The 69,542-nt window shown below is 42.1% G+C and overlaps 2 protein-coding genes across 4 annotated transcripts in view; one reads left to right on the forward strand and one right to left on the reverse strand.

The window, feature by feature from the left end:
- The first annotated feature begins 2,575 nt into the window (after positions 1–2,575).
- Positions 2,576–28,894, forward strand: LOC121609125 (melatonin receptor type 1B-B-like). The gene is made up of 3 exons (XM_041940680.1): positions 2,576–2,771; positions 24,358–24,476; positions 28,145–28,894. The coding sequence occupies exons 1-3, from the start codon at positions 2,576–2,578 to the stop codon at positions 28,892–28,894; spliced, it is 1,065 nt and encodes a 354-aa protein (XP_041796614.1).
- A 35,692-nt stretch (positions 28,895–64,586) lies between these two features.
- The window catches only part of LOC121609382 (vascular endothelial zinc finger 1-like), a 19,441-nt gene continuing 14,485 nt past the window's right edge, over positions 64,587–69,542 (reverse strand). For all 3 annotated transcript variants that reach the window (XM_041940993.1, XM_041940992.1, XM_041940991.1), the window contains one exon: positions 64,587–69,542. This exon is cut by the window's right edge and continues 2,236 nt beyond it. The gene's annotated coding sequence lies outside the window, so the exon portion shown is untranslated.

The following is a 69,542-nucleotide window of genomic DNA, read 5'->3' on the forward strand; positions in this document are numbered from 1 at the left end:
CACATACTGTACTTCTGTTGCCTTGCTGTTTCTACCTTAAGATACAATAAATGTTATGATTTCTCTATCTGGTGGACAGGGGGAATAAATATATATTTAGCTTCTACCAATAAATACAATTTGAAACTTTTTGTCATAACATCACTTTCAACACTTTGAAGAAGACCATGGTGAGTCTGTAAAGTTGCTGACTGCATCCTCATCCAGAAAGTACAAAGGACACTTTCACACCTGATTCAATGTATAGAATGCACACAGATGCATTTTGTTAAAAGTCCTAGTCTTCCAAATTGTGTCTATAGTGTAGACTGAACTGCACTATTTTCTCAACTGGTAAATGACACAACTTACTGTGTGTGAAGTATAAAGGCCTACATCTGAACATCGTCACATAAAATCACATGAGAACAGGTAGTTGTATATGGAGGAAATCAATCCATTGATGAAGGCCACAAAATTTGGCCTTTAGAGAAATCTAGTAAGTGGATCTTGAGAAGGGAGTTGTGATCCCCAGCTATAATGTTATTTATCCTATTGAATGATATTTACATCAGGTATGAATGACATGGTGTGTGAAGCTGCTTTTTCCCCAGATCGCAAATAAAACTCTCCTTTACACAAGTCAAGATACAAGTCAGCTGTGTTGCTGTTTCGTTTAGATCAGAGCTAACACAATAAAGTTCATTATTGTTGTTTAGCAGTCTTAAAGACTTTGTGCTCTGGCAATAATAAGTATTACCATCACACTTGTGGAATATTGTAAACCAAGTAAGAACAATGCAAATATTAATTGCTGAAAATCAGTGCAGGGGAAATGACAGGCAATTACTCATGCATATTTGTTAGCATATATATCCCCCAGTGTTTAGTTGATATATGCACCTGTTTGTGTGCGTAAAGAAGACTGGACTCAAGTAAAGATGCAGTCTCCAGACCACATTAACACTTCCACATTGCTGTTATATTCCAACATTAAAATATCATTACTGCTGTGATATAGCTGGATAAATCGGTTCACACACCAGCTGTGTGATTAAATATTGTTTAGAATCAAAGATTTGCCACTTTGTCATGGACACCTGCCTTCAGGCTCTATCTGACACAGCCCAAGTAAATCTCTCCAATAACAGTGAACCGCAAAGCAACTCCTTAATGGAAAATACTATTAAGGTTGTAAGACATCACAGCTGATTACAGTGGCCATAGAGCTGATCATGTGAAGCTATACTGGGCACTGTGGAAGCAGGTCATGCAGTGAGTTACTTAGAATTATCATCATTACAAAATTCTAGAAAGAAAAAGGTTCAAGGACAAAACTCTGCAATGAGCCTGTGGAAGAGATTCAGAAGCTAGATCATTCATCTCTACCATCTGAGTTCTGTTGGTGAGAAATTGATAATCCATCTGATAAGGTGATGATGATATAGTATGCCATTATGGAAGCATCTGCATTTATTATTCATCTATTCAGGTTTTTCCATCGATTTGTTGTTGTCTTCTGTAGTTTCAAAGACTAGCCTTTATTTTTATTGAAGACTATATTTAATTAAGTGTCATCTAATGCCACAACTTGTAGACAGGTGCATAGGGAAGCCATGCAAAAGACAGTGCTGAATTCCAACACACTGTCACCGTCAAAGTATGAGTTATTTAAGTAAATTTAGGCCATGGACTGTCACATGGTAAGAAATTCATCATATAAAACAAAAACCTCTTTATATTAAAGCTACACGCTGCAACAACCAAACAAAAGGGAAGTCAAGTCACAAACGCTTGAGATCATTATCACATCAATAATTGATATATGTTATGCATTATACATTGGCATAACATTATGCCAATGTTCGTAGAATATAACACAAAATGGAAATATAAAAAACTATGGGCAATGCAAGGTCATTTTCAATGAGATAATTAAGTGATAGAGGAAGGAATATTTCTGCTGTGGAGATATTCTCTTTTCACTTTTGTATGAGAATACTTACTTATGTTTAATTGGGAACGAAAGACCACAAACTGGACCAAAGTAGTGACTTTTACTACTAAAACACACAACCTACACTCCTTGTTTTGTGACAAGTGAGACAACTGGATGAAACGTTCAAATGACCTGCCGTATCACCACAGTGAACAAAAGCCATCTAGTGTTCACACTGTACGGCACAGTCGCTGTACAGACCGCAGCGGAATGCCAGAGGAGGCTCGGAGGGTCGCCTCGAGTCTCGTAGACAACAGAGAGCGAGGGGGGCGGGGATGAGGAGCATGAAGTCTGGGGAGACAGAGCAGGGGAATAATAGGAGGAGGAGGTGTATTCATGCGGCGCATCTTTGCACTCAGCATCCAGGGTCCCTGGACTAGGTCTCGGCCACCGCCACCCGCTCCAGGTGGACTGGCAGCGGGGCGGCGGAACGGCTTCGGACTCTGGCGCAGGTTACGCGGCTGGACGCAGTGACAAGGCAGAGAAAACCCGTGGCCACTGACGGACACAGCTGATATCTTTGGGTGTCACACTGAAACAGCATCCCAGCGATCACTCACACCGAACATAGGGTGTGAAGGAGGGGAGAGAGGGGCAATGGACATTCCGGAGGATGAGTCGCTGTTGAAGAATGGGACGGAAAACGGGCCAGAGCCGAGCCAAGGTGCAGCGCGCCCTGCATGGGCAATCACAGCGCTGGCCAGCGTGCTGATCTTCACCACTGTGGTGGATGTCCTGGGAAACCTGCTGGTCATCATGTCCGTACTTAGGAACCGTAAACTACGAAATGTGGGTAAGAAATTGAAAGCTATTGTATGTTAGGTAGCCTACCGGCGTGTGTACGTGTAAACAAGAAAGAGAGATTCAGCTCCGGTTATTTTACATGTGAGGTCTGCAGAGAAATGACATCCAGAGGTGATCTGGGCTTTAGTGTTACTGACAACAAATCAGGATGATCGAGTGAACGGTCAGTATGTTCATACTGAAGACATACTGTCCTGCCTGGAGCTACTACAAAAACAGGGTAACCTGATATCACAATGTGTTTGACTGAAATATGATTGTCTCCATCAGCAGAGAATGGATGAATGAATGAAATTACACATGAGTATAGACCATGCAGAAATTAATTAGTTTTAATTCATTCATTAGTTCACTCGTTTGTTCGTTCACTGCTTTACTGAGTGAGTTGTCTTCAGCAGTCTGCCTCATTCATCACTGTCTGACTAAACTTGTCAGCCAAATGGCTCCATTTCCATTTCCATCCATTATTTGTAGTTACAGGAGCAAAGCCTCTTGCAGGTTGAAGGCTTTTGCCTAAATATGTCAAATCAGCTTAATTCTATATAATTAAAACTTTGTTTTTATATATTGGCTTTTGTTTGTCAAATCCATTTTCTAGTAATAAAACTGAACTGAAAAATAAAAGTTGTCTCATGACACTCATGTATGAGGTCATATAGTCAGGACCATACTTGCTCATGAGGAAGTTGTTTAGTACCTGTACATGGACAAGCCAACGGTGGCAAGGACAAATGTCCTTTTAGCATGCAGAAACTTCAAACAGAAGCAGCTGTGGGTCTGCAGCTATTTGCCATGTCCAGTTGGGTTTAAAGTGGGGGGGCTCACTTGTTGGCCACCTGGCCAGCAACTGTATCAGGGCATCCTTGGTCCCCCCTGACCCTCCCTTGGCAGTGCCCCTGATCATGCTAAATAATTGAACAAATATATTACATTAACCTCTGTGATGGCTAGACCTGCTTCTCTTCATTGAGGCCTCTCATGTCAAATGGTAGTGATGATGATGCTACTCACAGCTGGTTTACCATGGTTGGATCAGCCAGCCTGAAGCAGAGCCAAGTCTTTGCAAGAGTCACTTACAACTGCTCACAGTACTAAGTCATTGCTTTGCAGCTCCATGGAGCTGGTTCCACATTAAAGGTGAAGGAAATGTGTTCAGTAATATGTCCAGTCCTTTTGTTTACATATTAAGACTGGAGACCTCTCACCAAATGACTGAAGGAGTTTTCACGCTCACCAGCATATTCAGATGTCATTGCAAGCTTTTGTTCTTGCAAAGGCGGAAAATGCACAGTGTTACTCCTTTCCAGTTGCACTTGCCACAACTATAATTTTACTTCAAATGATTTCACACGTGAAGCTGGCTGGAGGTTGAGGTTCAGCTCTGAGAGGGACTTGGTAATGTCCACCATGAAGGACAAATCAGTGGGGTTGAAAGGTGGTCATAGACCCATCAAAAGGTTGGTGGTTTGATCATTGAAGCATCCTTGGGCAAGATATTGAACCACAAATTGCTCCTGATCCTGCCATAGCCATCGGTGTGTGTGAATGGGTGAATGTGGAATGTGCTGTAAAGCGCTTTGCGTCAGTGTAGACTAGAAAATCACTGTGTAACTACTATCTTAACTAATGTTGGCTCACCTGCTTGCCTTTTACTTAAAAAAAAAAGTTTGTTAATTTCTCTTGGAGAGCATGACTCTCTGAATCTACCCATGTTTTGCTGACAGTCACCATGATGTGACATGTTGACTGACATGTTATCAACTGCTGTGTGTGTGTGTTGCTTTCAGGGACCACTCAGAAGGATGTGTAAGTCTAGTATTTGATGTTAATTTCTTTATTGCTGAAATAAGTAATTGCTTTTGCCAGAGGTTTTTCATCCCTGCTGTAGAGAGAGAGTGAGCTTTGGCTAACTGTTTGATTTGCAGTTCAGTGATAACTGGATGATCCTTTTGACATTGGATCAGAGATCACGTTGTTGTCTGTGTAACAAGGGGTAAGCTTTCTGTAGTTTGTAGTCATCAGAATCCCTTTTGAACTTCTTAATTTTGAGGGATTTTATTTCCTCAATATTCTTTGTATATATTGTTTATTTTTTATTTTTAACTAGTTAACCTGTTGTTCTTTTTTTGTCCTCAGATAGCAAAAAGAAGGAATTTTCCAGATGTTCCAGTCAGAAATGCTAGATTAGATATGCTGCAGGAAGAGCTAATGCATGATTGTGTGTCCCAGCCATCTGCTTGTGAGAGCATTGTGGCCTATTGGCAGAAATACCACCAGAGCCTCTATGGTTGCCTCTCCGTCCAAGTCTGACGGCAGCAGTTAAATTGTCTGATTTATCTGCTACCTCACCTGCCCTGACACTCCCTGTGAGACAGCATTCACCACATGGAAGCAGCCAACATGTAGAACAGAAATAGCATGGTGCATATTTGTGGTTAGTTTAAAATGGTTTCAAATTTCTGATGGCTGACAGATTATCTATAACATGACTGCCCTTTTCATTACAACATTGTGTGTCATTTTTATTTTGTTATGTTTTCTATATAAATAAATATATATATGTGTGTGTGTGTGTGTGTAAAAATATCACTTTAATCCAGTCAGGCTCTCTCTGATCTGTAGGGGTTGGGAGGTTGGGCAAAGGGAGATCAATAATTTTAGAGCCATTGTGAGCATACGTAGTGTAGTAGCATATAGAACAGTCAAGGAGCACAGGCTTCATAATGCTCATGTACCAGAGGAGCTGAACGTGCGGTGTGACTGAGTTACCAGAGTTTCTGGATGAGAGACAGCCTCTGCTGTCAGCTTTTCTGGCTGTTGGTACTGCCATGATCAGAGCTGAGTTTATTGTTAAGGGTGCAAGGTACTCACTCAAGATCTCCTCCATCTCAACACTCACTGTTGATGGAGATGTGGCATACCAGTTTTGTTTCAGGTTTCAATAAGGTGTTCCTTAGTCTTGGTGACATTCAGGGGTATGTGATCCTCTGTACACCGCTGAGTGAAGTTGAACATGGAGTACTGACAGGCCATGACTGAGCTATTGTCCTGCAGAGTGCAAGTATGACTGTGTCATTCAAATATTTGAAATACTGTGTAATTGGTGAGGGACTGAGATAGTCATCTGAGAACACAGCCCCTTCTTTGGGCTCTGGTGTTGTGATGATAATGGGTGATGTTGTGGTGCCCACCCTGATGGCCAGCACTCTGGTCATAGGAGCCACCACCATGTCAGACACCATTTCTCTACGTGAAAAACAGGATGTCTGGTGGAGCTTTGACAGTCACTAAAAGCACATTTATGATCCTTTGAGAGTGACCATGTGGGTAATTGTGTTGTGGCTGGCTAGCGGCTGTACTGTGTATCTGTGAGGGAGTGTCATAGTACATAGCCAACTGTTCGCCAACCCGAAATGTCTTGTTAAACTCTGAACGTAGCGCAGTTATCAGTGGGTCATTACTGCAATTGAAGACAAATCTTGTTCATGTACAATGTGTTTTTGAAGAACGTCACCTATATAAATGTAACGTATAATATGTAACAAGAATCTATGTGATCATGTGTACAGTGCAAAAAAAAAAAGAAAGAAAGATAGGATAAAAAAAGAAAGATGAATAAAGCTTTATTTATCCCCAGCTGGGGAAATCTGGACATTACAGAGCATGTGTAGCAGTGGCAAGAAAAATAGCAGCAGAGGTAGAGAACATAAAAAAAAAACAAAATAAAAGAAGTGTGGAGTTCCACCTCATTTTTATAATTAAAGTCTTTTCAACTTAAAATGTTGCAGAGCTTCAGTAACATAACCTTGTGCAACAGTAACTTAGCTAGTTAAGCTTTGTTTGGCGCAGTGGCACCGGCTAAAGTAGTGAGGGTTAGGGGAGGGTTAGGGTATGCATCACAAAGCAATGTTTGGACCTATTCCCTGAAGTGTCACCTTTTTTCCCCCACTGGAGTTTGCAAACCTGGTACTGAGTATTTCTTTACACTTAATGTACATCATTTTGTGAATTTACCATGAAATACACAGTAAATCCCAGTAAATCCCAGTACAGCCAATCAGCCAAAGTTTTTATGTCAAGTCAATGAATAATAAAGGTTCTAGAATAAAGCATGACCCATCAAAGTCACTCTCTGCTCCAGGTGGCCAATCAGCGAAAGGGAGAGTGTTCATTGATATGCCACTATGGTTCTAAAGAGTCTCAGAAATCCCACAGCTAATGAAAAGGAGCCAATTAGAGAGCAGTACAGAGGGAGAGAGGCGACTCCTGTGGCACGATGGGTGAGAGACCTTTTATACAAGTCATCCACAGAGAAAGAGAGGGAGAGAATGCCTTCAGCACTGTTCACTCTCCCGCTCTATCTGCCTCATCTATCTATCTCTGTCACTGTCTTTGTCTCCATCTTTTTCTTCTTTTTGGGTGTGAAGTTGTAAATTGAGAAACCACGGTACACTACATGGCCAAAAGTATGTGGATACGTAGACTATTTGGAGAATGTCATTCTGACACCATGGGCTTAATGTGCTGCTATAACATCCTCCACTCTTGTTTCAGGCTATCCACCAGATAGGAAAACAATTTCTTTATGGAGTTGACTGTGTGTACTGGGACACTGTCATGTTGAAATAGGAAAGGGCCAAACAAGCCTGGTGCAAGCACACATTTGAGCGCATTGCCTCGACCAAACCAGAATAAATAGACACAGAACCAAAAGTTATAATACAATAAGTATGACAGGGGAGTCCACACCACACTGGTCAGTGTACTGAATGTTTTAAATCTGATGAGAATGTTGTGCAACAATATTCTGATACTGATATTTAAAAGTATCAATTTTGCAGGAGGTTTCCAATAGTTTGGACTAGTGTCCACCATTTAGTTTTTAAAAATTCTAACTTACTGCAACAGCACTGCACAAACTACTCAAACCCAGGGGCCAGTAGTGTCAGGGCAGTGAATTGGTGCAGTTGGCTGATAACTACAGAGGATTTTTTTTGACTGAGGTGGCAGCAAAATGTCTTGTTAGCACAGGATGGACAGCATACGATAGAACATACAGTATCACATGTTGTTAGTTACTTTACCTATTGTTTATAATATCATGTTAAAAAACATGTTATGATTAGAATTTGATTCAACAGAAATGTTGATCCATTGTAAATGGCATCAGATTACTGTGGCGAGGAAATGAGCTTTAAAATCCTGATGGACAGTGTGATGATGGCCTGGCATATATAATGCTGAAGCCAGCAGCAAAACATTTTCTTTATTAATTTAAATGTCACTCCAAATGCATTTGGAGGGGTTTGAGTGGAGAGTTGATTACAAATTTACAATTAATGGAGTCTTCTTGGTCAGTCATTTTGTATATATTTAAAATTATTATTTATTATCTAACTTTTATTTAACAATGCAAATCATGCTTTCACCCCATTAGACCATTAGAGCCTTTGTTATAGGTCTGAACTGTTAATTGCTTCATTTCACCATTTCCTCCAGCTGTTCAAGAATAAAGTTTTTGACTGTTAGTCAGTTGCTCTCCAGGAAGCAAAGATTTTATTTATGACATCCACAAGAAGTTGACGTATATATGTACATTTTATAAAAAGGCTATAAAAAAATACACAAGGACTGAGGCAAAAATTGCACATGGTTATTTTGGATAATTTAAGTACAGTATTTGCTCTATTGCACAGAAGATAAATATATATGTGTCACAGTGGAAATAAAGTAAAAAAACATATATGCATATGCATAGTATTTAAGGAAAAGGGAATGTAATATTGCACAGGTTATGGCATGAATGAGATAGATGGATGTTTACAGTAGTGCAAAAAAACAAAACAGTAAGTGTGTGAACACAGTGCTACATTATACAATGCCTGAGTTAAATTAACCTGACAGCTGTTGGTATGAAGGACCTGCGGTACCGTTCCTTCTTACAGAGTGGATGCAGCAGTCTGTTGCTGAAGGAGCCTTGGTCTGTCCACACCAGTTGACAAAGTTAGTGATGACTTCCAGTTCTTTCCCCTGTGATACACATCCAACAATGGCTGTATCATCGAAGAACTTCTGGAGGTGGCAGCTGTCTGGGTTGTGTCTAAAGTCTGCTGCGTCGAGGGTCAGGAGAAAAAGAGAGAGCACTGTACCCTGCAGAGTCCCGGTGCTGCAAACTACCACATCCCAAAGCCGCACATACTGTGGTGATTCGGGGTAGCGAGTTACGTGTACTTAAAAAATGTTTTTGAGATGAAAACATTATCCATTATATTTGGATACATTCATTGCGCTACTTTTATTTATTTTTTTTATGCACTCAGGCACATTCCATTATGAGGTGACTGTTTCCCATGTAACAGGGAAGTAAATACTGTACAGTAAGTTAGCCAATTTGACAGTAGAGGAGCAGTCCAATCAGGTAAATATGATTAGTTTTTCTGGATATATAAACAGACAAGAAAAGAAGTTCATTATTTTAGGTCAGTCCCATCTTTTCTGTCTATTACAGCCCATACCAGCAGTTTATACTCCCAATAACATTTAACAGCTTAATGTTTCAGTATACTTACAATAACATTATAAGCAGTTATTACATAAGGGTTTGCCACAGCTCCTCACTGCAGTGAATTATGCAACACAAGTGTTTATTAACAGTGTGCATGTGTGCGTGTGTGTGTGCATAAATGTGTGAAGACCGCCGTTCTTCACACGTGCCTACAGTGTTTGTGAGCGCATATTTACAGCGTGTGTGTTTGGATTCACTGAATGTGCACATTTTTATCAATTGGAGTTGAGCCAGAAACCCTGGTGTCTCCTCTCTCCTCCCTTTGCTTCCCTCTGTGACACTCTCTACTTTCTGCTCTGCTCTTCACTAATGTAATGTGATTTGGTGGATTCCCTGACATTTACTTATCTGAAAGTGCAGGCTGCCATCATTTCACAGCAGTGTAGCTTCCATATCATTACTGACAAACACAGCTCCAGACAGCCAAGGCTGACCCAGCAGCAGACAACAAGCACAAACCCAATGCCTGACAATGAGCCGAGCACCTAGACTCTGCCCCCGACAACAAATCCAGCACCTAACTACTCACACCGGTGCCTTTTAGCAACAAACCCTTTTCCCAAACCCTTTTGCAGGTCTAACTTAGTCAGGCTGTCTTTTCAGGCTGACTTCTCAGACAAGCCAAGAGGTAGAGGCATTAAGTCATGAACAGACAGATCTGATGATGTCATCCTGCATCAGCAGCGCTACACAGACCACATGGTGACCATCGAGTCAAATCCCAAGTTCAAGGCCAGACAGCGGCTTTTGTTGCATCTCTCTGTCATAACTGATTAGAAAAACCGCACTACTGTATTCTGTAAGTTATGCATATACATGTATATCTTTATTCTGGTGGTGCTGTGGTGTTCCTCCATTGTTGTCCTTCTGGACTCCTGAGATTTGCTTTGTGTTTAATTTAGTCTTAATATATTTTTAAACCACCTTGTGACAAGAGTTTTCAAAGAATGATTTATTTAATGACTAATTTAAGTAAGTTACATTTGAGTTCAGTTATTTTTGATGTAGATCTGTGTACCATTCTTTTTACTACTACAACAGTTGTTTAGTATTGCAAAAATGGAAAGAAAACAAGGAAACACAAAACTGATAGATAGATGTGTTAGGGCAAAGAAGACATTTTTGTAGATACAGTGGTAACATAGAGCCAGGTAACTAAAACTAAAAAAAGCAAATGTGTGTGTGGGTTTCTGAGAGTGACAGTAATGGAAAAAATGTTTAGTGTAATGGATTTGTGGCTGCTGACTCTCGTGAAAATACTCCACTACAAATATAAATTGTTAATTAAAAAACTGAATAATAAAGTAATAAATGGGAATGGTAAATAGACTGTATTTATATAGTGCTTTTCTAGTCTAAAGAACCACTCAGAGCACTTTTACAACACTAGCATTCACCTATTCACACACACAGACATTCATTGGTGGCAGTTTGTTAAATGGATGGTTGGGGAAGTTTTTCCACTACTTTACATTGTCAGACACATTCAAATTCAGAATCACCAAATTTGGAGATACGTGGTTTTCACTGGACAGGAAAGATGTGACAGCTATAATCTGAAAAGTAACTAGTAACTATAACTATCATACAAATGTTGTAATGTATAAAGTGCAATATTTGCTTTTGAGAAGGAGTGGAGTAGAAATACAAAATTAAAAATAAAAAGTTGACGTGTGGCTGGAGACTGACATGTCCCCAGCAAAAAGACAAGAAAAGTAAAGAACAGCGCTGGACCGACAGGAGAAGCGATAGTAAGGCACAAGTGACTTGGGGACACAGAGGTTGACCAGATGGAAGCAGACAGACATGAAAAAAACACCAAGAAAAACACAGCATGAGCGATCAACCTGCTAAAAGACTGCTGAGTGGAGACAAAACTGGAGATTTTTGACGCTGAACACTGAAATCAGCTGCTGCAGGACTTTTATCCATCAGTACAAAATAACAGCGGTAAACCAAACTCTGTCTCCAGCTACGTCTCTCTCAGGTCTGGGATCCCATCACTTCTCCACATTTGACATGATTTCTCTGAATAACTATAAAGAAATAAGTTATCCTGCCTGCCGGCCTGCACAGCAGTTGCTATGCAAAGTACGTGTTTACTTTCAGAGCCGCTGCGCAGTAAGAGTGGTGACAGATGAGAGTAGGCTCATTTTAAATCAATAAAATATGTTTTAATCACTATTTTGTGTCACATTATTAAATCCTTTAGGAGTAAGCCTTGTTCTAAGCGGGATAATGTACAGCGAGCTGGTTCCTATGGAGAAATAAACCCTGATGGGATGACATAGAAGCCTGACGCGAAGCCAAGGAACCTGCATCTCCATAGGAACCTGCTCACTATACATTATCCCTTACTAATACATGGCCTAAAATGATGAAATAGGAATTAGTGTTCTAATTTTTATGGAGTACTGTTGAAAGAGGGAACAAACAAAGCACTCCTCCCTTTCTGCCAGAAAGCCCTGACAGTTAATGAGTGAATGTGTGTGTGTGTGTGTGTGTGTGTGTGAGAGAGAGAGAGAGAGAGAGTGGTCACCTTGTCTCAGCAGCAAAGGTTGGTGGGATGTGTCAGCATCTCTGCCTACTCTCACAAACAGGACTTGAGAGGCAGACAACAGATGCACACTGACACAAGACTGATATTTTCATGAAGCAGAATATTCAGTCACTGATACAATTCACACACACACAGACAATTACATTGCAGCCTGGATGGTGACAATATTGGTGTGGAGCTGTCCATGTCATGAACTTGAAAAACAGCCATACTGAAAAATCCACATCATGTGGAATATCCTGGGGGATATTCCACGTGCAAGAATTTTATACTGCCTGATCAGATTGTAGAAAGATTTAACATCTGAACTGCAAATGTCAATTAACAAATCAATCACATATTTCATTTACTAGCTTTCTATTATTTCACAGCCTATGGGGTTTGCCCAGTTGCCACTGGGAATGTAGGTGTTTTCCATTTGTTTTATTTGGAGCCAGCATGTAGAAAAGGTCCTCCCCCCTAAAAGTTGAGTTTCAAAGTACATTCTTGACTTTGAAGCACTTGGCAAAACAATTTTACCTCGAGATTCATTAAGTATATTTTCTGGAGCTTTTGATAGTATCACATGACCTACTAATGATGTTCAAAAACTTAACTTTGAAACCTCCCTTGTTGAATGTTTCTATGCATAGTAGCATTTAGTAAAAGGTAGGCTCAGGTAGGCTAAAAAGGATGATAGAACTGTCAAAACATCAAGCTTAAGAATTTGACTGGAAGGTCAAAACAAGATTCTTCAGGACACCCTTAAAAACTTTTGTCTCCAAAACCAATACCAGCAATAAATGCTGGAGGAACTGTGGTATGGTTGGTGACCACACTCATATATTTTGGGACTGCCCAAAAATACAGACATTTTGGAAAAACATCAAAGAAGAACTGAAGAAGATTTTGGAAATGGACTTCCCCCTGGACCCACTTATATTTTTATTGGATGTATTTCCTAACCACCTATTTACTATCGAACAATGTTACATAATGCATATTTTGTTGATGATTGCAAGAAAAATGATTACTGTCAATTGGATGAAAGCAAGCCCTCCCATGATTTCACAATGGCTACAAAAAGTAAGGCATGTCTACATGATGGAGTCTATGACTGCTCAGTTACAGTTAAAAATGCCTACTTTTTTATGAAGATGGGCACCCATACCAATATTTTGTTTTTTGTTTTTTTTTCGTACCATTTTTGTAATACTGTAGATATCTATTGAAATAACTAAATGTGTGCTCTTCTTGTATTGTTATTTTTGTATGACAAATGAAGCCCAATCTCAAGATAAATTTTGTTTTCAGTATGTTAATTGCCTGTTTTTTGCATTAAGGGAAAAAAAATAAACAAAAAAACATCAAGCTTGACCGTTCTTTACACCTTTCTCTTGCAAAAGTTGTGAACAATACCAGGTACCTGGTACTTTTTGTGTCACCTTGTTGGAGGTTCCAAGGGAGCTGAAGTGATACTAAAATGTGGACTTGAAACACTGCAGACCACTGGCTGGTGAGAGCGAGTTCTGATGTAGAATTTCCTAAACTCTTCAGTTTTTTTCAGCAGATAGAAATCGTTCATTGATATCCTCCATTTTTCCGAAATTAATGTAGCCTGAGCTACACCTCAACATCACATTGACTATGATGTCACTGCAGTTTCACGCGATGTCGCTATGGTGATCAGATAGTACTATTTGCAGTGAAAAATCAAGTCAAGAATAGTACCTAGTATCAAAAGTGAGTTGAGTCATACCATGCAGTGGAAGCAAGGCTAAAATGTATTAGGCACCTGAAAGCGAACCTGTCCCGATGATACGATGGCACCACATGAGTGTCAGCTTGTCACAGCAGCTCCGACCGCTTTTCTTTGTTGAATGCTTACAGTTCTTTACCCCTCCCCCCACTGGGCCGATCTGATCACAAGTTGGTTCATCTGCTCCCTGCCTACATTCCTACCTTCGTCACCAGCACCGTGAGGTCATGTTTTTTGACTTCTCTAGTGCTTTCAACATAATCCAGCCATATGAGGGGGAGTCTGGAAGGAGCCGGAGTAGACTGCCACCTGGCTGCATGGACCATCGACTACCTCACCAACAGACCACAATAATTGGAATACGGTGAAGTCGTCTCCAACTTTGCTAACTGGTGTGGACTCAACGCCATTAAGACCAAGGATATGAAGATCAAACCCCACAGATCACACCGGTGATCGTCAAGGATTTGGACATTGAGAGAGTGGTGGAGTACAAATACCTGGGTGTGCACCTCAACAACAAACTCGACTGGACCACCAATACAGATGCCCTACAAGAAGGGCCAAAGTTGTCTCCACCTGCTGAGATGGACTGAGGTCCTTTGGTGTATGTAGGACACTGCTGAAAACTTTCTGACTCTGTGGTTGCATCTGCAATCTTCTATGCAGTGGTCTGCTGGGGCTGTGGAAGCTCTGAGAGGTAGAGACTTAACAAAATGGCCAGGAGAGCTGGCTCTGCCTTGCACTACCCTCTGGACACCATTGAGGACATAGCCGAGAGAAGGACGTTAGCCAAGCTGACATGCATCATTGACAACCCCTCCCACCCCCTGTATGAGTGACAGTGGGGGCCCTCAGCAGCTCCTTCAGCAACAAACTGCTGCATCAACTCTGCAAGAAGGAACGCTACCGCAGGTCCTTCATTCCAACAGCTGTCAGAGTGTTCAAGTCCAGCATTGCTTAATGTAGCACTTAGCGCATATTCAGACTGCTATTGTAACTGATGAGTGGACAGGTAGGTGTGGCTGGCAAGGGGAGTGAGAGTGGAAAAGTATTGACTGGGCAGGTGAACAGATGAATGGAATGGCAGCAGGAAACAGGCTGAGGACACTGAAAATATTTAATGTTTCCCCTCATTAACTGAAATTGGTTTTGAAAATATACAATTATTCAAAATTTGATGCCAGCAACAGGTTTCAAACAAGGTGGGACAGGGGCAACAAAACACTGAACGTAAAGGGCATCCTCAAAAGGTCCGTTGTTTACAAGCAATGAATGGGGCAAGGTTCACCACTTTGTGAAGCACATGATGTCTAAAGGACATTACTGCATGGGCTTGGAAACACTTGGTAAAGTATAAAGATATAGATATATGTAAACAGCGTTGGGCAAGCAACCTGGAAAGTGTTGTGAGTTAACTATGCTACCAGTTATTCTACATCAAAGAAGCTTCACTACATCAAAGCTACCCCAAGAAAAATGTAGCAAGGTAAGCTACAGGAAAAAAATTAAACAACTGTGCTTATGTAAAACCAATATGGCAAAAAAAGAGAAGAAAAAAATCAAGCCACATGCTCCATATAATACTCTGTGTGGTGTGTTAGGGTAAGGTTTTGTAGATGCAGCTCCCAGTCCCTGGCTCAGCATCCAAGATAGATAGGCTGGTTGGTAGGTGTCAGGAAGTGGGGACTTAGGGGGATCTATGAGGGGAAACTAAGGGTTGAACCCAGATGCAGACAAAGGGGACGTAGACTATGGTAAAGACACTATGGGAAAACATTCACAAGGTACATGGCAAGGTAACACAGACAAAGACAAGACTAGATAACACTCACATGAAACGTGGCATGGACATGATCAAAGACAAGGAAAACCACTCACGACACGGAAGGACATGAACACAGACAAACCAAGGAATGCGCTAGACTCAAATACGTTTGACACAACGAAGATCTGCAACTAAGGAAACTACAATTAACACACTCTAGGGACAAGGGCTATACATACAACGAGGCAACACAGGGAAAAACTGAGCGATAAAAACACACTAACTCAAAACACAATGGGGCATGGATGAGACAGGGGCAGCACAAGAACTCGAACACAAAACGTGGTGGACTATAACAAGACTACAAACTCAATTACATAAACTGTGGCAGAACTATCACAAGACAAGACTAGAAACTCAATTACATAAACTGGGGCAGGACTAAAGACATAGACACGACTAGGAACAAACTATCAGGGAATAAAATAAACAGAAAAATGCTTACAACAGAAACAAAATCACTTCTTGAGAATTCGAAGGGAGACAACACTACTATTAAATAAAACAAAACCAAGGGACAATCTAACAAAGAACTGAAATTCGGCTATAGTTAGCGAAAACAAAAAGCTTGACTATGCGATTTATAAGAAAAGGAAAACTCACAGAGAACACGGCATGGACAAGAACAAAGACAAGAAACAAACTTACAGTGACTGAAACAAAGGACAAAGGCAAACCAAGGAGACATACACATGAAACATGACACGGACGTGAACAAAGATAACACAACAAAGAAACACTTACATGAACCAAGACTCAGACATGACAAAGAAGAGAACACAGACTTTGACTTTGACTATGGTTTCTCAGACAACGACCCGACAAGGACAAAGGGAAGACACGGACTTAAATACACAAGGGGGAAACACTAATGACGCACAGGTGGAAACGATCAGACCATCACACGGGAGGGAAAACACACGAAGTAAATAAACAAAAAGACACATAGCATGAACCTTCAAAATAAAACAGGAAGTAACCAAAACCAGGCAAGGACAAGACACAATGGGAAACTTAACCAATATACAAACAAGACAGGGCAAGGGTTGAGACTAAGACAATACAAAAACTCTTACATAAAACATGGCATGACTATGAAGACATTAGGGATAACAGACATGAACAGAGAAACGAACATGAACTAAGAACACTACAATGAACACTTACAAACTGAATAAGGCAAAACATCAAGAGGAAAACTAAACAAAACCGGCGTGCAAGGCACGGGTCATGACAGTAGGTTGGTAGGTAGGTTGGTAGGCAGGTAGGTAGGTAGGTAGGAAGGTAGGTATACTTTATTTATCCCAAGCTGGTAAATTGCAGTGCAGCAGCAGCATTACACACAGTGAAATAAGTGAAAAATTGTGAAATAAGACTATAAAGAACAAACTATACATAATAAAATATCAAAATAGCGAGCAGTAAAAAAATATATATACATAATAATAGAATAGCAAAATAGCAAACAGTAGTAATGAAAAATATTGCACAAAAAAGAATATCTACAGCAAATGGCAGTGTGTAAAAAAAATGTCTACCGTGACTGTAAGCATTACACACAGCGAAAAAAGTGAAAATTTGTGAAATAGGACTATAAAGAACAAACTATATATAATAAAATATCAAAAGTAGCAAACAGTAGTGATAAGAGGTATTGTACAAAAGAGATTTTTATTTATTTATTTTTTTTAGCTGTTATTGTACAGTGTAATGGCATGTGGCAGGAAAGATTTCCTGTATCTGTCCCTTCGACAGCGGAGCTGTAGCAGCCTGTGGGAGAAGGTGCTCCGCTGTCTGTCCACTGTGTGATGGAGAGGGTGCTGATCATTGTCCATGATGGATAGCAGTTTATTCAGCGTCCTCCTCTCCACCACAGTCTCAAAAGACTCAAGTCTGAGTCCAAGTACAGAGCCAGCCTTCTTGATGATCTTATCAAGTCTGTTGGTGTCGCTGGCTCTGATGCTGCTGCCCCAACATACGACAGCAAAGAAGGGGCCAAGAAGGGGGGGGCAGTGGCTTCATATGCGTCAATGGCGTTGGCATAAAGAAGATCCAGCATTTAGTTTCTCTGGGGCAGTCGATGTACTGATGAAAGTTATTTAAGGTGTTGTTCAGTGAAGCATGATTAAAATCACCTGTAATAACCATGAATGAGTCCGGGTGTTCAGTCAGTAGTTTAGCGGCGGTGGAGCTGATGACACAGGCTGATCACAGGCTACCGCTGCATCAGCTGACGGGGGGATGTAAATAGCGATAGCAATGGTGGACGTGAACTCCCGAATAATACGGGCGCATTCCCACAGCCAGAAGTTCAATGTCGGGGGTACAGAGACGTTCCTTCATGCTAACATGTCCGGGGTTGCACCACCTCTCACTGACATAAAGTGCAAGTCCGCCACCCTTTTTCTTCAGACTTTTGGAAAAGTCTCTCTCTCCCCGTACCAAACTGTATCCTGGGACCTCAACGCTGCTGTCCGGGATGTGCGAGTGCAGCCATGTTTCACTGAAGCAAAATAAGCTACACTCACGGTATTCCCTCTGGGTTATAATCGCCGGGATCGCTGGTTTGTGTCTTCTCCTTTTTTTCCTCCTTTTCACTCCAGCCCTGCAGCCCCGGCTTCTCCTCTGTTACTCCTGCGGGACCACAGGTCTGTCTCCGGGCAGCAGCACAGGTTTACACAGCGCAAGCAGCTCTTCGGGCATGTAAACAATGCTCCCACTGCTGCGTCGGCAAAGTTCCCAGTTACAAAAAGTAGGGAAAGTAGAAGAAAAACACGAAGAAGGGTAGCAAAGTTAAGTCCAGCCATTGTCACAACTAACGAACAGGTTGTGATTGATCAGAAAAACAGAAAAAAGAATGAACCGACAAATAAACGAAACTTTAAAAAAACACGAGCTGCTGCTACAGGCTGCCACCCTGGACGGCGCCAATAGCGAGAAAGTTAGCGGCCATCCACATTCACAGGTGAACAGCTGGTTTGGGGTTAGATGCCACAGCGGTCATGTTTGACATCTATGGTGAATGTGAATCAGAGATGAGTATGTGCCTCACAGTGCAATCTATTTACAGTGTAAACCTACAATGATCACATACACGACATTGTCCACTCTATAGCCAAGACCAAAATCAGTTGCTGCCTGGTATACAGAGTTGCATTTTGAAACAAGTAGCTGTTCTTGGCACTTCTGACTTTTGACACGCACGTGGGCCTGCATTTATACTGTACAACTATCCTGGGCAATTCCAGCTTGTGTTCTGTGAAATCCAACTTCTGTGTAATTATATTTAGATTTTTTTGCAAAATGTGAATTTGCTAAGGCCACTGTGACATATTTGGGTAGGCAGGTAGGACAGGGACAGGTCTGTCCTGTGGAAGCCAAAGTGGCGGTGATTAAGGAGTATCCGATCCCCACTGCCAGGCGTGAGCTGCGCCGATTTCTACGAATGGTAGGGTCTTATCGTAATTTTTGCCGCAACTTATCTTCTGTTGTTCACCCTCTCACTACTCTGCTTAGTCCTAAAATGGCCTATGAGTGGACCCATGAATGCCAGCACACCTTTGACAGCACAAAATCACTCCTTTGCTACGCTCCTGTGCTTGCTGTTCTGGATCCATCCCGTCCATTTAAGCTGGAAATAGATGCCAGTGCTGTAGGTGCTGGTTAGAGCAACTTCTCTGCTGCTATTACTGTTGAAATACAGGGCTCCTCTCAAAAGTAGAATGTGGAAATGTGAATAAACAGAAAATTCGTAAAACCTATTTCTTGCATAGTGTATTGTGACTAAAGTGCCATTAGCCACACAAAAAACACAAAATGTAAAAAAAAAATAAAAATAAAAAAATAGGTTCCTGATCTAATGGTGCTGTCCTGTTATTATGAATTCATATTAACAATTTTATCAATGTTATCAGTGTAAGTATTATTGAGAACAAACAAACTACATTGAGTTTTTACATTACACTCTCAATGTCACGGGGGGTATGACCAGGTCTATGAAAGCTCTGGAGAGAGAAATGGTGGAGCTGCAAGATTTAGCAAACTCTGCTGGAGAAAGAGAACATATCAGAGTCCTTAAAAGCAAAAACTCAGCTCTATCTGACCTTCTGGGTTTTTCTGCTCAAGGTGCTTTGGTTCACTCCCATTTCCAAAATGTTGCCAGAATGAATGGACCTCGAATGCAAAAATTGACAAAAAAAAGAGCTTCAGTCTCTCACTGGCCAGCAGAGATTCACAGATTTGCAGTCACCTTCTATGAGGGGCTCTTGAAGGAATTCAAGGAGAGAGCAGAGGTGACACAACTATTCTATGAGGGCCTACTCAAGGTTTCTGTGGAGGTCAACGCAATGCAGCACAGATCTCCAATGATGAGCTGCATGTGGTGCTGCAGAGTCTAGTGAGCGGCAAGGCGTCAGGCATTGATGGCCTTCTTGCAGACTTCTACAAGATTTTCTGGGATGGGAATGAGAATGATCAGCAAATCCTTGCCAGAGTTCCTAATAAAGGACAGTTAACCTGTGAGCTGCAGGAGACAGGGGTCCTTACCCTTCTCCCCAAGAAAGGTACAGGATGTAGAGGAGATTGAGGACTGGCAGCCAGTTCTTCTGCTCTGCAAACTTTTATTCAAGGCGTTGGCAATGAGGCTGACAAAAGTCATGGAGCAGGTCATTCACGTTGAACAGATCCAATGTGTACCCAACAGGCTGACAACATAAGTCTAGTTCATGATATTTTGGACCACTCTAATTCATTAGCATGTGACCTTGGTCAGATTTCCCTGGTTTCTCTCATCTCTCTCCATCACCTGCTGGCTGTCTCTCTTCTCTCTCTCTCTCTCTCCATTATCTGCTGCTCTCTCTTTCTTCTTCTCAGTTAATTTCAGTTGAACTAAAAAAGCTTTTCTGGCATAAACAAAAGCATGTTATTCCCAAAGCAGTTTAAAGAACATTCACAAATATTCTGTACATATATTGTACACACAGTACATATGAAATATACAGATCTCAATAATCAACCAGACATAAATGTTTTCAGTGTGCATTATTGCATAAGTTGAAACTTCAAAATTGGTTGGGTTTAAAAACAAAACAAAACAAAACTTCACGTTTCTTTGAATTTCAAATTTCAGTTTTATGTTGTGACAATGCTGTGGTTTGGCCTCCAGGCCATATACAGCCTGTGAGACCATTTGGTCCCTGAATGCAACATGCACAGTGGTTGATATCATGTCAATGCATCATGGCACCTGTCAATAAAGCAAAAGTAGATGCAGAGTGTTGCACTGTCCAAGAGAACTGGACAAACAATTATGTTTTGTGTTGAAGTAAGAGACAAGCCAGTGTGCCTAAGTTAGTTCGTGCTGACATGATCGTAGTGATGAAACAAGCCATCTCAAGAGTCATTACTACTCATAACATGCTAAACCAGATGAGTTGCAAGAAGACTTGCACTAGAATGAAGTTAACACTCTTCATGGAGTTTGGTGTTTGACAGCAGCTGTCACAAGAGCACATTCTGACAGAGACAATGTTAAGCAGACAAGGTTTGTGGTGAGTGAGCTAATAGCTAAGAAGACATCAGACGCCTTACCATAGAGAATAAATATGGCGTTTGAAGGGAATTCTAAAAATTCAAATGGCCCTTGACAGGAAAAAGGTTTGCCACCTCTGCTGTAGTGGAAATCTCTCTGAGAACTTCTCACAGGGAAGGAGGAACTGCATCTCTGTCTCTACCACCCCTGTCAAGCAGTGACCACATACACACTCCTCTCTAGGAATCCGTGTCTGAAATGCAGAAGGTGGTTGAAGTTGCCAGAATGAAACTGAAATGTATTCAAGTTATTCATCTATAAATGTAAGAAAGCCTTGATGAAATTTAATGTAATGACTTTTATCTACTGTGTCATCTGCTCTTAGCAGACATCACCATGTTGCTGTGGCACTGAACCAAAATGTTGTTTTCTGCCACTGGGTCACCCACTCCAGTTTAGGTCATGTGACTCTTGATGCTGTACTCCAGTCCACACCTTGACTTACTGTTGAGAACCTCCTTCTCCTGTGGAGTGTGCTAATCATTGCTTTGGCCATGTGTTCTCAGCTCAACACCTACTGTATGTTGTACAAACTTATTAAACCTGATTTTTAGAATGGGTATTTAATGTAACTATTCAACTGTCCCAACCTCCTCTCTCTGTGGACTTTCTGGCTCCACAATAACACCACACTACTTCTTCCTTTGCCTCTGACAGACAAGAGTCATAATTACTTTGGCCACTAGAGGGCTTTGTCATTTCAACATTTGGATTAAGATCAGAATCCATGGCAATTAATTAGTCATTTGCTGCACTCGTCAGTCCAGTCCTGATAGAGTGTTTGGATCTGAACCCAGACTGAAACACATCAGGACAATTGCAATTAAAAAGATGGGCTGTGAGATGGAAGCAGAGAGTGACCTCAACTTGAATCAATTTCTCATCTGGAAATTGGGCTCTGTACTGAGACCCACCCTTTATGTGTCATAGCCAGCCAATTGAAAACCATTTCATCTGTGCCTTCAGGGGAATGTGACTGTGTTCAAAATACTAGTCTGCTTGGACTGATAACCCTTAAAGTTGTGCACCTTACCGAAGGCACTTTCATATTAAAGTACAATCATATAATAGTGAGTTAAAAGTTTGATTTATTACTGACTGCCAAGAGCATATAGTCGCAAAGACATTGGTTCTTAGAGACAGTCTTTGATCTCATTTGCAAGGTGTTCATTATTAAATTATTCCTTTTTTTGTCAAAACAGTATCTTTTAATAAGCTCAATGCATTTCCTCCCACAGAATGTCTCTGTCTGGTCAGACAGGGTCGGACAGCTGCGGAGCTCTGCTAAATATCCAGACAGATGGTAGTCATTCACAGGCTGAGAGAGTTGATCATACACTTTAATGCCCTGTATAAAAGTATAACCAAAGGTTTGTTACGTTAAAAAATTTGTGACAGTTAGGAATGATTTCCTATACTCTGAGGTGTTTGATTTTCAACAGAAATTGTGACACTCTGTCATGTTGATGTTCTTTAATATAAGGTGATAGTGTTGCACTTCCTGTGCTGACTTGCATGGTTACCTCAGTTGCTTTGTCAGCAAGGTCTGGCAGGTTTGTCTGCCATGTTGCACTTCAGGGGGCACTGAAGGGTGAGGGAAATGTCACTGTTGAGAAAGCACTGCTGTAGCACAGCCTGCTTTAACACTGACATACCTTTTCAGGCAGCTCTATCAGGTGTGTTTTTAAGCATTTCAGCCAGACTGAATCAAGCACAAGTGTCTGTGAAAGAGCCTTTCCTCTCACTGCTCAGACTAGAGAGGAGGTCTTCTGCAACCTCACATGGATTAGTTGTGGGATGGTACAGTTTGCCTGAGGTAACTGAAATAACAAAATGGAAGAAATGTGGAACAGTATTGGTATGTGTTTGATTTCTGCCACTGAAAAAAAAAAGCTCTGGCCAAATGAAGTGACATATAGGCCACTCTCTATATTTGATCCTTCCTGTCTATAAGTGTGGCTGATGCTGTTTTAAACTTTCATTCCTCTCAGTATTTTCCCTGCATCCATCTCTCCTCTTTGTCTTGGCTGTATGTGAGAAATATTTTGGGTCAGACTCTTGAAAAGGTAACTGACACTTGAATACGTTGCAGATGGGAGACTACTCTCTGTGGACACTTTGCTATATTTGCTAGAATTTGTATTTTTTTGTAATTCATTAATGTTCTGTGATGAACAGAGGTGTGGGGTGGATTGAAAAGGTCACAAATTGGGGGGGATGTTTGTAGCCTTTCCAGGAAGAGGGCTAGCTCTGGTAGGACTCTACAACTGGAGACTTGATAGTGTGTGTCACTGTCAAGGAAAAATGACAGTGTTGTATGTCATTGTGTGTGTCATTCCTTTTCTTTTCCGTCCCAAAGTTCTTATTTCTGCTCCGAGGAGCGAGGAGCGAAGAGGGATCCATGAGCAAGGATACATGAGTGCATCCTTCCCGGAAGTCTTTCAACTGAACATAAAAACTCTGCCCCACAGCTGGCACATTTGAACGAGGTGAAGAAACTGTTTAGGTGTACGTATCCTGCAATGACTGACTGTAATTCAGACGAGCCTAACTTAACGTTGCATTCTCCAAAGAGCAATAATACAATAACAGGTTTCCTTGTGTCTCTCCATGCATCCCCGATGGGATGGACTAAGACGCAAGGAAAAGACGCAAGTGAGGAAAACGTGGACGCAATTGAAGAGAAATGAGATGCACCCAAAGACTCTGACATGCCAGATGGAAGAGACAGGCGGGACATGGAAACACAAGGACTCAATGGGGAAAAAGGAGGGGAAATGCAGATCCCCACATTGATACCTATTAATAACACGGAGATATGTCATAACAACATTAAAAATATAAATGATCTCGTAGAAATAGAGCAAACATTTTTTGTTGTGGTGTGGCAATACACTGCCTCGTACTGGAAAGTGTGACAGTGGCACCATATTGGGGACAGAGAGAATAGAGGTTTAGATCAAGGGAGACATTATACACAATTAGCAATTGTGTTTTAGATGTTTCTGGTATTTTGTCTACCTAATTCAGTGGGTTTGGTTAACAGAGGAAGGAAATTGTAATGAAGTGTGATGCTGTGTAATGAAATGAATGCGTGTGCTCAGTGTTTTCTTTTCAGCTGCCGTGTTAGTGTTATTGATTGGTTGACACTATTAGGAAGCATAGCATGGGTGAGGTATGGCCAAATATTGTACATGGACCTCCTGCTGCTACACTCAACGTTGTTAGAGTCAATTCAATTCAGTTTCATAGTCTCACATGACTCTCTGTTTCCTCTCCTTCTGTCCTACCCAGGAAATGTCTTTGTGGTGAGCCTGGCCTTCGCCGACTTGGTGGTTGCATTCTACCCCTACCCTCTGGTGTTGTATGCTATCTTCCATGATGGCTGGTCATTGGGTGACACCCAGTGCAAGGTGAGCCTAGACTCTATGTCAAATGATAACTTGGTTTTGACTGTTGCTAGCAACCTTGATTTTATTTCTGCAGTTCAGCTCAAGTCAAGTCATCTTTATTTATACAGACTAAAGTCACAAATCAAAGGGCTTTACAATCAGTGCAGCACAGCACACCCTCACTCCTTATAACTTTGATCTAAATAAGGAAAAGTCCTCCAAATATCCTTTAAGAGAGAAAAACAGGGAGAAACCTCAGGGGAGGGATCCCTCTTCCGTGACAGACATGCCATAGATGTTGTGTGGTAGACAGTGTCAATGTCAATATTAGGTAGATTGCAAGCTTATATGAAGAAAATGGAACAGGGAAGATGTTGTGCAACTTCCAGGTGCCACCAAAACACATAACTTTCTTCATCTGATGGCCTCTACTGTCTCCTTCTGTGTTTTCAGTCATTCCAGCTGTTTTTACTCAACAAAACCTGACAAAGATTTTGTGACTGAAACATAGATTTATCAAATTTCAAAAGGGGCTATCAGTGTGGAGATCTTTTGTATGATTTCTGTGTTTAACAGCCAACCTTCGTTCATTGCCCTCTTGGTTAGCTGCTAAGCTTATTACGAATTGTTTTTTTTTTGGTTTCAGGGTGGAAAGATTTTGCCCTTTTCACCCCCATTTACCTGCAGTGTAGTGTGAATCAACATGGATGCTGAAGAACATTTTGGTATCTTTTGATACCAAAATGTTCATCAAAGAATCAACCATGCCTGAAGGCCACATAAGATATGAAGAGATAAGATAAAACTTTATTTATCCCCAGCCGGGGAAATTTGGGCAATACAGCAGTAATGTAGACAAGAAGTAGACATGGCCTCTGGGTCAAGTATCAAGATTCACAGAGGATGAACACAGGAATGATGAGCCCAACGGAGGGGAGAACCTAAACCCCTTTATTGATTAATGATCTGCTTTCACAGATTAGCCCTGGCATCGACCTGCTACTGACCCTTTAAAGAACCAATATTTCATGATCTGGACTTTATCAAGGACTCACATAAGGATCAAAGGACAAAGGCCAAATGTACATCAACTGATGCATATGTTTCATCAACTATATAAAAGGAAAGTATAAAGTTTTGTCCCAACATAGTGACTTTGGATGCAGGGACAACAAACCCCTGAACTAACAAGACCTGTTTCCTTATGTGAAGAAATCAAGTGTATGATGTTTTTACAAAGCATGATTCACCAATTTGTTGTGGTTGACACAAAACTATTTTTCAGTGACACTGTTGATATTTGGGGAGTAGTTTCATTACTGTAGGCCTACTTCAAATGCAATGACATATTTCAAAGAATATTTTAGATGATATTTCGGTTAATTAATTTCAGTTAATTGTTAATCTGCAAATAACTGAACGTAGCTTGTAACAGCAAGTGTAAATGGAAGAGTGAAAGGCGACCTCTGTTGACGCACAGGGTGTCCATGGCCCACGCTTCATTGTACAGGATTACAAGAACACTATAAGCAAGAAGAAGCAAAAGTTTCTTCATCAGGCCAACTCACTTCCACTGGCCAATGATGAGCTGAGCCCAAGCCTGCTACACAGTGAAGTGGTGAGTGTGAAGCTGCCTACTGTGATGGAGAAGGAGAGAGTCACCTGCACAACCAAGTGTGGATTGTGAAAATGTTATCACCCCCCCACCAGTTGAGAGACAAGAGGAAGAAGAGGAGATGGTCTGAGGAGACCAGTATGGCACTGAAGGACTATTTTGACACCACTGACTGGGAAGTGTTATGTCCACATGGGGAGGACATCGACAGTTTAACAACCAACTACATTAACTTCTGTGTGGACAACACTGTGCCAACCAGGAAGGTGCAGTGTTTCCCAAATAACAAACCCTGGGTGTCACCGGAACTGAGAGCCCTACTGAATGTGAAGAAGAGTTTTTTTTTTAGATCTGGGGACAAAAATTAGCTGAAAAAGGTGCAGAGGGAGTTGAAAAGGAAGATAAGACAAAGACAGCACAGAGTGCCCTCAGAGGAATAATGCCAGAGAGGTCTGGAGAGGCCTGAAAACCATCTCTGGCCACACCAAAGAGACTGGGAGGGGCCCAGAATCTGGAGACTGGGAATGGGCAAAATAACTGAATCTGTTTTTCAACAGATTTGAATCTGCCCCCATTCCCTCCCCCACCCACTACGACCCAGACCAGATGCCATTACCTCCGCACTCCGCACTTGGAGCACTGTGAGGGTCATGTTTTTAGACTTCTCCAGCGCTTTCAACACAATCCAGCCATCACTACCCAGGGGAGGCTGGAAGGAGCTGGAGTAGACTGCAACCTGGCTACTTGGAACAAGCAACTTCAAATAGTGTGAAATGAACCACCTACACATAAACGCTAGCAAGACAAAGAAGATGGTGATTGATTTCCACAGGAAGGTACCACAGACTACTGCCAATGAACATACAGGGTTTGGACATTGAGATCGTGGGCAAGTACAAGTATCTTAGTGTTTACCTCGGCTGTGGGAGCTCTGAGAGAGACAGAAAAGACTAAACAAACTGGTCAGGAGAGCTGGCTCTGTCCTGAACTGCCCTCTGGACACCATCAAGGAGGTGTGTGAGAAGAGAATGTTAGCCAAGCTGACAATAATCATGGACAACCCCTCTCATCCACACATGAGACAGTGGGGGACTTTAAGCAGCTCCTTCAGCAACAGACTGCTGCACACAACTGCAGGTCCTTCATTCCAGCAGCTCTCAGACTGTTCAACTCCAGCACCATTTAACATTTAACTGTCAACATCATTTAACATAGCCTGTTTCAGAAACCGACTGTTTTTGTACTACCGTGTTATTATTGTTTAACATTTTGCTGATATCCACTACATCCATGCAAATATCCTGTGCAATATACATATTTTTTCATTGTGCTTATATTTTTATTTCTGTGGTGTGTATATTCTCTACTGTGCAATGGTACTAAACTCTTTTTTTTCTATAGACCTAATTACTTCAGATAATTTGTTATGGTTTCCATCTCTCTCAACTGATCAGCCTTGTTTAAATGTTTAGTCTTAAAGATTTCATCCACTTCTATTGTGTTTCCACTAACTAATGTATGTGATTAAAATGCCACGCTTGACCTGGTCTGATTTTCCTCATTTAATCATTAATTGCTAATTATTGTAGTCTTTGTACTTTTTAGCCTATTAATGGTTGCATTTAATTGTTCCTTTATTTGTGTGAATAGGTAATTGTAATAAAGCTTTCATTTATATGAAATGTGAGTTGTGTGTATCAAGTATTATGGTCACTGTACAAGTCAAGATCTTCTTAGCATTCCTCTAATTGAGACTAAATTTATATAATAAAATCAATTTTTCCTTTTTGACGGGTGGTGGCTCAATGCAAGTTAAATTCTGTTATGTTAAACAAATGCTATACAGCCATGTTGGGGGAATCTACTTTGAAGCTGTAGCTCATCTTTGTTGGAAGTTTTTAATACAGAAGCATTACACTTTTTGTTTCAAGTGGCAAGCTACACTACACACACAGAAAAAGTAGCGTAGCACTGAAGTTGTTTCTCATCAAAGAGTATCTACTGGTAATTTGTCGAATAAATGACTGCATTTATCCCCCCTGTCTCCCTCTCTCCCTCTCTCTGTCTCTGCCAGGTGAGTGGCTTCCTGATGGGCTTGAGCGTCATTGGCTCTATCTTCAACATAACAGGCATCGCCATCAACCGGTACTGTTACATCTGCCACAGCTTCAGCTACGACAAGCTGTATAGTTACCGCAACACACTGCTTCTGGTCGCACTCATCTGGCTGCTGACAGTCATCGCCATTGTGCCCAACTTCTTTGTCGGCTCGCTGCAGTATGACCCACGCATCTACTCATGCACATTTGCACAGACAGTCAGCACATCATACACCATCACAGTGGTGGTCATCCATTTCTTTGTTCCCATTGCTGTGGTCACCTTCTGCTACCTGCGCATCTGGTTCCTGGTCATTCAGGTGAGGCAGAAGGTAAAGTCAGAGGTCCGCCCTCGCATCAAGCCCAGTGACGTGAGGAACTTTATCACCATGTTTGTGGTGTTCGTGCTGTTTGCAATTTGCTGGGCACCACTCAACTTGATTGGGCTCGCTGTTGCTATTAATCCTGAAGCAGTAGCACCTCGCATCCCTGAGTGGCTCTTTGTAGTGAGCTACTTCATGGCTTACTTCAACAGTTGCCTTAATGCCATCATCTATGGCCTGCTAAACCAGAATTTCCGCAGGGAGTACAAGCGGATCATCACGTCTGTGTGGATGCCACACCTCTTCTTCCAGGAGACATCACGGGGGGGTACTGAGGGCATGAAGAGCAAACCCTCACCAGGACTCAATAACAACGAGCAAGTGAAAGGAGAAACTCTGTAACACGTTTTTTCTCCAGTTTCATCTCCTTGTCCATGTGCAGTGCCATCAATCAGACTTAAACTGTACTGTGCCAAAGCAATGAACTCTAGAAATATAGATATAGTGCTCAACAGTGAGCATGACTGAGATTAAAATGAAAAATGAGAAAAAAAGAGGCATATTGACAACAATTGCTCTCTTATCTATTCTTTTAAGAGTGCCATTCATAAAATTTAATGAGTTTCAGTTATAGTGATTTGATCTGAAGAAGATTATTTTTAAAATAGTTGACAGTCTTAAATTGATTTTCACCTTGATTTTATGTTTTCCATTTTTAAAACATTGCTCAGCTTTGTTTACAGCAAATCATCACAGATGATCGCAAGTACAGTGTGCATTACAAAAATAAGAAATGCAAACTAGTGATAGCATCCTGCAGAAAAAATCTGTTAAACGTCTATCAAGTGAATGTCCCTTGCAACAGTTGCCTCAGTAATCAGTCAATTTGTCTTAATATTTTAGTTCAGACCATAAAATTACTAGCACATAAAATCTGACATGGATATGTATGAATCCCAGATGATGAACCCTAGTGAATCTTGACAAAATTTCAGTCTTGCAGAAGTCAAAAGCAGATAACCATGGAATTTACTGATCATATTCACATAAACCAGAGGACACTATCTCTGGTCTATGTATGAATTATATTACTGGTAATATTGCAGTTGTTTACATATCAGGGTGGCCTTGCCACCCCTGGTCCTCCCTTGACTGCGGCCTTGGCCATAATAAATTATTGAACATATGTATCACACTAACTTCTGGGATGGCTCCTTCTCATTGGTGAGGTGTCTGATGTCAGATGGTAGTGATGATGATAATACTATTCACAGCTGGTTTTCCAGGTTTGGGTCAGTCAGTCTCGAGCAGAACTCAGTCTTTGCAAGAGTCAGTTTTGAAAAGCGGACAATGCACAAATAAGCCCCTTGCCAGCTGCAGCTTTAATTTCACTTCAAATGAGTTCACATTTGAAAGCAGAGAGCTGAGAAGCTGGCTGAAGCTTGAGGCTCAGGTCCGAGAAGTGCTTGGTAATTTCCACCATGAAGTTCAAATCACAGAGACACTTGTTATCACTGAGTTTCAAAGTCAGGTTTTTCCCTTTATCTCAATGAACTATTCCAGACAAATTGACACTTCTGAACAATTTTACTTAGTCTGATGCCAGCAGCTTCATAGCAACAAGACACTGACACAAGACACAAATTCTCATTCTGAATGAGGTTTCAGCTTCTTAGCTATTAGCTCGCTCACCACAATACTTGACTGCATAATACTGTCTCTGTAAGAACGTGTGCCTGTTCGGCACCCAAACTCCACCGAAGAGCATTTATCCTTGCAGCACATCCGGTTTATGTTTGTAGCTGTAATAACTCTTGAGATTGGCTTTCTCATCACTTTGAGTGCATCCATACAAACTAATGTGGACACACTGGCTTGTGTTGTACTCAAACAAAATAACTGTTTATCTGTTTGTCTTGGAAAGTGCAACACTGACGTGATATCACCAATGATGCGCATTGTGTTCAGGGACCACTTGGAAGAATGTTCAGTTTGCTATTTTATATTATTTTCTTTATTGTTAAAAAAAGTAATTGGTTTCCTGTATTCCTGTTGCCTCGCAGGCCAGATCAAACAGTATATGGCTGTATTTGGCCCAGAGGCCCCCCTGTTTTAGAGGACTCCTCCCTTTTTGTCTTTTATTCCTTCTATAATTAGAATTTCACACTGTATCTTTGATTTTTGCCATCAGACTTTCACTTACTCTTAAGTACTCAAAATAATTAATAATTTCCATGCTTTTTAAAATACAAAAAAACAAAAAAAAAAACAAAACAAAACAAAGAAAATTGATGAGCCCTAAACATGTTTTGTACACCTCAGGGTGCCTGCCTCCTCTCCTGTTTGGACAATATGTATTTGAAAGTGTAGGCACCAAGAGATAAGTAATTTAGGAGATCATGACATCCATGGTGGTTGAATGAAAGTCTGCACAGTAGTTTCATTGTCCTTCTGGATTCCTGTACTGTATTAGTAATGTACTAATGTGCTAAGCATTTTGGTACACCAAATGTTTTTTTATGTATATTACACTGTATAATATTAATTATTGCATATTTAATTTCTACCAGTAAAAGGTTCAGTTATTTTCTATCTTTTTTTACGATAACCATGGGTAAATGCAATCCAGCATGATGAATCCCTAAAAGATGTCTTTTAGTCTTGACTTTGTTACTGGTGAATGCCTCAAATTTCTAATGTGCATTTCCATGGTTTGTCAAAGGTGCCTGATTTATCATTCATTAAAATGAAGATTTTACAAAAAAGAAAAAAAATGCTGACAGAAGGATGTGTTGGGGTTAGAGGTATAGTATATTCTTCTGTACTTTTACTAATGTGACTCATCAGCTGATAGGGCAGTGCCGAGGTGTGTTCATACCAAACTGCAAAACCAATTAAAGAGGCTGCACATGCAGTCAACACAAAAGATGAAAAAATTCAACACTGAAAACAAACAGTGAAAATTTTCAGTGTTTGAATTTGCAAGTTAACATAGACCTGAAAGTGTCTATACAGTTGTATTAAGATGAGGAAAAGGGAGAGACTGGAGGAAAAATACCAAAAAGAGTCCACGACCAAAGTTTATCATCCAGTTTCTCTGCTGGAAACCTGGACAGAGCCATGTAAGAGATAACATGGCCAGATATGACATGTAGGTCAGTTTCTAAATTCATAGAAGGTGGGACTAGCAGTTCCTGTATATGTAATTGAAAAAATGTTGCGATAATGTGTCAAATTTTAAAGTGTAAACATGCTTATAATGTTATTATAATTCATTTCAATTAAGATTCCAGATTCTGACCAGTTACGAAGCAGTAACTTTGCATGTAAAGACAGAACTCCTGCACTAAAACAAAATAGCAACTACAAACTACTTAAACTCCTGCTGTCACTGCTGTGCAATTAGCACAAGACAAAAAATTTGGCTTTTAATTTGGTCTGAACACACCTCTACTCAATCACAATCACACACAAATGCAGTGCTATACAATTCTGGTTTGTGTTTTAAATAATTAGAGCTGTCAGGTGTATAAGTGTACTTTAAAGTCATGAAACAAAAACTCTGAGGGTATGTAAAAGCACAATTATCTATGAATCCCGGGTGACAGTGTACTTATGCAGTTTACAGGTTTTAATCTTAGTAAAGTTTCAATCTTAGTAATGATGAGAGTCATCACTTTCTCTATGCATTTCATACACATTAACACTAGCAGAGAACAAGTGAGCAAAATAAGCTTACTCAGTACTTGTGAATAATGCTACTACTGTTTTTTATCCAGTTTATCTTAGTAAAAACCAAGAGAATCAGTTGGTGCAAGCTGTTCTCCAGGCTTGACATGCTGTATTATATGGTGGTAAAAAATGTGCATGGGTTTTTTGTTTGATTGTTTGTTTGTTTTTAATTAATCTATTACGTTTGAATTGTCTTTGATTGATTGATTGATATATTTATTTAGTTTTGGGTTGGATGATTCTATTTTTTGGTTTAATGATAACTGTAAAATTGTGACTGATTAAACAATGATTATGATGATGATAAATTGGTAGGAACTGATGGTGCATGTTAAATATGCCTACTGTAAATGCAATGATTAAAGGAAAAAGAAAAGATATTGTTTTGTTTTAAAAGGAGCACTAAGCAATTTTCTCATGGATTTTATCCAAAGATTCTTATTCACCTGATTTTGACTGGACTGTTGTTTATCGACATAATTATCCCAAACATTTCAACAGTAATCTCACAAGCCTTAAAAGAGTGCAGTGTAGCCCATGAGTGACAGGTACAGTTAAAGGACTTGATGTAAAATCTCAAAATAAATAGTATTTATTCATTTATATAAAAAGACATTTATTTGCTTGAGCTGCAGAGAGAACCAGGTCTTTATTCGAAACAGGCTTATAATAGAGACAAGCCTCCATTTCTAATTTCCTTTTTTTAAAGTGTTTTCATTATTTTAGTTAGATTCCCTGTTTTCTGATTTGGCTTTGGTATTGCTGATGCAAGCTCAGCACTTCTTCCATGTTTACGTGTTGTCTTGATACATTCAGTATAATGTACATTTCCACAGCACCATCTGAGTCCACTTTAATAGGGGCAGAGTGAAAGGACCGTCAGTCACTAGTTAACCACTAAATAACTAGCCACATAATCAGAACCACAAATAAGATAAAACGGTCAGATCATAGTACCAGCGGGAAAAAATCAGTTACAGTGACAATTAACTAACCAGAACATAACAAGAAGCACTAGAAAATGTAAATAACAATGACAATAATGACCTAGAAATAATTTCCAAATATTCAAAGTGGCTAAGGCTCAAATAAATGTCTGTCTGTAAGCTTTTCATATATTTGTCTTCACAGTGAGCCAAAATGTGGCATCAGACTCTCTTTCACCCTGTTCACCAGTTCTACACACACACACACACACACACACACACACACACACACACACGTTCAGTTAACACCCAGCTCTGCAGCTTGTGATCATGTTGTAGCTTGTTGTTTTGGTTTTACCACCGGCGCTTTTCCAGTGTGATCCATTTTGAACAAACTCCATTATTTTAACCTGGAAAACACTTTCAACCTTGATCTACTGACACTGTTCTTTATGTAAAAAAAAACAAGAACTAAATAGTATTTTACTTTATATTGGCCTAGCCAATTGCTTAGTGGTCCTTTAAATTGGAAAAAGAAAACAGAAGAAACATTTATTACATGATGTGACTTGAGTACATGAAGGAATGTATGCTACTGCAAAAAGTTAAAATGTCAATAAAAATGTTATTTTTAAGGTTCTTAACTTTGTGTCTTTTACTGATGGCAGATATGTTAAATGATGGCTAATACACTCATGTCTTTTCAAGTCTGCTGTGCTGTGTATAATTATTTATATTATTATATTGGCAGCCCTGTCTCACTGTACTTTACAGTATGTGCCCTGAGCACCACTGCACTCTCCTTCAAATTCTTAATGTGTGTTGTTGCTGTGTTTTTGTGCCTTAATGCGTTTGTTTTTGTTGTTGTGTTTGTATCTACTGGTCCTACTCTGCCGTGCACACATACACACTATCTCTCGCTCTCTCTCTCACTCACACACACACACACACACACACACACACACACACACGCCTATATTAACATTAGTGTCTGGCTTATAATAAAATAGCTTATAAAATAGTAGCAAATTACTTGGCCAAACTATAAAATATATGCATATTACAAGAAACACACATCACAATCAGACTCTTATAAATTATAATCATTACTATTCAGTTACTTATTCAGCTCATTATAACACAAAATAAAAGGAGAATGTAAACACCCCCATCACAGATCATGAAGGATGTTTTATCATCATAAACATATCAATATCAACAGCAGCTCAGTGACAACTGGTAATGTTTATGGCTCAAATATGGCTCATAACTTTTTTCCACCTTCTCAAACATTTCCAATTGGACAGTTGTAATAATGTTACAAACACTAATCTTATCTGGCAGTCCACAGAAACAATAAAAAAAGTTCATGAACGATTTTGGTCTTGGCAACAGCTGGCAACTGCAGCATTCAGCGGAAAGAGAGTACTCATCCTCACCAGTTCACCATTCATATTCAAACACTGATTTCTTCCTCACCAGTAACTCAATTATATCTCATATTTCGGATTCAGATCCACCCATCATTTTTAGTGAACATGCCTGGTAACATTTACATGACATAGAACCAGTCAACCCAACACCAAATGGCGCTCTCCCCATCCCATTCCTGTAAAATTAGCCTAAAAAGCTTATCCAAGTCACATCCAAAGTAAAGCTGTTCTTGAACCATTTGGAGTACATGCATGGTTTTGGTCTCTTTTGAAATTAAGTTTAACTCAGCTTAACTTAACTCAGCACTCAAAATCACTGTAAGTGCTATTGGTATTGAGTAATACAAGTTATACTGAAGTAGTTTTTAGTTTTTATTTTCACTTAAATATATTAGTAGTATTTTAGTAGATGCCTGTAGATGATTATATCTGGGACCACAGCATGAAAACCTTACCCTAGTCCAAGTTCAATAAAAACTGATAATAATACCGCAGAAAAGGAATATTTTAGCAATGTTTTTCTCTATGTATGTATGTCTAGGTGTGTTCTACCAAAAAAAGGCCATTTGTTATATTTACCTAGATAAACATCAATATTTATTTTCAGGCAATATACAGTATATTTAGGCCACCTATATTCATATTTTGGATATCTATACTCGTTTTAAGGCTCTACTGTATGTCTTTATATTGAGGCCATTTATTAGATTTATCTGTGTAAGATCCCTGCTTGCACTGAATTCCTTGATTTAACTGACAATTACCCACCGAAGCAGCATATCCTCGCTTTTGGAATTTCATTGGCTATACAAAGAAGCAGTCATCTGCACAATTGGCTGTAATTGGCTAGTTCTTTGCACAAAAGATGAGAATGAGACACTTTCTTTCAACATAGACTGTCGTTGGGTATTGTAGGCTATTGAGAAAAAATGGAAGATCGTCGTTGGTCAAGTGAGGTGTCAATCGATAATCAGAGTGCAGGGGCTATCTTGAGACCAACATGTCGTACGCGTACATGCTTGTGGGGCTTAGAGTTTTAACAGTGAAATCATGGAAGAATAGCACATCTGCCTGTCAATTTGAGATGATAAAATGGCATCTTTTCAAGAAATAAATAATTCCACAAACTCATCACCAACTTGTTTGTGGAAAACAGGGAAAGCAGTGTAAGAGGTATAATAATTCCATTCTCCATTTATAGAAAAAAAGAGGTAGAGAAAGAACAAGAAGTGGACTGGACCCAAAATTAAACATCTTGAAAACATGAATGTATGTAACCAAACAGAGGAAACCCAGAACAAACTTAGAAAGTCTTTAGCAATGATGCCCTGAGAACAACACATATAAAACAATAAAAATGAGATCAAGACACAAACCAATAGAGGTACAAGTAAGATACACCAACAAGTCTGACAACAAACAAGAATAAATGGACCTGATTTATAGTGACAGTTACTCTGGCAGTTTGCCAAGAAGTGCTTCATAGATAAACATAATACAATGCTGTTCTCTTCTGAATGCTAATTACCACCCAACTTTCTCATATAGTAAACATCAATGTGTTCTAAAGCCATCCAAAGTTATGAGTCTACGGGCAGAGTAATAGACTGTATCTGAGCAATTAAGAGTGGAGGCAGAAGAATGCATGTAGATTATATCACCACAGTTCATAATGACCAAAAAGGTCTGGTTTCTATTTAAAAAAAGAAAAAAAAAAGAAAAAGAATAAAGGAAATGGGAATATGTGAAATGGTCACTGAACAGGAAACATGAAAAACACCACTCAATTTATAATGCTGCTGTTTATTAGTTAAGATAATATTTAAGCGTGTGGCCTTTTCTGTATTTTTGGGATCTGGTCCAGTTGGGACGGAAATGAGCTTTGTGAGTTTAAATTCAACACAGATTTTTTTTTAAATTATCAGAAGCATTAGTTAGCCAGGTTATGTTCATATCACCCGGATAAGAAGTTGTGAACCGTCATCAAATTAAATAAATAATTTATCACACCCACATTTGCAGGAGGAGGGTGAACAATCTGGTTTCCTTGTATTATTTTTTCCCCAGACAAACACAGCAAAGAACTCAAAACATTTTGGCTTGGATTAAGAAGTAACAACACAGACAGATATACATTTTTTTTAATTAAAATGGCAAAACCACCACCCTTGACAGACTGATCACATTGAAAAACACTATAGTTATCAAGATGAAATTAGCATTTTCAACTTTGTTCAACAACCATGTTTCAGAGAATTCATTTCTGTTATAGTGCACACCATCTGCTCTGTACAGGCTTGAATTAGAAGATGAAGTCATATCCTGCTATAAGACTGAAGTTTTTTAACTAGTGGTGGAGAATGAAGCACTGATGAAAAACATTCAGAGCGTTTGGAGAGCGACGAACCAGCTGATTGTAGCTTAAAAACTCAATCATAGATGGGAGAACCCTTCACTATCCACTGTGGGTAGAACAGTCACAGCTAAAATGGCAATGTTTCTTAAAATATATTATCTTTTTAACAATGATGCCAACTCAACCCATCATCAACTGGTTCAAATACCTAGATTCAATTATTTCTAATTTCTGCTGAAAAAATAAGGCACCAAGAATCAAACTGACATTTCTGAAAAAAACAAAAACAAGAAGCTCATTTTTCCCATTACTCTCTGGCATCAATACATATTCAAATGAATACACCCCAGTTAATCAATGGCTATATACAAAACAAACAGTTTGTAAAGATATTCCGATCTTAGATTTACCATTTGCCTGCCAGTCTATCAAATGGCACTCTTGTGACAAATTAACAATAAGAAGTGTCTCTGACAGCCTGGTTGAAAGTTCACAAAATCACAAACACCACTTTTTCACCATCTAATTCTACTCCCATCTGGAACAATCATGATTTTCTAACTAACAAGTAACCACTTAATTTCCTCGCATGGTCTGAAAAAGGCATCACACACCTCAAACACATCTTCCATAACGGCATGTTGGTTTCATTCCCCCACTTGGTCCAGAAGTTTGACATCAGGAACAAGCAATTTCTGCAATATGTGAAACCTAAATAATTCATTCATAAAAAATGCTACATTACGACCACCATCCTAATCCTCAAGACCTGGAATCAAATTTGCTAAGTATCTACCTCAGGTTGTACACACAACAGCCTACATAGCTACGTATTATATATTTTGGAGTCACTATCTGTCCTCCTGGGCTGTCACATCCCATTGTCCCCCAAACCCTGCTTACTAGGAGACACATTAACAATCAACCTCAACAAAACAAGATAGATAAGTAATAGATAGATTACTCCTCGTAGCCCGAACTATTATCATTAAAGCTGTCCTAATGAACTGGACATCAAGGAACACCACACATACATCAAAAACACTGACACAGAACCCCATGCCATGTGTTTACTTCTCACTCATTACTCACAAATCTGATTCCATCCATCGTGATATCCATTCATTTATTTATTTGCTTTGCACGTCCACCGATCAAATTTTAAACACACTCACACAAACGAGTGAAACTAAAGAGGGCAGGCCTCTATGTAAAACCAAAGCCTGAACAAAGGCCCACAGGTAAGGTCGTATAAGCTTTACTGTACTGTTAAAATACTGTGAAATTAACAGACTGCCTAGCCCTTCTCTTTGAGATATCTCAATCATTGTGCTTGCTGTTTTCTGCCATTACGGTAACGCTGGTAAGCTGCACATTATCAGTTAAAACACCAAGTTGATGAGCTGAGTTTGCACGTCAGGTTTCTTTCTGAGAATGAGACAGTTATTATGTCGGTCTGCAGCAACTGGGACCCCCTCTGGTTTGCTTTGAGTGCCTCTCCCTCTCTCTCTCTGTCTTTTACTAACCCACACATGCACACCTTTGTCTATATTCATATAAATCAGCTTTGCTCTCCACCATCTTGTTGTCAAAGACTTGTAAACACGTCCTCCATTGTCCTTATATCTCTTTGCAAAGCCTTGTGGACTTGACTCTGCTGTGACAGCTATTGACTCTCTCTCTCTCCCCCCCTCATACTCACACACTCACACACACACACACCAACACACACATTCATATGAGCAACACGCTTGCTGCCTTTGCGCTTCTTAGTGTAGTTGCTTGTATTACTGCTGCTTGTGTTATAGTTGGACAATAGATGTTTATTGATTGAAGGATTATTGATTGTTGAACAGTATTGCTGAAGTTAAATAAATACTATTATACTTTTAAAGAACAGTTGTCTGTGAGTATTTGTGTTGTGGTAACAGCTGGTTGTGAGGGACAGTGTCATGTCCAAGAAATTGTGTTAAGTTAAGTTTTTGTCCTGTGCCCATGTTGTCTTGTGACTTCCTGTTTTATTGTGAAACCTAACTCTCCTCTCGTTTCAGGCCCTTGACTTCCTGGTTCCACCTGTTCCCCATTACCTCATGTGTATATATAGTCTGCGTTTCCCTTTGTCCCGTGCCAGTTCGTCTTGTCTCGTGCAGTTTGAACATACGCCTATCCATGTCAAGTCTTGCTATCAGGTTTTGTATTTCTTTGTTACATTGTCTTGCCTTGCCTTATTTGATACTTTGCCTTGTCTTTTCCTGTCGCAGTTATTTTCCTCGCAAGAGTGAGTTTTGTTTTCCTCCTTGAGAGCGATCTTTAGTTCTTTGAATAGTTTGTGTCTTCCTCTGTAAAGAGTGATTTACTTTGTTACTTTGCATTAAAGATTGTTTGTTTTGCACTTTGTCTCTGGAGTTGTGCATTTGGGTTCACGTCCTAGTTCGGTTGTGACAGTACGAACTGGCCAGCATGAACCCAGCCGACTCAGACCAGTTGACTGCTGCCATTCGCTCCCAAAATGTCAGCCTGAAACAGCAGGAGGACCAGATGTCCTCTCTGCATAGCGGAGTGAAAGAGCTGGCGAGCTCCCAGGAGGACTTCAAAGCTACCATCACCACCCAAGTGAACCTCCTGGCAGCCCAAGTTCATCAAGTCCTCGCCCACCTCACAGAGAGATCCACCCCTCCTGAACCCGCAGCCACACCGCCCTCCACGGCTGCTGAAGCACCATCAGGGTCAGCTCTCCATGCTACAGCTCCTTGCCTTGCCCCACCCGAAAAGTTCTCCGGTGAGTCTGGAGAATGTCGGCCATTCATAGTTGACTGTGATATGCATTTTGAATACCTGCCATCAGCCTTCCCCACAGAACGCTCCAAGGTGGCATTCATGATTTCCCACCTCACCGGGAGGGCGAAGGCGTGGGCTACGGCTGAGTGGTCCCGTGACTCATCAATCTGTGGATCCCTTGAGGGGTTTAAACAGGCCCTGAGGAGGACTTTTGACCCTCTCTCGTCCGACCGAGAGAAGGCACGAGCATTAAGCAACATCAAACAAGGTATGGACTCTGTGTGTGATTATGCCATCCGCTTTCGCACCCTCGCCACAGACAGCGGATGGAACAATACAGCCTTGTATGATGTCTTTCTCAAGGGTCTTTCTGACCAAATTCAAGACCTGTTAGTGCCCATTGATTTGCCTTCTGACTTGAACTCTTTGATAACCCTGGCAATAAGAACTGATAATCGCATACAGGAGCGTCAACTTCGCCAGAGCACAATGGCACCGCAGGCTGGCCGCCGCTGGGGCCGCGCTGCAGCCACTACGCTCAGCCAACAGCATTCCTCACGTGTTCCATCACCAGCTCCACGGAGGAAGGTCTCCTCCGAGGAAGATGAGGAACCCATGCAAGTGGGCCGGGCCAAATTGTCCGCAGAGGAGCGTCGTCGCCGGCTGCAGGAAGGCAGGTGTTTTTACTGCGGGCAGCAGGGCCATCTCCTAGCAGCGTGCCCAGCAAAAGAGCCGGCTCGCCAGTAGATGGGAGAATACTGGTGAGCCGTTTCTCCTCCACGGAATTTTCTCCCAGAGCCTTGACAGAGATCAAGGTTAAGCATCGTAAGTCTACTGTTTGCCTTAAAGTGCTCATTGACTCAGGGGCCGATGAGAGCCTCATGGACTGGGGGTTTGCCTCTAAGCTCCATCTGAGAGCTGAACTATTAGCCCAGCCTATAGAGGCCAGTGCTCTCGACGGTAGGCTGCTTTTCCGGGTAACTCATAAAACTGAACCTCTTACAGTGGTCATTGACGACCACCATGAACTTAAAAAAAAACATGTGTTTTTACTTGTATAACTCGCCCCAGCACTCTCTCATCCTAGGATTTCCTTGGCTAAAGGAACATAACCCACATATTGACTGGAATACTGGGAGGGTTTTGAACTGGGCTGGGACTTATAAGGTCAAGTGTTTAAAGTCATGTCATGAACTGAATGTAAAGACTGTTTTTCATGCTGCCACTGTTAATTTTGACACAGACCATGAAACTCCTGACCTGACGTCAGTCCCTAGGTGCTACCATGATCTGGGTGAGGTTTTTAGTAAGAGTAAGGCTACTTCGCTTCCCCCTCACAGACCGTATGACTGCCCAATTGACTTGATCCCAGGGGCCCCCATTCCTAAGGGCAGGTTGTATTCTATTTCTGGTCCTGAGAAGAAGGCCATGACCGAGTACATTGAGGCTTCATTAAAGGCTGGCCTTATTCGACCCTCTTCATCTCCTGCTGGGGCGGGATTCTTTTTTGTGGGAAAGATGGGTCCCTCCGACCATGTATTGACTATGGGCCACTCAATGAAATTACTGTTAAAAATCGTTACCCTCTGCCACTCATGTCCTCCGCCTTTGATCAACTTCAGCAGGCTAAGATCTTTACCAAACTCGACCTAAGAAATGCCTACCACCTGGTGCGAATCAGAGAGGGTGATGAGTGGAAGACGGGTTTTAACTCACCTAGTGGTCATTACGAATACTTGGTTATGCCATTTGGGTTGACTAACGCTCCAGCTGTTTTTCAGGCAATGATCAATGATGTGCTTAGAGACTTCCTGAATCACTTTGTGTATGTGTACCTGGACGACATCTTGATCTTTTCCCCAGACTCAGACTCTCATGTCAGTCATGTACGTCAGGTTCTCCAGTGACTGCTGGAGAATCAATTGTATGTCAAAGCAGAAAAGAGCGAGTTTCATGCCGACTCTGTATCTTTCCTTGGCTTCATCATAGCTCCTGGAAAGATGCAAATGGATCCAGCTAAAGTTTGCGCTGTGTCTCAGTGGCCTAGACCTGATAGCCGTAAAAAGGTTCAGCAATTCTTGGGGTTTGCTAACTTTTACAGACGATTTATCAGAAACTTCAGCGCCATAGCCGCACCCCTCCATGCACTCACTTCTCCTCTTATTCCATTCCTGTGGTCCCCTCCAGCTTAGGAAGCCTTCCAGCAGCTCAAAGCACGGTTCACCACTGGTCCCATCCTCTCAGTTCCTGATCCCAGCCGGCAGTTCGTGGTGGAGGTGGACGCCTCCAATAATGGGGTGGGAGCGGTTCTCTCCCAGTGCTCCGAAAAGGACAACAAGCTTCACCCCTGTGCCTTTCTGTCTCGAAAGCTCTCGCCGGCTGAGAGGAACTATGATGTTGGTAACCGTGAGTTATTGGCTGTTAAAATAGCCCTGGAGGAGAGGAGACATTGGCTAGAGGGTGCACAGCACCCTTTCATTGTGTGGACTGACCACAAAAACCTTGAATACATCCGTAAAGCTAAAAGACTGAATTCACGTCAAGCCAGGTGGACACTGTTTTTTAATCGCTTTGACTTTGTGTTGTCTTACAGGCCGGGGTCCCAGAACACCAAGCCGGATGCCCTGTCCCGTCTGTTCGACCCCGAGCCTTCTGCCAAGAAACCTGAGCCCATCCTACCACTTAACCGTGTGGTAGGAGCGGTGAGTTGGCAAATAGAATCTGAGGTGAAGCGAGCTAATGGTGAGAACCCGTCACCTAGTGGCTGTCCGGCGAATCGCTTGTTTGTCCCGGTTGATATGCGTCTACAGGTGATCCACTGGGTTCACACCTCGCTCCTCACCTGCCACCCGGGAGTCAGAAGAACTATGCATGCCATCTCTCAGCGGTTTTGGTGGCCCTCCATGCAGCGGGAGGTTCAAGAGTATGTGGAGGCGTGTTCCATCTGCGCCCGCAACAAGAACTCCTCCAGAGCTCAGATGGGGTTGCTGCAGCCACTCCCTGTTCCCACTCGTCCCTGGGCTGAGATTTCCCTGGACTTTGTCACGGGGCTCCCGCTCTCTGAAGGTAACACCACTGTCCTCACAGTGGTGGATCGATTTTCTAAGATGACTCATTTCATTGCTTTGCCCAAGCTGCCTTCTGCTAAAGAAACAGCTGAAATCATGATGAATCATGTGTTCCGTATCCACGGATTTGCTAAAGATATCGTTTCAGACCGGGGGCCCCAGTTCATCTCCAAATTCTGGAAGGAGTTTTGTAAACTCATCGGCGCCACTGTCAGCCTCACCTCTGGATATCACCCAGAATCCAACGGTCAGACAGAACGCCTCAACCAGGAGCTGGAGACATGCCTCCGGTGCCTGGTCTCGCAGAATCCAGCTTCCTGGAGCAAAAATCTGGTGTGGGTGGAATACGCCCACAACTCACTCCCCACCTCGGCCACCGGCATGTCGCCGTTCCAGTGCGTCTTCGGCTACCAGCCCCCTGTCTTTTCGGAGACAGAAAAAGAGGTTACTGTTCCCTCAGCTCACGCCATGGTCCGGCGTTGCCACCGCATCTGGGCAGCCGCCCGCAGGGTCCTCCTACGTAGCATGGACCGCATGAAGAGGGCTGCAGATCGGAGGCGCCGACCTGCTCCGACCTATGAACCTAGGAAACTGGCTCCACGGTTTGTAGGCCCATATCCCATCTCCAAGGTTATCAGCCCCTCCTCTGTTCGTCTGCGTCTGCCCCGGTCCCTGAGAGTTCACCCTACCTTCCACGTCAGCCGGGTGAAACCAGTCAAGCAGAGTCCCATGGTCCCTGCCGGGACGCCTCCTCCTCCTCCCCGGATGGTTGACGGTGGTCCTGTCTACTCCGTCAAAGCCCTTCTGGCAGTGCGCAACAGGGGCCGGGGCAGGCAATTCCTGGTGGACTGGGAGGGCTATGGTCCAGAGGAACGATCGTGGGTTCCTGCGAGCTTCATTGTGGACCCTGACCTCATAAAAGACTTTTACAGTCGTCACCCCCAGCTGCCTGGTCAGTCAGGAGCCGTCCCTAGAGGGGGGGGTACTGTCATGTACAAGAAATTGTGTTAAGTTAAGTTTTTGTCCTGTGCCCATGTTGTCTTGTGACTTCCTGTTTTATTGTGAAACCTAACTCTCCTCTCGTTTCAGGCCCTTGACTTCCTGGTGTCCTTCCCGCCTGTCTGATTGTCTACCCCGCCCTGATTGTTTCCACCTGTTCCCCATTACCTCATGTGTATATATAGTCTGCGTTTCCCTTTGTCCCGTGCCAGTTCGTCTTGTCTCGTGCAGTTTGAATATACGCCTATCCATGTCAAGTCTTGCTATCAGGTTTTGTATTTCTTTGTTACTTTGTCTAGTTAAACACCATTGTCTTGCCTTGCCTTATTTGATACTTTGCCTTGTCTTTTCCTGTCGCAGTTATTTTCCTCGCAAGAGTGAGTTTTGTTTTCCTCCTTGAGAGCGATCTTTAGTTCTTTGAATAGTTTGTGTCTTCCTCTGTAAAGAGCGATTTACTTTGTTACTTTGCCATTAAAGATTGTTTGTTTTGCACTTTGTCTCTGGAGTCATGCATTTGGGTTCACGTCCTAGTTCGGTTGTGACAGACAGTGCTTTGATTCAACCCTTCACTGTTCATTTACCTGATGTAAAATAGCAACATTGTAACATTGGCATTCTAAGTGAACAGCTGTTTTGTGAGATTTTATCTATGGTTTGGTTATAGGTCTGTGATCTCCAGGTAGTGCACCGGTATTATTAATTCAAATTAATAATTGTATTGATATTGATGCAGTTATCTGTATCAATATCCTCTTAACTATTTGATAATAATAATAATAATAAGGAGAAGAATAAGAATTAATTTTTACTTGTATCACACCTTTCAAATAAGAATTGCAGCTTAGATCCATCTAAGGGTGAAAATAAAAGCATCATAGATCTCCAAACTCTCTTATCCCTTTAATACATGGGCAGTCAGAAATTTGGAATTTAATAGGCGAGAACTCAGAAAGCGTTTCACTTTGCACTCTACCAATCAGGACCTAAGCCTCTAAAGCAAACAAGCAGAACAGAGTCTTGATTTTGATTAACCGAAATAAGCTTATTTCAGCCTACCCCAGAACATCTTCCCAGGGGTTCAACAAAGAAAAGTGGGTATTATCTGTATCTGGCACAGCTTGAAGCTACACCAGAAAACACCAACACAGCCTTTTATAAAGAGAATGAATAACATAAGATAGAATATTAAACCCACTAACAAAGAAATCACATGCGCCAAGTACTTCACACAGAAAATATATAAAATTAACATAAAAACAGGGATAGAAAATTAATCTAAAATAAGAAGATGCCAGAAGATGGAGTAAGGATCAAAATAAAGAATATGTATCACATAAAATGGAAAACAAAATCACTGAAGAGATTCAAGATTTCTTTTTTGTCACTGAGCATGACCTGTCAATGCAATTTGCATTTCAACCCCCATGTTAGAAACAAGATAATAAGAAAGATAAGATCAAATAAAATTAAGATACTAGAATAAAATAAAGCAACATGCAGTAAAAATATTCGGAAATGCAATTAAAAATATACCAGAAATGAAAACATACTAAGACAATAAAAATATACCAAACAATAAACCATAAAATATTCCAGTGAAATGTACCAACAGAAAGAAATATACCAGTGAAATGTAGCAACAGCAGCTGAAATATACTAAAATGTATATACTGAATGCAAATGGCTGACCATTTAGTGAAGCGTGTGTGTACTAATATGTTAAGTATACAGAAGGTGCAGGTGGAGGTGGAGGTGAAGGTGTAAAAGTGCGGTGTGCAGTGGTTCACAGTCCTCACAGTCTCTCACTCCAGTGAGGGGCTGCTGGGGGTGATAGCTCTAACAGCTCTGGGGAAGAAGCTGTCTATCTGTCTGTCAGTGGTGGTGCGGATGTTCCTGTACCGCTTTCCTGATGGAAGCGGTACAAACAGTCTGTGGCCCGGATGGCTGGGGTCCGTGGCGATGGATCTTGCCCTCTTCCTCACCGATGCCCTGTGCAGTTTTAACCACCCGTGCCAGTTGTTTTCTCTCCTGTGACGTGCAGCTGCCATACCACACTGTCATACTAAGACAGAAGATGCTTTCAATTTCAATAAGCTAATGAGGAATAAAAACAAGTTAGAAATAATACATAGTTTTTTTTTCCTTTCTTTTAAAAATATTCAGCAAACTGACTTCCTATCTATAGGTAGTGAGCTCCAGAGCTCTGGGCAATAAATGATAAAGGCTGCATCACCATTTTCCTTTCAGCTGTTGCTGGAAACCTCCAATAAACCAGCAGCAGATGATCACAGTGTTCTTGAAGACAAATAGTGAACACTGCATTTAGCAATGTAGCTTGGTCCTTGCCCATTAAGGGCTTTATAGTTTCTGTTCATTCCTTGAGTTCCTGTCAAGTTTCCCACCCTTCCTAATTTGCCAACCAAGCCAAGGTAGTACATTATTTGTCATATGTCTGGTCGAGCTGAGGCCTGGGCAACAGCTAAATAGAACTGGAGGTCAGACATCTGGGATTCACTGCCCTTGTTCTGTGAGACTCTCCTCCAGGTTTTTCAGATTGTTACTCCAGACCGAGAGGTCTCTCGGTCCCTCATCGCCCTGTGTCAGGGGAGAAGCAGAGTTTTGGACTACGCTGTTGAGTTTCTCACTCTGGCTGCGGAGAGCAGGTGGAACCAGGCCGACCTCTCTGATGCCTTCTTTAATGGACTTTCTGAGACTCTAAAGGACCATCTGTCAGACATATGTCTGGACTTTGTCACTGGCTTACCACTTTCTCAAGGTAACACTGCTTTCCTCGCTGTTGTTGACAGATTCCCTATAATGGCTCATTTCATTTCTTTACCTAAGCTACGTATCCATGGGTTTCCCAGTAATGTTTTGTCTAACCGTTGCTACAGTTTGTGGCCCATTTCTGGAGGGGCTTCTGCAGTCTTCTGGGGGCCACAGTCATTTCGTCTTCCAGACATCACCCCCAGACCAACGGACAGACCAAGAGACTGCACCAGGAGCTGGAGATGGGCCTCCAATGTCTGGTGTCTAAAGAACCAACCACCTGGAGTAAACATCTCTCTTGGGTTTTCACAAAACACTTGCCATGCTCATCCACAGGCATGTCTCCTTTCTAGTGTGTGTGTGGTTACCAGCCTCCCCTGTTCCTGGCATTGGATTTGAAGTCTGCGTCCCCTCTGCACTTTCTCTTGTCCTCCACTGCCACTGCATGTTTACCGGGCCCACCAGGTTCTGTTGAGTCTGTCAGAGAACTACAAGAGGGCCACAGACCAACATCGGGTTCCAGACCCCCACCTTCCCCTGGTTCATTGATGGAGGACCAGAAAACGCAGTAAAGGGACTCATGGCAGCACGTTGCCGGGACCGGGGATTCCAGTTCTTGGTCATCTGATAATGAAAGATGCTCACTGTCATCAAATGTTTCTCTGCTATGGTAGTTGAACTGCAGTGAAATAATGCTGCTACATGCCTCACTAGACCAAGCAGACGACTGGCACGGCCGGTAACAAAGAAATCACAAGGTTTAAACTGTATGCAAAACACTTTGTGTAGGGACGGTCCAGCCTCTCTTACTGCTACATCCATATTTCTTGCATTGTCTGTAACGACAGCAATACCATGATGATTGTTGTTATTCTTAATGTCGAGCTCCCACATCAAAACAGCAGAATTCAAACCCTGAGCTATGTTGAGTCCAGTGTGTGACTAGAAAAGAGGCTGCGTCTGTAGAACAAAACTTTTCATTTCCCATTTGCTGGTCATAACATGAGCTGTGACTGTAACGTAGCTCTGAGAAGCTTGTAAAGTCCACCCATATTGAGATGCACCTGCTTCTTTGAGGCTCTGTGTCACTTTGCCGTTTGTCTCTTGTTGCAGAGCTGGTATCACTGTGCGACTTAAGTGTGGCCTTGATGTAACGTCATACTTTGGTTCAAATGTGTTGACTAACATCTGAAATCTACAGAAAACAGGCTTAAGCCGTTAGCTATATATTCACTGATGCTTCCCGTTTTTGCTTCAGCTCTCGAACTGTTATGTGGAACCAGGGCTCCAAATATGGGTGGCGATATGCCAAATGGCTTCTTATGTTTGAAGAGTTTCCTGTAGTGTAGCTAACCCTCGTTCAACAGTATTTGCAAGTTGTTTTGCGTTTGTCAGTCACAGTCAAGATACCCACCCACAGCCTGGTTTTGCACAAGGTTTCGCCTTCCTCACCACTGTTACCAAGTGGTTGGTCATGGGGGAACTGTTGGGTCTTTATAGATTAAGTGTATGTCCTGACCTGTGTCTTTGTCCTGAGACAACTTCTGTTGTGAGTTGGCGCTATATAAAAAAAATATATAAAAATATAAAAAAAACGCTGTTTTAATTTAATTGAATATATTTAAACATGAACAACTGACCCTTCAGAGGATGGCCCTTTCATATCCAAGCATGATACTATCACGATGCTATCACCAGTTAAGGTTGAGGAGGTAAAACATTCAATATATTGTTTTTGACATTGTCGACTGTCGACTTTCAATGATTATATGTCAAAAATGATTAACAAATGATCACATTCTGTTTTATTCATGTTTTACACAGTGTCCCAACTTTTTTTGTAATCAGGGTTGTATGAAAAAAACTTACTGTAGATGTGCTCACAGGACCAGTTGAGTTGATCCACTAACTGGATGTGTAATAAGCAATCATGCTGCCACTTATTCAGTATGTGCTACAATGCCAACATCCCACATGTAATTAACATAAAATTAAATATGAAATTGAGCATGAGCAAATTCATTCAAAAAAATTTTTATTCATATATTGTTATAGAACGTGTCCTTGCAAGTTGCAAGAGTAGTCCCAAGAATGTCACTGACCTGGTGTCAGTCTGTGCAGATGACAAATAAAGACTAAAGGCTACAACAATGAATGACCTTAGTGTATATACAGTTTATTACATCCAAATTAGCTTTTTTTATTGGAGGAACTTCAACTGATGATGTCTGTGTCATTAGAAAAAAACATATAAAGTTCGATTTTGCTCTCTTCTATATATGACATTACAACTACCATGTTGCCGCTGTACTGGTTAACTTACGAATTCAGTTTTACTCATAAAGCTGAGTTGAAATACATATTTAATCATATATGTTACCCATATGTGCCATATGTTTATTATTACAGTATATGTATTATAATTATATTATGATGTATGTGCTTGTAGTTGATTGTAATTCTCATCTCTCTGTAAAGCACTCAACATTTGAGTTTTTTAAATGTGCTCTATAAATAAATTTACTTGATGTTATTCATGTGGATTTAAAACTCCTCTCTAACTCTTTGACTTTTCATTCCCTCCGCCCTTCACTTTCCATCATTATTTCCACACCTGCTTTGAGGTATTCGTCTTTACTCAATCATGCTTATACACAGGGCCGCCGCAAGGGTGGTGCAAACAAGGCAACCACCTCGGGCCTCTCGCTATGGAGGACTCATGCCAGGAGAGGGAAAATAATAATAATAATAATCATTAAATAAAAAATTATTTATTCTCCGATACCCCCCAACCTCCCAAGAAGAAATAAAAAAGAAAAATAGCAGTCCATAATTAAGTGAGTTGCAACCTTTGACCTCTTGCCCATGTTTGCATCGTTACGTTTGCAACGTTACGTTTCAGGTGTTACTTGAGAGTGAGTCAGCAAGCGGAAAAAAAATGATGAGAGGAGGAGACAGAGGGAGAAAGTTTGCATCGGGGAATGAGAAGAGGAAAAAAAGGAAGATTTTTTAGTATCTTGTTTCATTTTGTTATTTCTGTTGTTTTTCATTTGTTTAATTCTGGAATTTAAGAATAGTCCTCCTTATCAAGGTAAAAACTAATGGGGATCCATAATAAAATTAAACTAAACAACCAGTCTGAGTCTGACCTTCTCCTTCTGAAATCCTTCACTAGTGTATTGGTGTCCTCTGAGTGATTAGATGTGACGGGCCATGGAGCACTCCTGACTTCGCCTTAGGCCTCACCTTAGACTTCACCTCAGGCCTCATAAATCTCCTAGTCCCCAATGCTTGTACACATGATCAGTAGCTGTCCCTTTGTGAGCACCGCCTGGGGCATGGTGGAAGATAAATGCAAAGAAATTGCCTCTGTTGGTCCAAAGATTACGACAGCACTTCAACCTGGAACTCAGAGTCAGTATGGAAAGATGTTCCAGAGTTAACTCTTCAAGAAAAGGCTGTATGGATGAAAACATATTAAATATTAATATGTATTGTTCAAATACTGTACAGATCTTATTCTTCAAAAAACCCTGAAAAGAATTTTTTGCCAACATGTTTCCTGTTGACAGAACACTAACTGCAAGAAACACTGTAGTCAATTGTAACATGTGGCAGTTTTCTTAGCTAATTTGACAACAAATGACTCAAATGCAAGAACACTAACACTAAGGCAGGTGGCAAGCCCTCAGGCTGTATTTATTACAAAAATGCTTAAGACAAAAAGGCAAAACACTGGATATTCAAAGTACCAAACAAAAGTGCAAGGATATCAAAAGGCACAAAGTTATCAAAAAGGGTAACAAACAGAATATACTATATATACACAAGGTAACAATGAACAGGTGGAAACAATCAGGGCAGGGCAGACAATCAGACAGGCGGGAAGGATACTGGGAAGTCAAGGGCCTGAAACGAGAGAAGAGCTAGGGTTTCACAATAAAACAGGAAGTGCATAACAAGACTTGACGCCAGTGAACAAAACACACTAACAGACACGACGAGACATGACACAGCAGGGACAGTTGCAGTACATATGAAAAAGGCTTTTATGGTTCAAACATGCATGGTAAACACACATCAACAGTGTCTTCATGATTTGGTTTATGGATGTGCTTCAGTTAATGCATTATTAACTTTTTCAACAATTCAACATGGATAATACTGCATTGATTGTTGTTTTTCAAAGCTAGGGCCCAAAATGCTGCACACAGACGGTGAGACAGGGAAAAAAAAACCCATGAAAAATGGGATGAATCCTCATTGAGGAGAGTAACATGTTTCACGGAAGAGGGATTGATAATAGAGTCAATACGAAAGGGTCTTAAAAACCAGGGAGCTTTCAGGATTCAGTTCTGATATATTTTTCTGCTATGGTAAGACAACCAAACACTCTGACCTGGCTTGTATGTAGGTGCTGGTCTCTTACAGTCTGCAAGTTCTCCAAGGATGTCCTTAACAAGGGTTTGGCCTCCCTCCAGTCTGGCAGAGATGTTGCTGGACTGACAGCGTTGTGATTCCCCTCTCTTGGGCAGGGAACAAGGGGGATTGGTACCCTAAGGAAGCCTGAAAGGGAGAAATGCATCTTGCAGAGCTAGAGAGCATGTTATGAGTATACTCAATCCATGAAAGATGTGTGGCCCAAGAGGCTGGGTAAGAAGCCGGGTACACACCTTTATCCCATTCTATATCATGGTTTGATCTTTACATTTGTCTATTGGTTTTGGGGTGAAAACTGAACAAGAAGCTGACCAAAGAAAAATAGTGCAGCCAATACAGGAATGACACGCAAACCAGGATGTGTGGTGGTAGGAGGACCCACACCTAGATCCAATTGAAGTAGATCTTCAATTGATCTCACTGCAGAAATCCCAGATGAGCCATCTGCAGAAGATGGTGAAACCCAGGAAACACTGGAGCTGCTTACAGTTCCCCAGAACTGGCCATTCTGCAACCGTTTTAGTCTTTTCAGGGTCCGTCTTCACGAGCCTGCTCTCTATTATGTGCCACAAGAAGGACACTGATGCTCAGTGGAACTGGCACTTTTGTGCATACAGCTGATTCTCCAACAGTTGCTGCAAAACCTGCCAGACATGGCCCACATGCTTTGAGTTCTGAAAAAGATCAAAATGTTGAGACAGATTCACACAAAGCAAGTTAGAAAATGAATTAGAAAATCATTAATCAGATTTTGCAAGACAGTAGGTGCATTGGACAGACCAAAGGGCATAACCAAGCATTCAAACTGTCAAAGGGGAGTATTGAATGCCGTCTTCCACTCATCTTCCTCCCTGATTCAGACCAGATGATAATTGTTGCGGAGGTCTAGCTTGAAGAAAACAGTGGAAAATAGCATATTGGAATGGAATGGTGTGTCCACACTGTTACAATGGCTCAACACAAGTGGCAGGGAGAAGCTGTGTACCCCCCCCCCCCTCGGCCAATGCTGCAGCAGCATGCGAGCTCCTGCACACTGTAGCTTCACAGCTACAGACATCGCTCCCCCAGACCTTCCTTCTCATCTCTGGAGATTTCGATCAAGTTTCCCTGTCCTCAACTCTCCCCACCTTCACCCAGTATGCTAAATGCCACACCAGAGACAAAAAAACACTGGACTTACAGTATGCAAACACCAAGTATGCTTACAGTTATTCACCCCTCCCCCCACAGGGCAGATCTGATCACAACCTGGTTCATCTGCTCCCTGCCTACATACCCTTGGTGTATAAACAACCGCCAACCATTAGGCATGTGAGAAGATGGTCAGGGGAGTCCAGTAAGGCACTGAGGGACTGCTTTGACACCACCAACTGGGAAGTGTTGTGCAGTCCTCACGGGGAGGACATCGGTAGTCTGACAATCTGCATCACAGACGACATCGATTTCAATGCTTGGACATTGAGATTGTGGAGGAGTACAAATACCTGGGTGTCCACCTCAACAATAAACTGGACTGGTCAACCAACACAAATGCCCTGTACACGAGGGGCCAAAGTCATCTCCATCTGCTGAGAAGACTGAGGTCCTTTGGCGTATGTAGTACACTGATGAAAACCTTTCATGACTCTGTGGTTGCATCTGCAGTCTTTATGCAGTGGTCTGCTGGGGCTGTGGAAGCTCTGAGAGGGACAGAAAGAGAATGAACAAACTTGTCAGGACAGCTGGCTCTGTCCTGGACTGCCCTCTAGACTACATTAAGGACATAGCCGAGAGGAGGATGTTAGCTCTGCATGACACAGCGGGGACCCTTAGCAGCTCCTTCAGCAAGAGACTGCTGCTTCCACTCTGTAAGAAGGAACGTAACCGCAGGTCGCTGGTACCAACAGCTGTCAGAGTGTTCAACTCCAGCATTGCTTAATATAGCACTGGGCCCATATCCAGACTGTTTGCACTAATGTGTGATTTATCTTTCTCACTCTCTTTAAGTACTCCACCTATGCATATATACTGGTATTCTACATAAATATTTCTTACTGTACAATAGTGTAAATGCTGTACCTATTTTATTCGCACCCACCATCTCAGTTCATGTACAATTTCTGTTAAAACTGTGAAATTCTCTACAATTTCTTGACATATATTTTATGGCAATATTTTTTATAGTTCTTTGCTGCAATATATATATTTTTAGTTTCTTATATTTCTTTGCATAAAATGTACATGTATATAGTCAGCTTTTATTCTGTATTTTGTATTTCTCTATTCTGCCTGTAACACCCAAGATGGCTCAGGATTGTCTTGTACCAGCCCATAGCTACGCTGCTATAGGCTTTGACTGCTGGAGATTTCCTATAATACATTGAGCTCCTCTCTGCCCCTCTCTCTCACAGCGCTCCTCACCCTATCTTTAAGGGAGCGCCTTGCCACCCTGCGGAGGAAACTCATTTCAGCTGCTTGTATATGAGATCTCGTTATTTCGGTCATGACCCAAAGTTCATGACCATGGGTGAGGGTAGAAACGTAGATTGACTGAAAATCGAGAGCTTTGCCTTTCGGCTCAGCTCCTTCTTTACCATCACAGATGGGTACAACGACCGCATTACTGCTGCCGCCACACCAATCCACCTGTCAATCTCACACTCCATCCTTCCCTCACTCGTGACCAAGTCCCCAAGATATTTGAACTCCCCCACTTGAGGCAGGAGCTCTCCTTCAACCCAGAGGGAGCAAACCACCTTTTTTCAGTTGAGAACCATGGCCTTGGACTTGGTGGTGCTGATTCTCATCCCAGCTGCTTCACACTCGGCTGCAAACCGCCCCAACACATGCTGGAGGTCCTGGTTCGAAGAAGCCAACAGGACAACATCATCCGCAAAAAGCTGAGATGAGATCCTGTGGTCCCCAAACCAGACTCCCTCCAGCCCTTGGCTGCTCCTAGAAATTCTGTCTATAAAAATAATGAACAGAACCAGTGACAAAGGGCAGCCCTGCCAGAGTCCAACATGCACTGGGAACAGGTCTGACTTACTGCCAGCAATGTGACCCAGGCTCCTGCTCCGGTCACACAGAGGCCGAAAAACCCGTAGTAGAGGGCCCCGGACTCCATACTCCCGAAGCACCTCCTACAGAATGCCACAAGGGACATGGTCGAATGCCTTCTCCAAGTCCACAAAACACATGTGGACTGGTTGGGCAAACTCCCATTAACCCTCGAGCACCCTGCAGAGGGTGTAGAGCTGGTCCAGTGTTCCACAACCAGGACAAAAACTGCATTGTTCCTCCTTTATCTGACCACAGTAATTTCCCCACTCCTAATATATACATGTAATTACAAGAGAAAGGTATAAAAAGAACATCAAAACATATGTTAGATGTGACCCTTAAGTTATGAAGAGGAGCAATTCTTCAACTGAAATGAAAGATTTGTCTGCTATTAAGGCAGTTGATCATTCAGACATTGTTCAACTCTAGAAACCAAAATGAAAGCATATAAGTATATAAGTATGGAGGCATACAACTTTTGTGTTCGTGGTTGGGTCCACGTCCTCTGTACTAAGGTGCTCCTCGTTTTTGCCAGGATGAGTAGCTTTTATTGTCCTGTGGATTAACCTAGCAGGACCTAGGGGTTAAATCTCAGATAAAAACTTTTTTTTTCTTTTTTTTTTTCATTTCTGCTTTTTGAGTTGTCTTGCTTTCTTTTTCTCTCTCTTTTTTTTGACTGTTTGGATCTTTATGGATCAAACCTCCTTGCTATTACTGTTATGTTATTGCTCTGGGCTGTTTTGTACCCCCATTAGAACAATGCTGTACAAATAACATTATTGTAACTGTTGTACTGCACACTACAGTGCACAGTGAACCAGTGTAATTCATATGGAATTACAGTTTTTCTCAGTCGCTTTGGTACATTTCTCAGATCAGAACTGAAATTCTCAAAACTACTTGTTCAATCTTCACATCATTGTGTCACTTGTTCACATCAAAAAAGCAGTTTCTCATTTCTTTGAACAAGTTGCAAATGCTTTGGTACATCCATGCAAATTATTCTGTACAGTTCTCTGCTGTTTCCTACATTACCAGTTGCTTATGTCATGTTAATCAAAATGTATTAGAGTGGGTCTCTGTTGAATAGTCTCACCCCCCACAACATTTAGGCATGAGTTCATCGCATAAGTCTTTACATGCAAAATGGTTGAACAAGTTGTCATAATATTGTCAAGCCATTACAGAGGACAACAACATCTTCAAAAACATCCAAACTGTCAGCATCTCAACCATTGACAGGGTGCTGAAGAGAAACCAAATGAATATGAAGCAGCTGTACACTGTTCCATTTGAAAGAAATGGTGATAGAGTGAAGGAGCTGCGTTACCAGTATGTACAGGTAAAACATGTATGAACATGCAGTAACTGTACCTAACAGTACACAATACAAGATTGTATAGTGATATACAGTACACTAAGTGTGAGCTTTACACATTTGCTATGGCTGTAGAAAAGGAGATGCAATATGTGCTGTATACATTTGATGTAACTGCATCTTGTCCAAAATGAAGACGCATGTAATTCATAAAACTCAATTGTGTCTTCTGGATGTAGCGTATAATGGAGCTGGAAGCAAGTGAACCCCCGCACAACTTCATCTACATGGATGAGGCTGGCTTCAACTTGACGAAACGCAGAAGACATGGTCGAAATATCATCGGCCACAGAGCTACAATCGATGTGCCAGGCCAGCGGGGCGGGAACATAACCTGGTGCTGCTATCTCTGAGAACAGTGTGCAAACGCATATTCCCATCATTGGGCCATACAAGAGCGTCATATCATCTTTATAGACACTCTCTACAGGGATCTCATCCCTGAACAAGAGAGGGGTCAGACTGGAGATGACTTGCCAAAGTACGTGATAGTTTGGGACAACGTCAGTTTCCATCGCTCCAACATCATCAGGCAGTGGTTTGCGACCCACAACAGGATGCTGATGGAGATCCTTCCACCATACTCCCCGTTCCTCGACCCCATTGAGGAATTTTTCTCAGCATGGAGATGGAAGGTATACGATCACCAGCCACATACACAGATGACCCTTCTGGCTGCCATGGATGCAGCGTGTGACGACATCATGGCAGATGCCTGCAGAGGCTGAATAAGACCCTCGAAAAGATTCGTCCCACGCTGCATCGCAAGAGAAGATATTCGTTGTGATGTGGATGAGAATTTGTGGCCGAACAGAGAGGAACGTCAGGAGGTGTAGGAAGACAGCACTGCATGTACAGTTTTCTGAGGAGATTGGCCTATGTTTACATTTTCTACTTTTCTTTGTGCTATGCAGCGCTGTCTTTTCCTTTCTGTACAGTGGAAACAGTAAAAATGTCAATGTGAATCTTGTCCAGTCTCTTGTGATCAATCTCCCACAAACACTAAGGTGTAACTTACAATTTACAATAACTGTCATCAAAACTTCAGCCATAGTTCACATTAGAACATCCCTCCAGAGTCGACTGTGATATTGACAACATGACTAAGCGATTTGACTGTCTTACACAATGAAACAAGGACTTGTCATTCTGAGGCACTGACATGTTCATTGACACAGATATTTACTTTTGAGAGATGAACAAAGGATTTTGAGCAAGAGACTGGCTTTTGCAGGTCATCCATGGTGTTTTGCTATTTGTACGAAGTGTTTTGAGAAATGCACTCACTCACTGCAAATGGCGAGGATGATTCAAGAAATGCACCAAAGCGACTGATAAAAATTGAATAAGGTACACCTTATTACACCTTAAATGCAGGTCGACTTGGGAGGAAAGCTAGTTGTGCCCCAGGAAATAGTTTATAGTAATCTGAGGCCGGACATTGTCTTATGGTCCATGAGTAAAAAGACTGTGTTTTTTATTGAGTTAACAGTCCCTTGGGAAAATTCAGTGGAGGCAGCTTCTGAAAGGAAGAAGACTAAGTATGCAGATTTAAAGACAGAATCTGAGCAGAGGGGATGGAAGACCAGGGTCTGTCCGGTTGAAGTGGGGTGTAGAGGTTTTGTTGCAGGGTCAGCTATTTCACTGTTGAGGGAGCTGGGAGTGCATGGGCAAAATTTAAGGAAGACAGTGAGGGAGATGTCAGATGAGGCTGCTAGGTCTAGTCAGTGGATATGGATCAGGAGAAATAATAGTAGTTGGGGGGTGAAATAGGGACAGTAAGGGTGGGGGTGTGGCCAGCTAGAGTCTCTCTTTGGGACCATGCGGCCTGTTCAGGTGAGTTTGGGTTGTAAGATACAGAGTTGGCTTGTTTTTTGATCTTTTTGGTTGTTTTCCTGTTTTGTTTGCTTCTTGAAGGAAATGTTAGGGTTTGTTTTCCTGCTTTGTTTGCTTTTTGAAGGAAATGGTAGGGTTTGTTGCTTCTTGAAGGAAATGTTAGAAGAGGCTGTTAAATCTAGTCTGTGGTTTAGGCCTCCACCTTCAGCACCCTCTAAATTTTCCACCCCCTACCCGAACAAGGGTCTGTATCCAATCCCTACTTTCATCTTTTGACTCTACCTCCTTATTTTCTACCCCCTACCCGAACCAGGGTTTGTATTCCCACCCCGCTTTTTTGGTGCAGTTGGTGAGAGGCAGGTGTAGATGATGGTAGTGTGGCAATCGGCAGTTACATGTGGCATCTAGGCCTGTGGTAGCATTGTAGCAGCTAACAATAGCTAAAGCGGTGAGAGTATGATAGTATCTTAGCAGTTAGTATTGGTAGCTAGCAGTTAACATTAACAGTATAGGTGAATCTAGCTTTAATGTCTTCCTCTGTTCCTCTTAGCAGGTAGCGGTTAGCACGTAACATTAGCTAAATGGTAGCATCGGAACTGTATTGTCTTCTTCTGTTCTTCTAGCATTAGCAATAGTTAAATGGTAGCATCGGTACTGGCCACTACCTGGAGCATCTCTGGGTCAGTTGAACGTGGCAGTGCTGTTTGGATTGTGTAGGAGCAGTGTGAACTGGCACTAGAGGGGGTGACTCTGGGACGCCAGAGTTCACTGCCTAACCTCCTGGAGGTGTAGTGGGACTAAGTAGGCGGAACACTGTTGAAGGGAGGTTTCCACCTGATGACCCCCAGAGACGTGCTAGGAATCACTGCTCTTTGGCAGGTATAGAGGCAGATTAGAGCTCCAAGGTTCTTCACTGAGAATGAATCCTCTTTTTGAGCACAAGTATCTTGTGTTTAATTAACACCGATGTTTGGATGTCTGTCTTGCTGCACACCAACCCTCATGCATTAATTGTCACAGGCTAATGCAAATACACAAAACAGAAGTCAAATATTTCAACCATAGTTCAACATAAAATGAGGAAGAAGGCGTTGTGGTTAGAGCTACAAATGATACAGTGGTTGTGAGACACTGTCTGTGCTGTGTCCCTTCTGACTTTTAAATATGGGCAGTAAAGCACCAGACTAACGAAAGGCCATCAGATACTGTGGAAGGTGCTCCGAGGACACTAACTGGACAGACATGGAATTACAGGCTCCACAAAACGGCACAAAACAGACATAAACACACAAAACCCTTGTACAGACAGGAGACCAGGTTCAATATCTAGACTAACATTTCAGCGTGCATTCTCAATAAATCTGTAACACTATACATACATACAGTACATACAAGTCTAAGCCACCTATGAATATAAACTTAAACTCACTGTTCATAATTGACACACATATACAACCTCTGTAGACAAAGCATTTTATTGCATGCAATATTGTTCCTATACACTCTTGCATTACTTGAACAGTGTAGTGGCAACCACTTATATGCTTTTTTCACAAATAAATTAATCTGTATATAGATAACCTGTCTTCTGTCGTAATTCTATTGAGTTGTTAGTTGTGTATCTATAATTTTACATATTTCACATTGATATTTTAGACCTTTTGTTAAATACTTTTTTCACCAATTGTTATATAGCTGTGTGTTTGTTAAGTTTTGTTGTCACTATTTAGTTTTAGAGATCCTAGATCTCTTCCTCCCAATAGGAAGAGATCTAGGAAGAGGAAGTGTAGATAAGGTGGGGGTGTGGCCAGCTTGAGTCTCTCTTTGGGACCATGTGGCCTGCTCAGGTGAGTTTGCGTTGTAAGATACAGAGTTGGCTTGTTTGTTTGTTCTTTTTTAGTTGTTTTCCTGTTTTGTTTGCATCTTGAAGGAAATGTTAGAAGAGGCTGTTAAATCTAGTCTGTGGATTAGGCCTCCACCTTCAGCACCCTCTAAACTTTCTACCCCCTACCCGAACCGTTTGCATTCCCATACCCCGCTTTTATTGGTGCAGTTGGTGAGAGGCAGGGGTAGATGATGGCAGTGCGGCAATTGGCATTTACATGTGGCATCTAGGCCTGTGGTAGCACTGTAGCAGCTAACAATAGCTAAAGTGGTGGTAGTATGATAGTATCTTAGCAGTTAGTATTGGCATCTAGCAGTTAACATTAACAGTACAGGTGAATCTAGCTGTATTGCCTTCTTCTGTTCCTCTTAGCAGGTAGCGGTTAGCATTTAGCATTAGCATTAGCTAAATGGTAGCATCAGAACTGTATTGTCTTCCTCTGTTCTTCTTAGCGGTTAGCATTAGCATTAGCATTAGCTAAATGGTAGCATCGGTACTGGCCACTACCTGGAGCATCTCCTAAACAGGCCTGGGTCAGTTGAACGTGGCAGTGCTGTTTGGATTGTGTAGGAGCAGTGTGAACTGGCACTAGGGGGGTTGACTCTGGGACGCCGGAGTTCACCACCTAGCCTCCTGGAGGTGTAGACTAAGTAGGCGAAACACTGTTGAAGGGAGGTATCCACCTGATGACCCCCAGAGACGTGTTAGGAATCACTGGACTCAGAATCTGGCAATGGGGACATGGAATGTCACCTCGCTGGGGGGGAAGGAGCCCGAGCTAGTGCGGGAGGTTGAGCAGTACCAGCTAGAGATAGTCGGGCTCACCTCCACACACAGTCTGGGTTCTGGAACCCAACTTCTTGAGAGAGGCTGGACTCTCTTCTACTCTGGAGTTGCCCGCAGTGAGAGGCGGCGGGCTGGTGTGGGCTTGCTTATAGCTCCCTACCTTAGCCGCCATGTGTTGGAGTTTTCCCCGGTGAACGAGAGGGTTGCTGCCCTACGACTTCGGGTTGGGGACAGGTGCCTCATCGTTGTTTCGGCCTATAGGCCGAACAACAGTGTAGAGTACCTACCCTTTTTGGAGTCTGTGGGAGGGGTGCTGGAAAGTGGAATGACAGAGTCCCCCGACTGGGGACTCTGTCATTCTACTGGGGGACTTCAACGCTCACGTGGGCAGCGACAGTGTAACCTGGAGGGGAGTGCTTGGGAGGAACGGCCTCCCCGATCTGAACCCGAGCGGTGTTCTGTTATTGGACTTCTGTGCTAGTCACAGTTTGTCCATAACGAACACCATGTTCAAGCATAAGAGTGTCAATCAGTGCACGTGGCACCAGGACACTCTAGGCTGAAGGTCAATGATCGATTTTGTGGTCGTGTCATCTGACCTTCGGTCGTATGTCTTGGACACTCGGGTGAAGAGAGGGGCTAAGCTGTCAACTGATCACCACCTGGTGTTGAGTTGGATCCGCTGGCAGAGGAGAAAGCTGGACAGACTTGGCAGGCCCAAACGAGTAGTGAGGGTCTGTTGGGAACGTCTGGCGGAACCCTCTGTCAGAGGGGTTTTCAACTCGCACCTCCGGGAGAGCTTTGACCAAATCCTGAGGGAGGTTGGAGACATTGAGTCCGAATGGACCATGTTCTCCACCTCCATTGTTGACTCAGCTGTTCGGAGCTGTGGCCGTAAGGTCTCTGGTGCCTGTCGTGGCGGCAATCCCCGAACCCGGTGGTGGACACCGGAAGTAATGGATGCCGTCAAGCTGAAGAAGGAGTCCTATCGAGTGTGGTTGGTTCGTGGGACTCCTGAGGCAGCTGACGGGTACCAGCAGGCCAAGCGTGCTGCGGCACGGGCAGTTGTTGAAGCAAAAACTTGGGTATGGGAAAAGTTCGGGGAGGCCATGGAGGAGGATTATCAGTCGGCCACAAAGATATTCTGGCGAACCGTCCAGCACCTCAGAAGGGGGAAGCAGTACCCTGCCAACACTGTACAGTGGAGGTGGGGAGCTGTTGACCTCGACTGGGGATATTGTCGGGAGGTGGAAAGAGTACTTTGAGGATCTCCTCAATCCCTTTGCCATGCCTTCCGTAGAGGAAGCAGGGGCTGGGGACCCAGAGGTTGGCTCATCCATCACTTGGGCTGAGGTCACCGAGGTAGTTCGGAAGCTCCTCGGTGGCAAGGCACCGGGGGTGGATGAGATCCGCCCTGAGTATCTCAAGTCTGTGGATGTTGTCGGGCTGTCTTGGTTGACACGCCTTTGCAACATCGCGTGGCAGTTGGGGACAGTGCCCCTGGACTGGCAGATTGAGGTGGTGTTCCCTCTATTCAAAAAGGGGGACCGGAGGGTGTGCTCCAACTACAGGGGGATCACACTTCTCAGCCTCCCTGGTAAAGTCTATTCCAGGGTACTGGAGAGGAGAATTCGGCCGATAGTCGAACCTCGGATTCAGGAGGAACAATGTGGTTTTCTTCCTGGCGGTGGAACACTGGACCAGCTCTACACCCTCCGCAGGGTGCTCGAGGGTTCATGGGAGTTTGCCCAACCAGTACACATGTGTTTTGTGGACTTGGAGAAGGCATTCGACCGTGTCCCTCGTGGCATTCTGTGGGAGGTGCTTCGGGAGTATGGATTCTGGGGCCCTTTGCTACGGGCCGTCTGGTCTCTTTATGACCGGAGCAGGAGCTTGGTTCGCATTGCCGGCAGTAAGTCAGACCTGTTCCCAGTGCATGTTGGACTCCGGCAGGGCTGCCCTTTGTCACCGGTTCTGTTCATTATTTTTATGGACAGAATTTCTAGGTGCAGCCAAGGGCCGGAGGGAGTCTGGTTTGGGGACCACAGGATCTCATCTCTGCTTTTTGCGGATGATGTTGTCCTGTTGGCTTCTTCAAACCAGGACCTCCAGCATGTGTTGGGGCGGTTTGCAGCTGAGTGTGAAGCGGCTGGGATGAGAATCAGCACCTCCAAGTCCGAGGCCATGGTTCTCGACCGGAAAAGGGTGGCTTGTCCCCTCTGGGTTGGAAGAGAGCTCCTGCCTCAAGTGGAGGAGTTCAAGTCTCTTGGGGTCTTGTTCACGAGTGAGGGAAGGATGGAGCGTGAGATTGACAGGTGGATCAGTGTGGCGGCAGCAGTAATGCGGTTGTTGTACCGGTCCGTCGTGGTGAAGAAGGAGCTGAGCTGAAAGGCATAGCTCTCGATTTACCGGTCAATCTACGTTTCTACCCTCACCTATGGTCATGAACTTTGGGCCATGACCGAAAGAACGAGATCTTGGATACAAGCGGCTGAAATGAGTTTCCTCCGCAGGGTGGCGGGGCGCTCACTTAGAGATAGGGTGAGGAGCTCTGTCACTCGGGAGGAGCTCAGAGTAGAGCCGCTGCTCCTCCACGTCGAGAGGAGTCAGCTGAGGTGGCTCGGGCATCTTCAACAGATGCCCCGGGGAAGACCCAGGACACGCTGGAGGGACTATGTTGCTCGGCTGGCCTGGGAACGCCTCGGGGTCCCCCCGGAAGAGCTGGAGGAAGTGTCTGGGGAGAGGGAAGTCTGGGCTTCCCTGTTTAGACTGCTACTGACTCTAGATAGAGCTACTGTAAGACGATTCAATTAATGATCTTCCCCCCTGTCTTCTATTAATGAGAGATGTGGTTATGTGCATTTTATATTACACATTAAGTAGCTTACAATTAAAGCCTCAGTATGCTTCAAAGGAAGGACAATCCAACTATTACACCCACTTTTCACAGTGATGGGCCAAGTGTGTGAAGGTGTGACAGTAGGCAGGGTTTTGTAAGTCTGGGCTTCCCTGTTTAGACTGCTGCCCCCGCGACCCGGCCCCGGATAAGCGGAAGAGAATGGATGGATGGATGGATGGACCCCAAGAGTCAGCGAGAGCAGGGGTGGAAGATGACTCACAGGTGGATTGCAAGGTTCTTCACTGAGAATGAATCCTCTTTTTGAGCACAAGTATCTTGTGTTTAAATTAACTTGGCTATATTTTTAACTTATTGTCCATTTGTTCTCTGCACTGTGTAAATGCTACTGATCAAATTAAACAAGACATTTCTTTTATGTGTCAATATACTTAATATACTAGTAAAGCTAATTGTGACAAGTGGTGAGGGCTCTCCTGTGGCTTTTTTGAGTCCTTTCTGCATACTTTCACATTTCACAATTCAGTGTTTTCATGATAAAAATTAGGCCAGGGGACATCTGAAAGAACAACAACACACTCATGAACACCTTACATGCACACAGCAGCATGTCAGTGTCTTATTGTATGGAGGCATGATCATTTTAATTTGTTTTAATTGGTTCAGGGGTGTCATACTTTACTAACAACAGAAATGTCTTCGTCTTTGAGGTCATAGTATCCTATTACCCCACTGGAACACTGTGGCCCAGAATTCAGACTCACTGACGGTTCCTTGTCTCCAAAAGCAGAATTGGAGCCTCAGCTATCAAGTTACTCTCCTGTGGATATTCCAGTCGCAGTCTGGGAGGCAGACACCCTCTTTACGTTTAAGTGTAGGCTTAAAACTTTCCCTTTTTTTAAAGCTTAGGTAGGGCCGGCTCAGGCTTGCCTTGGACAGGTCCTTAGTAATGCTGCTATAGGCTTTGACTGCCTGGTGTCTCCCATGATACACTGACCTCCTCTCTTCCCCTCTCCATCTGCATGAATTCATGTGCCTTTAACATATTTCTAAATTGGCTGCTTCCCAAGAGCTTGTGCTTTCTCGTCTCGCAAGTTCCCATGGCTCATAGCTGCGCCTACTGCAGTGCCCATGCCTGACATCCATTTCAATTGTTGTTAGTCATGTTCCTTTTATTATTTACAGTACATATTATTCTATACATATATCATATACTGTCAGATTTTAATATATACATATACTACCATACACATCTCTCTCCCTCTCAACCCAACAAGTTTTTCCTCACCATCATCACCAAGTACTTGTTCGGGAGAACTGTTCGGTATCTGTTCTGTATCTGCTGTATATGGAGTGTCCTGAAACAACTTATGTTGTGATTTGGCACTACATTAATAAAACTGAACTGAACATGTGACTCCAAGACCACGGGCACAAAGGCTCGAAAAGGTCTGGTCTTTCAGCATTCAAGTTCATCTAAAAACCAGTCAATGGGATTGAGGTCAGGACTTCAGTTCATCAGAATTCAGTCCATCAAACTGGGAAAATCATTTCTTTATGGTACTGGCATTGTGCATAGTGGCAGTGTCACAAATCTTACTCAAGTCAGAAACACACTTTTTGTCTAAAATATCATTACATGCTTTCCCTTGCACACATGGACAATACCTTTCACAATATAGTGAATAAAATACTTGTGAACTGCATCAGTAAGCTGATTACTTTTCACTGTACAGCAGCAAATTCATTCATTCAAATGTCAGTCAACCACTGAATGTCAAACAAAGACACGCTTCACAGAGCCGCACATTTTCCAAGTTTAATAAAGAATGAAAAAAACACCGAAATGTTTTTGTTGTCACATACAGACCATGATTTGGCACAAATCCCCCACAATCCACTCCAATATGCAAAGTCACAGAGGCACTTTCGTCATGAGCAGGCCAACTGTGAGCCAGTGAAGACACTGCAGAGCCTGGTCATCAGAAACATCCACACAGACCAGGGACTTCAGAACCATCTCAGCCTCCCAGAAACCTTAACTAAAGCTAGGAAAAGCAACTAAGACCAGAAAGGAGTACATCTCTCCAGAACTAGGAGAGTGTCTCGAGTGCATGGGGGTCAGTCCGGAGATTCGGCTGAGATGGACAGTATTGACTTTCCTCTGTGGGACTCAGCATGGACAGTCCACAATCATGTTTTATTGTTTTCTTTTATTTAGACAAACCCAAATAAAAGGCACATAAAACATTGCGCATATGTTTCCATAATTATTCTCAATGGACATACATTTAAAAAAAATGTAGGAATGTTTTACCTTTCTGCTAATCAGAAAGCCTAGCTTTTGTATATACAAAAATTACCATTGTTAATGTTCTAATACAAAAAGATTTATAAAAGTTTTTTTACTTGCATGTGTTTGTCACAACTAACATGTCCTCTGAACTAAATGGTTTGTACAAAGATATACATTCATTTGCCTTCACATCTGCCAAATTCATCAAACAAACTTCACAAAAAATAAAAAATAAAAATTGTCTTCCAAATCATTATTTGGCCAAATAAAAGATTTGCTTTTCACATTAGGTTGGAGTCAAATTTTAAAAATTAAACCACATGGTTAAATGTCACTGATATATTTGCATGACCTTGAGTCAAGTAAAGACCTCAATTCATGTTTCAAGGTTGTTCCTGAAGTAGAACGTGATAACTTCACAATCATTAGATGTAAATAAAAAAAACTAATCACAACATAGTTTGGCTCTCAGACATGTGGGGCCCTCGGCAATCTGAACTGATGAAGGCTACCTTCACAAAACTATTCCATCACACAGCACATCTAGAGGAGGAAGCATTTACGTGTGGAAAAGTCTTGCAAAGAATTTCAGGCACACTTGTTTACGGCCACTGGAGAAGGACAAATGACACAACAAACTTCCTTTCACCCTAATTTTTTTTAGTGTTTTGTTTTCATAAAAAGTCACTAGCCTTCTAATAACTGTTGTTGAATTCAAACCTACACTGGACAAGCTCAGTCATCCACATGCAACATTGGAAAAGAAATTAAAAAAGAAGATGGGAAATGAATAAATTTCCAAGATCATAATGCCATTCCACATTAGAGCACTTCCTTTGGTGGACATAGTTGGCATGCATACAATGAAATTATTGGGCCAAAACACCTGGGCTGCAAAAATGCAGATGTGGCCAAGTGAACTGTAAAACATTGTTTCATTCCACCTAATAGAAATGCCCCTCTAAGTACCACTCTTCTGTAGTGTGCACAACCTACAGTTTGCTGCGAAGTGCTTTAGAGTTCCTGCACTGAAAAAAGGCCTTTATCTGCAAAAAGGCTTCACATCTACAAACTAATTCACTTGCCCAAGACACACACAGTAAAGGAACTGTGGGACAGTATCCAAGTCTGGTGCAGGAACTATTGAGGCTGAGATCACAAAAGAGACTTGTTAACGTGTTCGTCCCTTTGTCCAGTTACTCTCCAGAGTCATGACTAGCACACGTCTCTAACCTATTCAGAGGAGTTCTAGACCTTGTGCTTTCTGTAAATTTGTTCTCAATGCATGCACGTTGATCGTCTCAACTTTAGCCACATAACAACCCTTACTGGGTGACTCTAGATAGAGCTACTGTAAGATGATTCAATTAATGATCTTCCCCCCTGTCTTCTATTAATGGGAGATGTGGTTATGTGCATTTTATATTACACATTAAATAGCTTACAATTAAAGCCTCAGTATGCTTCAAAGGACAATCCAACTACTACACCCACTTTTCACAGTGATGGGCCAAGTGTGTGAAGGTGTGACAGTAGGCAGGGTTTTGTACTCTTCTTAAATTGTCACACAACTACCTGTTACTTTTCATGGGAACAATGAAGTGCAACACCATGAATGCCTTTTAAGGAGAGTGTCTGAATATGTGGTCAGCTATCCCCATTAATATGATTCGTGACATGGAGGCCACATAGACATGCAAAAGACAGAGTTCTTCAAGAGATTGGGCTGTGGATCAAAGTCAGGAGGCAGCTATGATGGCATGCTTTTCACCATGCCTTCCAGTATGGCCTTTCAGAACATGTAGAAACACTTGTGTCTTTAGACATGGTCAGATGACATGTCATACAGCCTTCTTTGTAAAAATAATTCTTTTACACTCATTGACCAAAAAACAAACAAACCACCTGTTCAGCTCTTGCCCTGACAACTGCCAAATATACAGTGACAGACCTTCAGCGTTTCAATGATGAACCTGACCATGCAAACATCAGCACCCAAGGTTGGAGGTAGACGGTCCATTCTACTGATACACTGCATACATCATCATCTCCTCAAACAGCTGAATAACACAGGCAACTGTGGTGGCCTATTCACCATTTCATCTCAGAGATCCTCTGACCATTTTCCCATTCAAAGTATCTGGTTCTCTGTGGGCTCACATGACGGATGACCTTTATCTGCTAATGTTATGGTCTTCTATGGCATCAAGGTGTCCACCTTCAGAGGCCTATTTATGTCAGCTGAATGCACAATGAACCCCTGTACTTATTTATGAAACACCCAAATAAAACCAATGTGTAGTACAACTGGAATCAGGATCCATTAGACATACTAGGCCTGATCAAGAGCCAGGTTTCTTATTCCAGTCAGTACAACTGGCAAGAAAGCAATACACATGGTGTCCTGATATTTGTCTTAGTAGTACAGCTAACACCACAAGACAGTTGTGGTGCACAAGAAGAGGACAGGTGACTTTTGCAATGGCCCAAATCACCCAAAATCTTTTTATTTTATATAGCAAGTGCCATCACTGATGTTTTAATGAGGAGGTGCATTCTGGCCCTATCATTATTCACGTCTGTGGTTGCCACTTCATTCTCACCCATTCTCAGTAATGACTTCACACAGAAAGCATGTATGAAAATGGAATTATTGAATGCACTCATTTATGCAGTAACATGCATGCAAATATCCACACAGGGAGAGATGTGGGGCTGCAACTTGCTGGGGCAAGGTCACAATTTTACTTGTCACTGGATGTACAAGGCTGCAAACTGTCAACCCTTGTGTTGCTAAGCAGCATGACTAATGCTGCTTCCACCCTCTGACATCTTGCTCTTTTGGGTACACCTGAGCTTTGAACGGAAAAATAAAAATAAAGCCTCCTTTGTGATCACAGCCTCAATTTTCCAGTAAAGATAAACTGTCAGGATTAAAAAAAATAAATAAATAAAAAACAACAACAACACTGAGCTATGCAAGCGAGACCTACAGAGAAAACGTATCTTAAAAAGGGATAAGGCTGGAGTTATTGTCTCTTTCTAATAATTTATAATTAAGACGACCAACCATCAGTTTGTCCTGCTGACAGGTATGATCTGTGTAGTTACAGCCTGATATTGCTGACACTGTACCACAGAACTGTACTGCTTTCCAAATACAAATACAAACAAGAGCCATATCGCTGCACTGGGTGACATGTTCCTTTAATGAGAATAGCATTAGCTGGGTTGATTCTGAAAGAATCTGTGTGGAGCAGATGACAAGCACTGGGAACCAGCTTGTTTCACAATCTGGGGAGAATAAACTACACCGAAGCAGCATGTCAACCAATTCAACTGCATGGCTCCGTCATGTATTTTCAATAGTTTTTGAACAACAATGGTATGGTATTGACAACATGAGCTACATCAAGCCATACTTGTAAGTAGGATAAATTGTTGGCTTTCAGCCTTTTGGGCACCAGCCTCTCCCTAATTAGTCTCTAATTTCTCTGTCCTCTCCTGGATGGACGGCCACATCAGAGGTGATATAGTTCTTGCATTACTAGCCTGTGGTAAGTAGAGAGAGGTTCCCTCTCCCACAGGTAAAAGGCAATGAAATTAGTGTTTCATATTTACAAAGAAATGGTCAGTGTGTAAATTGTTGAACATGGTGTTAAAAGACTTTTCTCAGTAACCTTCCTGAGTTTGACTGACAGTGATGGGATCCAATACCTGTTAAAGTAAACAACCTAACCAACTGAACATACCACAAAAGTTAACTTTGGGACTGCTTTTGAGCGCGTTTTGGCTCTCTTGACCTCTACAGTTAAAAAGCCCTCAGTTATCAAAATTTAAAATCATTTGACCTTTGATAATACTGCCATTTTAAGGGCAAAACCTAAGAGACATGCTTTCAGTACGAGACAGCTCCCGTTTGTTGTACCTTCAACTGCCATGTCCTAATATAAATACATACAAAAATTCCCACACAGCTGTCACAGATAAATTTGTGTGTAGAGCATTCCGCAGTGACAAGTGACTGGTTTCCAGCTGTTTTAAAATACACACAAGTGGGGAGTTGACGGTTGATCTAAACAGCCTCTGAACCATCAGTGAAATCCACGATATCATTCACCCTCCCCGAAATGGAAGCTTTGTTTGTTTGTAATTAAAATTTGAAGTACATAAACTATCAAACACTGATAAGTCCACTAAAAGAACAATAGAAAAAAGAACATGAAACTAAATTTGCCTTAAGAGGAAGCATTTAAGAACTACTCCAGCAATATACTTCCATTTTAAGGAGTTGTTAAACAATGCCTTAGGTATAGTAAGGTATCGCGCTTCCCAAATGTATGAAGTCAGGTGCCTAGTTAAGGAAATCATTTTCAACTGGGCACCTTTAGAAGACCTACACTGTCCTTCAGTGGCTAAAAAGAATTTAATGAATGTTGAAAAGGGGCTCTAAAAGGGTTTGCTTCTCC

The sequence above is a fragment of the Chelmon rostratus genome, chromosome 7 (assembly GCF_017976325.1).
Source record: "Chelmon rostratus isolate fCheRos1 chromosome 7, fCheRos1.pri, whole genome shotgun sequence".
NCBI classification, from domain to species: Eukaryota; Metazoa; Chordata; class Actinopteri; order Chaetodontiformes; family Chaetodontidae; genus Chelmon; species Chelmon rostratus.

Coding starts and splice junctions, on each gene's coding strand:
- LOC121609125 (XM_041940680.1), top strand. CDS start 2,576: ATGGACATTCCGGAGGATGAGTCGCTGTTGAAGAATGGGACGGAAAAC. Junction 2,772..24,357: donor CCGTAAACTACGAAATGTGG/GTAAGAAATTGA, acceptor TGTCCTACCCAG/GAAATGTCTTTGTGGTGAGC. Junction 24,477..28,144: donor TGGGTGACACCCAGTGCAAG/GTGAGCCTAGAC, acceptor TGTCTCTGCCAG/GTGAGTGGCTTCCTGATGGG.